This window comes from Rhopalosiphum padi, chromosome 2 (assembly GCF_020882245.1).
Source record: "Rhopalosiphum padi isolate XX-2018 chromosome 2, ASM2088224v1, whole genome shotgun sequence".
Taxonomy (NCBI): Eukaryota; Metazoa; Arthropoda; class Insecta; order Hemiptera; family Aphididae; genus Rhopalosiphum; species Rhopalosiphum padi.
This window is the reverse complement of record NC_083598.1, coordinates 57,369,896-57,424,200: the sequence shown is the minus strand read 5'-3', so window position 1 is coordinate 57,424,200 and position 54,305 is coordinate 57,369,896. Positions and strand designations below refer to the sequence as shown.

The 54,305-nt window shown below is 25.6% G+C and overlaps 1 protein-coding gene across 6 annotated transcripts; it reads right to left on the bottom strand.

The window, feature by feature from the left end:
- Positions 1-3,183: 3,183 nt before the first annotated feature.
- LOC132919912 (endoribonuclease Dicer-like) lies at positions 3,184-29,557 on the bottom strand. 6 transcript variants are annotated; one of them, XM_060981840.1, is made up of 31 exons: positions 29,264-29,557; positions 28,206-28,252; positions 27,189-27,337; positions 26,947-27,124; positions 26,181-26,306; positions 22,498-22,670; positions 22,212-22,434; positions 21,826-22,158; positions 21,622-21,749; positions 20,692-20,929; positions 20,504-20,616; positions 20,197-20,329; positions 19,897-20,130; positions 19,664-19,837; positions 16,180-16,393; positions 15,949-16,106; positions 14,080-14,261; positions 13,806-14,017; positions 13,497-13,744; positions 13,362-13,397; positions 12,444-12,497; positions 11,146-11,274; positions 8,554-8,697; positions 7,426-7,638; positions 7,230-7,371; positions 6,881-7,089; positions 6,545-6,818; positions 6,088-6,308; positions 5,850-6,018; positions 5,488-5,560; positions 3,184-3,906 (listed from the first exon to the last, which is right to left on the bottom strand). In XM_060981840.1, the coding sequence occupies exons 2-31, from the start codon at positions 28,221-28,223 to the stop codon at positions 3,732-3,734; spliced, it is 5,073 nt and encodes a 1,690-aa protein (XP_060837823.1). In that variant the 5' UTR covers positions 28,224-28,252; positions 29,264-29,557; the 3' UTR covers positions 3,184-3,731. The 6 variants fall into 6 exon arrangements, with proteins under 6 accessions (XP_060837823.1, XP_060837824.1, XP_060837825.1 ...); XM_060981841.1 differs by having other exon boundaries at positions 13,497-13,741; positions 29,264-29,556; XM_060981842.1 differs by lacking the exon at positions 12,444-12,497.
- Between the last annotated feature and the right edge of the window lie 24,748 nt (positions 29,558-54,305).

Sequence of the window (54,305 nt, the reverse complement as noted above, 5' to 3'; positions counted from 1 at the left end):
TACTTAACCTAGTCTACATGTAGTATTGTAGTCACCTACTATACATATAGTAGCTATACAGCAGTTTACGGGTTGGCTGAACTAAATGATTAATAATTTTAAAAATTTTTTAAAAGTTGAATCATTCAATTAATAATAAATACTAAATAGTTAATAGATTATGATCTACGTATAATAAAGAAGGACTTACAAAATCAATAAAATTAATTTCTAAATACAATAAGCAGTTATTCACATTCGACTCGTTATATACACATGTGACTATATCATTCCCGTTTCGATACCGTCCTGTTTAGGAATAATACATACCTACTCATACTATTTTTTACTGATTTTAAAATAATCAATATGTTCTAATGTTAATATGCTCAGATAATTTGCAATATTAATATATATATATATAATAAATACATCTATTTATGGTATTATTGTTATTTTATCCTATAAGTATAGTATAGTATAGTTAAAATATTTTGAAAACTATATTATGTATAAGAAATGCAAACATTAACATTTGGTGACATTTTCAAATAACTACAGTTATTCGTTTTTAAATTACTACAAAAAAACAAAAATCGGTTGAGCAGAAATAGTTATCACAGGAATATGAAATAAATATCTAATAATGTCATCAAAATTCAAAATTCAGACAATTATAAAAAAATATCAATGCGTCTTTTCAGAAAACTTTTTATTTTTGTTAGGGATAAAAATAACTTATATTAGTCAAGTACTCGGCCAGTTAAAAATGAAAAATGCTATTTATACAATTAATATAAATATAAATTATTATATAAAATGGGTCTGGTAATATACTAATATGACGGTAATGTATTTTTGGTCTCACGTATTTTATGCATCGATTGTTCGAGAATAAAATATGCATACGTATACGTCACTCGGCGTGTAGCAGATTGTCCGGTGCAATAAAGTATGTATTTATTTTATGTCTAAAAAGGTAAATTAAAGCTACAAAAGTGTAGAAAATCAAACTCACGTAAACATCAATTTTTTTTGTGAAACTTAGTTGTGTCATATTTAATGTCCACGCGTTCAGTAACCAACCAGCCGACCCTGCAGGAACACCTTTCCTCGTCCGTCTTTACCACGTTTCGAATTGAAGATATTGAGATATTTCATAAAAATAAGCTGAACAGAACGGCATATGCGTGTAAAATATTATATATATTAAAGTACGGTTTAACGATGTGTACGTCTATTTTTTTCTCCGTTAAAATTATTACAACCGTCAATCGTCTCCGACGAATAGCGAAGATTGATGATTACCATAGATTATAGATTAATGTGATAGATCCATATCCATAGATTATATACTGTATTATTATGTTGTAATATTATTATTAGCCAGACATTTAAATTTATTCGGCAGACTGCCGTTCGAGAGACTCAATTGTGTACTTATGCAAATTTTATATGCACGGCGGGGTAGATTGTATTGATGTTGTTCAGGATATTGAGACTAGACTCATTCAAAGTTTCTGTCATTGGCATCGCATAAATTAGTAATTAGTTGTTGTTATCGATATTTTTCGCCCGTATTATTATTGAATGACACTCGTCTTCTCATTATTAATGTAAAAATATTATAATATTATCAATAATCAATATTAATATCGGAAACCATCATAATTATTTTCCAAATAGACAAAAATATTAATTTATAGGTACTACAATTTTCTTCAAACTTTTTTATTGCTTAACTACTTTTTTTTATGGTGAGTCCGCCGTCTCAAAGACCCCTGACGAGCTGCCACTGCAGGTGTTAATAAGTTTATGGCATAAACAGTTTAAAACTAATCTACATAATATTTTGAATACTTCACTGTTAGTGTTAAATAATAATACACGAATTGGTCTTTAAATAATATTTTTGTAATAACTTAAAACAAAATAGATAGGTATACCTATATATAGTATATAATCGTTATTTTTCGTTAAAATATACAGTTTTGTCAATATTCAAATTTGGCATATGTACTAACAGTAGCGCCGAACACGAGTACGAACTGGGGAAAATTCCCCAGAAATATTTATGGGTGGGTGGGTGATATATAGTTAGAAATAAATATAGTACCATTCGAACGTAACTAACTAAACATTTTTTTAGTAGGTGGGTCTAACACCAGCATTTTTTTTCCCATAACATGAAATAGAGATCGGCGCCACTGGACTTACGACTAACCTCTGAGACTGGGAGTGAGAATATGAATTAAGTTAAAACTTTTAAGCAATAATAATAATATAATAGTAGCTATAGTTATATAGTTGTACTAAGTTATTATACAGGTACTATTCTGATAGTAATGATGGTGACCAGACATGAGTTATGGCTATTTTAACTGAGAAGTGAAATGTTCAGTAACTTCAGTTACTACATTTTAATTTTTTATTAGATGTATAAACGAAACCTAACATTATGAAAGCTTTATTTATGAAATAATTTATGCGTGTATTATTAAAACATTAGGTTAAAATAGAAAATATTTTTTAATTGTCTATTAAACAAAAATTATATGGATTATGCTAGATAACAACTATTACACTAGTGTTACTACGATATAATAACGTAAAAGCATTTAAATACATTGATAAATGATAATTAAAAATTAATAATACCAATCACAAAATTAATTAATTTTTAAAATCCTTATGATTATTTTAATCCCCCGTCAATTAGATCCTCATGTGTCATTTTAATTTCGCGTCAATTGGATCCTCTTGCATCAGTTAGTCACCGGGATAAGAAGACAGAAGACCCGGATAGAACATTGAACCTGCTCCGAGATACTGAGTTTAACTCGTTGGGCACTTGGGCCAGCAGATAGTTTGGTCTTAAACCTAATTGTTCAAACTTCAAACCCATTTTTTATACGGGTTTTGAGATAATAGAAATTTTAAATAAGTATAATTTCGTCCATACGAGTTTAAAATTTCTATTAAAAAAAAATTATGTTTATAATTTCTTGGTTTTTAATAATTTCATTTTTTTTTTTTTTTGTAAACCATATGGCACATATTATTCTTACATTTAATGTTCAAAAGGGCTCAGCCCATATACATTCTAAAATAAAATATAAATACTTTAAGCTTATAATATTATAATAGATATCTTATAAATATATTTTGTTTTACACCTTATGGTAAATGATAACAAATTACAAATCTTAATACATTTTCTGTATTTTATACAATTTCTATTACTTTATTTTAACAATCATATACTTAAATTTAAAACATTACTTTAGTTCAGTCTATATTACAAAAATGTAAAAAGTTAATTTGTTTTTAACAATGTCATTCCAAAAATTATAAAAAATATTAATAATAATTATTAGCATATGTATTTAATTTTTTTTTTTCATTAAAATATTTCAATGTAGTCAGTCCACATAATTAAGGCTGGTGTTGTATACATAGTAAATCACTGTAATATAATATGTATGTAATGAATTATAAACAAAGGTAGACATAAAACAGTAATAACAAAAATCACTGTATTTTTATTCATAATATGAATTATAAATCAAATTCTTTTTTAATTGACAAGTTATAAGTTTAATATAATTAATTATAAATAATATGTATATAAAATATTTAAACAACATTGACAAATTAATATTCATTTATAATAGGATCTTAAAAATTAAAATATTATCATTACTCAAATATATGAATGCTTGAAGAAGAAAAAAAAATAATAATCTGAATAGTTATAACAACATTTTTTTCATATTTTTTAAGGCCATTTTGGCAGCAGCAACCTTGGCTTCTTTTTTATTCTGACCAAAACCATACATAGCTATGATTTTGTTGTTCAACATGATCTCTAACTTCATCATGGTTCCTAAGCCTTTATTCATTGCTTCAGCAGAAGCATCAGGTTTACTGTAAAATAAATATTAATATAATAATATAATATGCATATATTATTAATTAACTTTTTTGATATTTGAATTATTGTTTTTATAGATAAAACCTAGATAAAAATTTAGAAATTTTATTTAGTAATCTAAATATTATTAGATTTCAAGATGCTCAATGAATATGTGAATATTGTTTCATAATTTTTTTTTTCATATGAAGATTAGTTTTTAGTAAAAATATGTGTCTTGAAGTTATACAACTCATCATTCATTATTATTATGGATGTATTAAATTTTAATTCAATAGTAAATCATGTATGCAATGAAAAATGATTCTGAGTGGAAATGGTCTAGCTATATTAATAAGCTAAGTTATATTTTATTATACTTTATAAATATTGTTGTTAGTAATTAATTTAATCAATAAAAAGTAGTTTTTTGTATGTATTTTTAATGTAGACAGTATATAGTATAATATATTTTTGTAAAAATGCATCGATTTTTTAATTTAATGGTAGTTATAGATAGAAAATTAGATTTAGTTTACACAACAAAAAGATCAAAAATTAAGGTAAGATGGGAATTTTTACATAAATCAAATTTTTAACTTAAAAAAAAATAACAGTAGATATTTGAAATTACTTCACAATTTAAATATTTATATTACCTTTTTCTATATATGGTATAATCAAAATATTTTTATTTATTTGAGCTATTAATATGAATCAGAAATTTTTAAAATAATATTGATTAAAAATTATTTACTGAGTAGAAAAACTTGAAAATTGAATGTAAAGTTTTTTATAAGTTGTACATTTATTTATTACAAAATATTAAAAATCTAGTCACAATAATTTTTTATAAGCATTTCAATTTAAAATGTTGACAAAATTCATCAAAATTGTAAAAAATTGCTATTATGTAATTAAACATTCATAAATACTTTTTATAATTAAATTTTGAAAATTTAATATGAAATTCCTCTTAATTAAATGACAAATAATAGTGTTAATTGTTTTTTTTATAATTTAATAACATTATTTGTGGAAATTTAAATCTAACATATATTAAGAATTTTACTATACGCAGTGAAATAAAATATGTAGAGCAATTTTAAAATATTATCTATTTATAACATGAATTTATTCATACTGTGTTACAGTAAAGTGGTATTGATTAAAAAGTTAATAACAACTAACAACAATATAGTAAGGTATAAATATATATTATTATAAAAATTAGATACTAATAATATAAATTATAATAAATGCAATGATTTTAGAAAAAATTATATCAACCTACTGTGATATTAAATGTTAAATTAATGACTAATAGCTATATATTTTAGTGACAACTAGTCTCCGCTCAGAATCATTTTTCATATACGTTGATATATCATTGAATTCAAATTTAATATATCTATGACAGTGACCCACTCAATACCTAGTATACAGCGGATCGGTTGATAAATTTAAATCTAATAATAATTATTTTTTAGTGAATATATGTTTGAAAAATTGTTTTCAATATTAATATGTAAATTAATATGTTAATAGCCATATTAAAATAAATAATTTCAGTTAATAAATTAAGCAGTACAAACCTGAAATTCGGTTGTAATTTGGTTTCATGTAAAATACGTATAGGATTTTTAGGAACATTGGTACAGAATTCTTCTGCAAAACAAAATTTATTTATAATTAATAATGATGTATAAAACAACATATATATATATTACAATTTAAATAGCATTAGATCTTATTAAATAATATACTGATACTATCAATGTACTAAGCTTTGAAAGCATTTGAATAAGTTAACTTAAATATTTAAGTTTTCAATCAAATTATTTTACATTATGAACATACAATTTGGAAAAAATAATATTATTCAAACAAGATTTATTGCTTATTTATGTATAAATAACATGATATTGTTAATATAATGTAATATATATTAGCTTACTAATTTCATTTTCCAAAAATCTATAGCAAATAGTCCACACAAAATTTAAATCTCTACCACAGTCTAAATAAATTGCAGCAATTAGTGACTCAAACAAATCTCCCAATACTTTTGGTACATCAACAGATTCAGCTGCATAACAATCACTTTCTTCTATGAGATACAAAATCTATAATTAAATAATACATTATACTATTTGTATACTATATCGTATTAAAAAAATTAAATTAAATTTTACTTCTTGGCCAATTTTATGATTGTTTTTTTGTTGATGCTCATAAAAACGATCTATTGCTTCAGTCATTTGAACAGACTTAGCTAAGATAAATCTATGCAGTCCAATTCTTGCGCTCAATGAAGCAAATGTTATGTTATTTACTAATGAAGATCTAATATCAGTTATTTCACCTGGAGTTTTGTGATAGCAGTGTTCTATTATATATGTTGTAATCAAGAAATCTAAAATAATATACAAATTAAATAGATCATTGAAGTTTATTTAGAGATTAAACTTTTAGATTTTAAAAACAAATCATAACTTATAATTAATCTTTTTTTATCAAAAAATATATTGCCTAGCCTTATAAATAAATAATACATAGCTATCAACACGATTTAGAAAGACAACAAAATGCTTATTGAATAAACATTATATATTATATTATAATACTTTGTATAATCCAATAATAACTAACCAAGTATAGCATCACCGAGAAATTCAAGTCTTTGATAACATTCAGTAAACCCAAATTGATAAGTTGGATGGGTTAGAGCCTGAGCTAATAGATGCTTATGTTTAAATGAGTAGCCAATTCTTCGTTCAAGTAGTTCATATCCGGGCAAAATTTTTGAAAAATTGTGACTTTCGAAGATATTTTCAATTGGTTGAGGCTTAAATGCATCAGTGAATTGTTTTGGTATTATACCCAGACCTTGAAGGACCTTAAAACCCACTTCAACTCCACATTTCTAAAATTTAAACAAAATGTGGTTAAAAAGAAAAATAACATATTATTATACACAATACTCACATAAACATAAGTACCAATCAATGACTCTACACAGTCAGCAACCATTTTATCTGAGACTGATTGTTTGTATATAAATAGATCAGACTGTGAATGGCCGATTAGTGGCGTACTATCTTCATCATCACTTTCTGACATTGGCATATCAGACACTTGCTTAAATTTTATGATTTCAATCTCAATTTCCTTCCAAATTTCATCTGATAATATTCCTAAAATTAAAATAAGTGTTAATGTACCATTATTATATTTTCATAAAATACAAATAAAATGCTTTAAAACTAAAAATTAAGAAGGAAAAAACATTCTAATAATTAATAAACTCTTTATTGATAATTAATTAATATTTTACCAGTAATTTGAATGTCTCTAGGAATAATTATCCGATGTAGTACCTCCGATTTAACATGACCCTCCTCAATGATTTCTTTTAATTTTTGAGAAACACCAAAGCATGGAGGTATCCAATCCATGTTTGGATCAAAAACATTTACCTAAATTTTAATTTTAATAAACTTTTTTTTTACAAATTTTCAATCTTAAAATACCATTAAATAAGATCCAAGATTTAAATTCCTGCCAGCATACAACAAATTTCGATTTCCAACTATTTTCATTTTTAATTCAGTAAGAATTCCTTCATTATCTAATGGAAATGCATCAAATAATACCAATGATACAGCAAATTTCAGGAAACTATCACCGTATGTTTCCATGCGCTCATAATTAAACATATCATTAGCAAATGGTGGTGTTATAACCTAGAAAAAAAAAATATATATAAACAATTCATAGTTATAAGAAAAACAGCGAATAAAAAGGAGAAGTTAAATATCTGGTTTTAATAACTAGACTCTAACAAGTCTTCAATTAAGTACAACTAAAACCAGTGACCTAAAAGCATAATTATTTAAAAATTTTCTTTTATTATTTTTCAATACATATAAATATATTTTTTTTCCTAGTAGTAAAAAATAAAAATGCTTAGATAATTAACTTTGATAAACATTTATGAAAGTATATTTAATTTAGTTAGGACTTTTAAGACAGTGATTTTCAACCTCTTCTATTCTACGCCTCCTTTAGAAATTTTCAAGTCTCGCGCCCCCTCTTGTAAATTAAAAATATTGAATATATATAATAAATAATTAAATAACTGCAAATTGTGCTTGGTGATGACAGCTTGTGCCTCTTCAAAAATGTGTACAACCCCCCCCCCCAGTTTAGGAAACACTGTTTAGGAGGTCAAAATTGAAAACGCTCAATACTTGAATTACAAAGTTCTCTTTTAATAGAGCGGCAATTTCAAACTTTAAAAATTAGGTTATGTAAGTATAACAAATATAAAGTACGATGATAAAAATATGATTGTTCTATTATATTTAGCATAAAAACACATAATAAAAACAGTTTTTCGGAATTTATGTTGAGAGAGATATAATTTTAGAGAATTTTACCAAGATGAATTAGAATCCAGTTTTTTTGAATAATTTTTAATGAAAAAAAGGGCTACAAATTTTTAATTAATTTTATATTCTGTGCTATTAAACACATTTATAATACAAATTAACAATGAGTATGGGTTTATATTAAACTGCATTTAATAATTTTAAATAGATTTGTAAGTGCCCAATTTTTATACATGTATTATTCATTAGTTAAAATATTGTTATTACTTTTAAAATATCACTCTGCTTAGGCCCGATTTTTTGTTTTGAAACTTCTTTGGATAATGGACTCAGTGTAGGTGATGTATTGTTTGTTAAATTTAATGTGTTCATCTCAGTCAACACCTTTTTTAGTATATTCTCAATTTCTATCTAAAATAATTCATTTAATTTCATTTAATTCACTCATTCAATCATATATATATATATATAAACATATATTTTAAATTACTAAGCAACATTTAAAAGGCAATATTTCATTATAAAAATATTGTTAAACATTTCTAAAGTTATCCAATAGTGACAAAAATTATTTTGTTTTATTACACATACGATAAATAAAATATTTTTTATACTTACAGCCTATAATGTCTCAATTAATTTAATGTTTATTTTATGATAGAGATAATCTTTAAAACATAAATTTAAAATGTATTGAATCTTTGTAATACTTAAAAAGTATTTACATGCTAATGAGCCTATTTTAAATATGGTTTTTGATTAAAGTAAGTTTTATATAAAATCATATTTTAAACACTGATTTAAAATTGTGTATTAATTAAATAATTAATTATCGTAATACGAGAATTATTTTTACTTAAAATAAATACAATTTTATACTGGCAAAATATTAATTTATTAATGTAATAATAATTATATTGCTATTAATAATTTAAAATAAAAATAAACTTTGAATTTTAAAATATAAAAATAAAAATATAACACAATTTATAAAAAAGATTGTGAAGATAAAAGAAAAAATATTAAAAATAAAGTGTTATTTAAATATGAAATGAAAATACACTTTACTTTTAAAAAATATAAATAGTTAACATTTTGTGATTCAAATATGATATAATATAATATACCAGTGGTTTTCAACCTTTTTGGGTTTACGACTCTTGATTTTGAAGTAAAATATATAACTCCCAAACAAATAATGATAATAATAACAGGAAACATTTTTAGTTTTTAGTGTGGGCACAGCTCCCTTGTTAATAATCAACGACACCCCTGAGACTGCGACACACAGGTTGAAAACCACTGATATACCCTGTTTTGTAATAATTTTTTTATTTCTTAATGTCCAGTTGTTGTAAATCAGTCACTTTAACCTATTTATCTGGTTCCTTGAATGTAATTATAAAAAATTTCTATTATAAATATGAATTATTTATTAAAAAAATGTCAACCTTTTTTAGTTTACACATAGATTAAATAATCAATTGTTCTAAAATGTACTAATATAATAACCATTATTACATCATTAATTATTTTTATAAGTAGATACTTAACATTCAATTTTAAAAATGTTCTATAAAAACTATAAGTAAACACATTTTCTCTAAGTTCTTATATAATATTATTTAATAATAATAAATCATTATGATTTATCTGTGCTAAATCAAGTAAAGCTAAACAAGCGCTAAATCTATGTGTTCTAACTCAATTCTGTCTTATAAGGGTAACCTCAAGCAGTAAACAATTTTTGTCTGGTTCAGATATTAAATTCATTAATGAAATCGATTTTTGTTACTGACAATTTTCCAGCTGAAAAATTGCTTTACCATGTCAATCTGATCAAAATTTATGTTAGGCAGTAGTTAGAATAATAAAATTATGTTCCCAAGAGTGAGACATTTGGAGCGTGTAGCCATTTGTAGCCATTCATTGACACTGTCGTGTGTAGAAGCTCCACTACTTGAGGTAACTCTTATTTGAAATACAGTATAGTTTATTACTTTTATTAAGAGAACGCTGCATCCCTAAGTATTGTCTCTTAATTATGAAAATACAACATTGCAAATTTATGCTTAAAAGAAACAATTGTGTGTTGTTAGTCTTTATATTACTTATTAAAGTGAATAAAATAAATAGTATAAATAGTATAAAGATAAGAACATTATCTTTGTTGAATCGTTAGTTTTTTTTGATATTTTAATTTTAAAGTTGAATATGAAAATTTTTAACTTAAATATTTACCAAGGTCATAACTAGTGAGAGAGTCCAGGGGTTTGGACCCCCCCCCCCCCAAATTTTAAAAGTAGAAACATTTTAGTGGTGTATATAGTTTATTGACTATAAAACAGCATCAATATTAAAAAAAAATGTTGGAGCCCCCAAATTTTTATTCAGTTACAGCCCTTATATTTACATTACTCACATCTTGCTTAAAAGTGAAAATATCTAACTTTCAATTAAAATATCAAAAAACCTAACCTTACTTTAATATTAAGTCAATTCACTCTAATATTAAAGCTAAAAACACACAATTGATTCTATTGCATACAAATTTGATATATCGTATACTTGTTGTATGTTTGTAAGACAGAAAAAACATGTGTAGATGTGGCATCCTCTTATAATAAATAAACTATGCTAGTTTGATCAGAAAAATTTTTTTATTATAGTACATAATACACATAAATCCAATCATTGTAAAATTTTAATATGATTTTAAAATTTTTTCAAAATATGATGGGACTTGGAAGTATTAAACAAATAAAGGTACAAAATCCAGAAAATTTGCATTTCATTCAAAAACAAATAACAATATAACATATTATATTTATATTGTTATATAAAACATAATATGCTTACGAAGTAATAGATGTTGAATTCAATTAATTTTTGAAGAATAATTGGCTCTGGCATTGATTGTATCATTAATCTATTGATTTCTTCAAGGTGTTCCTTATCATATGATGAATATCTACGTTTTTTGCATTCCTAAAATATAACTCAAATTTTGAAATACTGAGAATTTGCTATGAATATAGATCTTTAGACCCATTAATATTCATGAAGGTAACATTTGACTTCTTACATTGAATAATGACAATTAAATTCTAATAAAATCCTAAAATTATGATACAGTAGAACCTCATAAATCTGGACTAATTGGGGCTCTATGTTGTCCGGTTTAAAAAAAAATAACCAAAAAATGTGTATTATAGATTTAACCATTTAACCATTATGATATAGAAATACATATTTAGTATTAAATAAATAATGGATAACATAAATGACAATATGCAATTGGTATTTAATTACAGTATAATTGCAAAAACATCCGGGACATTTGTGAAAACAGCCTTAAACGGCTATCTAGATTAAGCCAAGACTGATCTAATAGGGTCTGAATTAATAAAGTTCTACTATAATGTCGAAATATCATGTCAAATAAATACTATCTTTATATCTACTCAAGCTTTATCTTTAAAAATAAAAATATATAAGATACAAAGAATAGACATATGTTTAGTATTCAAATTAAATACAAGAAGATAGATATCACACATTAATAATTGTTAAACTTTAAAATAGATTTTTATAATATATTAACATTTATCATTAAATTCACTCAATTTCAGAAATTTGAACTTATTAATATTGAGTTCTTTTAAGAAAAAATACCTTTAATAAAGTCATAGAATTGTGCACTTTCTCAAAATCATAAAATATGCAGTGTCATACTCTTTAGGCACATGTTGATTAAACATTTTATAAAAAAAAAGAATTTTATTTGAAAAACTTAAAAATCATTTGAGTTGAAATTTCTAAAAATTTGAATATCATCAAATTAACATTTTATTTGATAGAAGTGATGTTCTTGTGTAGTTTGTAAAATATGAATTTAAATGTTAATGTCATGATTTTTAAATAATGGGCTCACTATAATAAAAAAGTTTAAGACACATAAATTCTGATATTTCTAAAGGTATACAGTGTACACATTAGCCTATGGATCATAAACTGTTTCAATGTCTGTATGTCAATATAGGAAATTGTCAATTAAAGTACTTTAATGATCGGGAATATCATAATGTACATAAACACCCAAAAGAAAGGCCATGCAAAGCAAATAAATAACAATAAAGTATCAAATATTTGTATACCGTTTTATAATTTGATTTTCCATCTGGTGATTTGTACTTCGATTTTGAATTAAACTGCAATATAAGTAACCCTTAGAACTTAAAAATAATCAATAATATCTATATGTACATAGTAGATAATAAAAAAATAATTCACTGATAATAATTTAATATTAAATTATTATTTAATTAAATAAATAATATTTGTTTAAAAAATGGTAAGTAATGTATTATTGGAAAATATTTAATTATTAAATAAAATCTACAACAACTTATTAACTCTGATGAATTGTTTTTTAGACTTCTATAAAACATCATTTGAAAGTGCTTAGGACCTAAACATCAAAAGTAGGGTGGCCAGACGTCTTGTATTAAATGAGAAAGTACCATAATTCAAGTCTGTTCTGTTGTCCCGATATAAGCATTCGGGACGCTAAATTATCCAGTTTTTTTAAAAATATGTTGTTTTTCATATAATGTATACAAATATGTAAAGAAAATTATGTAAAATTAAAAATATAATCTTCATCAATCTGTATTATATGTCAATAAAAGTATAATTATTTTCAAAATAATGTGATTTTTGCTATATTATTATGATAACCGATTTGTAATGGGTCACAGCCCACATAGAGGTGATGATGACCACGACGTCAGGAAACTAATAAATAGTTCAAACACCATTTAAATCATATTAATCTATATTATTAATAATTAATACTAATAAATACTAAAACATATTTATAACTTGTAAAATTGTGATCCAAAATGTTTATTCATAATATAAAAATTAACGCCCCATATTTTTGTATTTTATAACTAAAGCATTATAAAATACATCTGACCACTTAAATATATCATAACATTTGATTAGGGCCTGAAATTAACTGAAAAATATAAATATATATTGAAATACTAATTAGTTATTAAATTACTAACCTCATTTAAACTGGATGAATTTATATTTTGATCATTCTAAAATAAATATTCACTTTGTTAATAAACAATAAATACATGAGTAGATTTATAAGTATAATTATAGAAAGTATAGAATAGATATGTATTTTTACTCACAATATTATCGTTACTCTTGGATTTATTTACAGCGTACATAAATGTATGATAATTTAGAACATCTAACATTGTTGTGTTTTTTTGCCTTTCAATATCAATAGGAAAATTGTTTGAATTCCACTCACCAATCATATTATTGCCATGAGAGTTTTCTATGTATTTTAATGTTTCACTAATTGGCAATAAAATATTTTTCTTTTTGCCTTCATGAAAACCATTGAAATCTTCAATCTTTACTGTATCTTCTGCTAACAAAATAATAATAAAAACATGAATTAAATAAAATAATTAATATTATATTTAACTTACTGTTTGTATCGTCTTCTACTTCAATGTTACATATAGAATTAATTTTTACAAGAAGATCTTCGGCCAATAATAATTTATCTAATCGATATAATATAGTTGGCAGCATTAAAGCTTTTAACCAATAAACTGATGGAAATTTATGCCAAGTACAAAATTCTGGTATAAGTATTTCTATGTATTCACTTCGTTTATCAACTTTTCCAGTAGAAATTCTAAAAACAAATATAAATATTATTTATATTTAAAAAATTCTTTATTATTATAATAATATTACCTGGGAATTAAATAATTTATTTTTGATACACCCAATGATTTAACTTTTATCATAGGTTGATTTTTATGAGTAATATGAATGCTATACTTGTCACTAAAGTATGTTGCATATGTATCATACTCAGAAGTCGGAAAAGAACTTTCAGGTGTCATATCCGAATAAACATCAGTGACAATATATCTCTAAATATTATAAATATAAAAACCAACAAGTGTTATCAATAATGTTGAAAATTATAATTCGTTTAAACAATACAAATAAGTTTTAGATTGATTTTATATTGTACTAGTTGATCCATACAGCATTGCCTGTGACAAATAAAATAAAGACAGTGCATTTATACTGTCTTAACATTAAATACAATTATAATGACTATTACAAATTACAAGTTATGCATTGTCAACAGTTATATCCATTAAACTTTAGTCGATTAGTCGAACAATTAGAAACTGTTGAGTATGTACTACTCAAGCCTGTTTGAATGAAATAATTGATCAATGGGAAACAAAACTGGCAATCAATTGAAAATGCTATCCGACCAAGACAAACTGTACGTGGATTTGAATCTTGCTATGTTCAATTACAATGTCAATTATGATTATAACCTTAATAAAGGGTTGTTTAAAAAAAAAATGGACAAGTTATGTAAATTTTGCGTGCAATAAGCAACAATACTCAGTGCATGAAAGACAGCAAATTATGAAACGCTATCCTAAGAGACTTACATACTATACATTTCAGCATTCAAAACCGAATACTAGGTGAAGTGACAACGTATAAGTCCATCGACAATGTGATGAATCAGAGCGATGTTGTCAAATATCCAGGATACCTTGAATTCACACGATTTGCCAGGTATACCACAGTACATATTTTTAACTTTAAAAATTGGTGTGCCTATCATTTTTCTCCAAAGTATCAATCGACCAAGACTTTGTAACGGTACAAGACTTTCTATAAAAAAATATGATGAACAATGTTGTTGAAGTTAAAATTTTGAATCAAAAATTCATAGGGGAAGATGTACTATTGCCATGTATTCTAATGATCCCAACAGATACACTATTTGAATTCAAACGTTTGCAGTTTTGTTACTCGCTTTTATAATGACCATCAATAAAGCACAAGGACAATCGCTATAGATGTATGGGCCAGATTTGGAGAATATACATGCTTCTCACACGGATAACTATACGTGGCCAACTCACGCGTCGAAAAACCTTTGATTTATTTGTATACGCGCCAGATCAATAAACAAAAAATATCTACAGGCACTAGATTAAATTAATTAAAATTATTTTCAATAAAACAACAAAAGTATAATGAATTTTGGAGTTCATTATATTTTCTATCTTCTGAGATCGCAGCAATACACAACCAGGCCAGCTGTAGTTATAAATATATATAAATATGTAATAATAGTTAAAAGTTAAATATTTTAAAAGAAATAATATATTATACTTATTCACTAATATTAAGATTGATTTGCCTAAAATATTTGAATTTATAAATGAGTTTAAAATAATTTGGAGCTGTAATATCTATTTGAATTTAAATAATACTCTTTCATAATTAATTTTCAAGTTACGCAATAATTTTATAATGTCAAAGATTTTCTGATCATCAGACATAATATACAGATATATCACTTTTTTATGGACATATAATAAGTATAACTAGTCCGACACCACCCTTAATAATCCAACAATTTCTTTTCACTTTTTCTTAACCATAGATGAAAATAAATCTTGTTTAGCACCCTCTCAACATTTTGGATTTATTTTATAAGAAACCTATGAATGGTAATTAACCTAAATGGTATTTTACCATTTTTATATGGGTTACAACTAATAGTAAAAATATTATTACTTGTATTGGTACTATGTTTCTGTACCACGGTGAAATCACATTAGGTATTTCAAGATATTCTTCATAAAATTTAGAATTTCTTTGTTCCATTGTAGGTTCTTCTGTTTCAACAAATTTGTCTATATTGATAACATTCCAATCCAATTTATAAATATTTTCTAAAATACAAAAATATTAAACCATTTTTTTTAAAATAATAATAATATATATATATTATATTAAATATCAAACCTGCAAAAGAAATAGGAACTACTAAGTATGAATTATCTTCATTATTATAATTTCTTGCAATAAAATCTTTTATACCCAATACATCCACAAATAATTTATTATGGAAATTTTCTAGTTTCTTATGACTTGTATGGTCAAGATTCATTATTTTAACATTTACCATTATGCTAACATTAACATTACCAAAAGGTAAAAATATAGGAAAATTTGATACCTGTATTAGGGATAAAAACAATAATTGTTAATAAAATTATTTAAAATTATAATGAATATTGGCAATTTAATTTTTATGTATTTAGGATTTTAAACTCAGAGAAAAATGAAGAATTTGTTAGTAATACATTTTTTTTTAGACATTAGGTATTACATATTTATTTAATTCTAGTAGATAAAAAATATTGGTGAGCAATATCTAGTATAATGTACATTTTTTGTAAAACAAATTAAACTAATAATTTAGCAAGCACTACATCTCATTTTTTTATTTACATATATTTTCTAGAATAAAGATTTAAATAATTAAATAAATAAATACAGAATATTATTAAATAACTTAAAAATAATCATAAATAACTTTAGTGCAGAAATATTTAATTAAAAAGATGGGAAAATGGATAACACTCTACTATATAGTAAGTGTCAAGTAGGTCACTGTAATGGATGTGTTAAATTTGAATTTAATGATACACAGTATAAAAAATATGATTCTTACCAAAGAGGTCAGTCAGCCTATATCACTAAGTATATTTCATATGTTTTTTGATATTTTTACTAAAGTAATTTATTTTACTATTGGTATTACAATAGGTTGATTTATTTTTTGCCAAAATCATTGCATTTATTAATATGTTATTAATATTAAATAAAGGCTTCAATATCACAGGTTATTAGCCTAGAGCAGTGATTTTCAACCCTTTTTTTTATTAATGTCATCTTCTTTTAGCTATTAGAATTAAACACTGTGTCACGCTAATATCAAAATAATAAACAATCTTAACTATATATTTTAGAATTATTATTTTATTAAAAAAATAAATACAGTACGCAGAAAAATAATAAGTATATACTTTATTTGAGTTGCTGGATTTAATATACGTTGACACTTTAAACTGGTAAATAAAAAAATATAAGAGCAAAAATAATAATGATTTGTATGCATTTAATGGGAAATTTGACCTTGGAGGAGATTTGGTGTCACCCTTCAGCTGGGTATATGTTACCCTTTAACGACATGTCACTCTGGTTGACAGCCACTAGTTTAGAGTATTTAAGATTTAAATAAGTAAATAAAAATAGAAAAATACTGTTTATGGTGATTCTTAAAGATAAGGATATTAGATTTATACAATGATAGAAATAATTTTTAGATAGGTTTTAATTAAAAATATAATGATTTTTATGACGTTGTTTTCATTTAAAACTTCTTGTAACTTCATGTTGCTTCCCCCCTTCTCCTGTATGGTGATAAAATGTTTTTATGTTTATTCGGATATTGCTGGTTTGTTGTCAAAAATTATTCATAGTAAAAGGGAAGTATAATAAACAGGAATCAGAGAATTGTTGATGTATAATTAGATATTTGCTTTTGGCTAGTATGAAAAGTAGTGCATTGACTTTTAACAGCGGAAAATTTAAAATCCATTTTAAGTGAACAATTTTAGAGTATATTGAGTGAATTTTGTGATATTTCTATTGTCGTTTTGGTGTTATGTCATTTTATTGCATTATATGAGAAGGAAATCAGCAAATAATAAGTGTTTTGTAAGTTTAAGTATATTTTTAAAAATATCAACGATAGCTAATACAAATATTGATACACTAATATAGTATATAGTACTATTATAATACTGCTGTATAATTTCCAATTTGGGTTTTTGAGACACTAAGGGGACAAGTGTATTTTGGGTAATTGATTTAGAATATTTATAGATATTGGCCAATTGTCAGTAGTGCTGTATTTGGTAAGGACTTATCATTATACGATGTATTGTGAATTGTGATTATGTATTTTCCAGTAATACTATTTGTTTAAAATAATAGGGATATCATAATTTTTTTTTTATGAGACTCATAGAGATTATAACTGCAAGTATTTAATATTTTAATTTAATTTAATATTTAATGATAATATGAACCTATGTACAGTGTACACTGTTTTAGAGTATTTAAAGTGAAGTATTATTTACTCAAAATGTAGTATAATAAATGCAATGTTTTCAGAAGAAAATAGTTGTACCTACTATAATATTTAAGAAAAAATAAATGATTTTAATAGCATATTGTGAAATATACTTGATACAGATAAGTACCATGGTACTGGCGTTTACGTTCAGAATCGTTTTTCTTAATTAATGATATATTATAGATTAACACATTCATACTGATGTCCCACTGGACACCTAATACCCTTAGCAGAGTTGGGCAAAATATTATCTAGATAATTATTTGAAGGATTTTTTTTTTAATTATTTGAATAAAATGTATTTAAATAATGCTTATATAAAATAAAAATATATTGCAGGATGATTTATATTTATTTTTATTCTATTTTATAGCAAGTGATTATTTTATTACAAATTACTCATTATTTCAAAAAGTATTGATGTTTTTGAAAATAAATTTTTACGTGGTTTCTAGTTGTTAACCATTTTAATTTCACATATTCTAAAGTAGAATATTATATTATTATTTTTATTATTTTTTTTTCATTAAATAAGTAAAATCCATAACATCAATTTAATGAAAAAAAAAAAAATAATAAAAATAATAATATAGTTATATTCTGCTTTAGGATATGTAAAATTAGAACGGTTAAAAACTAGAAACTACGTAAAAATATATTATCAAAAACATTAATACTTTTTGAAATAATGAGTAGTTTGTAATAAAATAATCACTTGATATAGCATAGAATAAAAATAAATATGAATCATCCTATAATATATTTGTATTTTATATAAGTATTATGTTTTAAAATTCTTCAAATAAATTTTTATTCGAATAATCATATTTTAAAATTTTTTGAATAAAATATTATCAAACAACAATTTCTTTTCAAATGATTTTTGATATTTTGTTTACATTCAAAAATTAATAACTATTTTTATCGTTTACGATAAGTAAGTCATTAGTGTTTCTATTTAAATACAATTTTAGCTATAAAAAATGTTAATTCCAAATGCATTTAAAATAAAAGTGTGCCTATGTATTTTTAATGATTTTATACACATTTAAGAACATCGTTTTTGAATGTGGAATCTTGAATTAAATTTTTTAAATAGCTCAAAAAGAGTCAAAATATTTTGAAAATGTCATGTATTACGAGCACAAACATGTTCAATGAGGATTATCTTCTTGAAGATTAAATAAAAATAAAATATTGGATAAATGTCAAATATTGTTAAATATTTTAGCTATAAACTATATTGATTTATAAGTAGTTAGTTTACTTCTATAACTTAAAAATAAATTGTGGGTAACTTACTTGTGGTAATTTATTAGAAGTTAAAATTCCAAATTCTTTATTTAACTTTAATAATTTATCAAATGTTTCATATTTACATTCTTCCAGTTGGATATAATCAGGAACACAATGTAGAACGTGTAAATATGATGGTTTATTTACTTGTGGATAAGATCCGTGTAAGTGTGTTGGACTCTATACAATATTCATAATTTTATTAACCTCAATATAATATGAAAAATATAATAACTTACTTCAATATGCACCATCCTCTTCATTTTATTAGTTCCTGCTTTTAATTTATAATTACTTGCTTCAATATCTGTCTCATCCCAATGTGGAAACCATTTTAAATCATTAAATATAGCATTATTTTTAATGCTTATAGGCAACAAATATTCATCTAATGCTCCAACCTTATACAATTCAATGCATGCATTAAATGCTGCACTTTTTTTAGCATTTTTTTTATTTGCACAAAATATTCCCTGTAAAAAACAATAATGAACATATGATTAATTATAATAACTTATGTATTTATACAAAACTATTACGTCAATGGAAGTCTTAATAACACTATTGATTGGCAATTTTAGTTTGTATTTTTTAAACTTGTTATTATTCTGGGCAATATACCATTCTGGAGTTAAATCTGTAAATCTATCTTGAGGTAAAGAAAAACAATACCTATAAATCATTCCAACAAAAAAATATATTGATATATTAATACTAATCTACTATAATTTTAAGAAAATATAAGGATACTTTTTAAAGGTATTTTTTATAGCATATTAGCATCATATTTTAACTTTTGATCAAAAAACTATGTAAGGAAAATGATTATATTTTAAAATGAGGTACCTATTAATAATACTTATAGCAGCATCATGAGTTAATGTAGCACATTTAGTTTTAAAAACTTCTGTCATATTTTCATCATTATTTTCATCGTCAATGTCATTATCTACTAATATCTAAAATAAAAAAAATATCAGTAAAATATTATTTCTTTCCAAAATTAATGACTTGTAGGAAATTTTTTAGTATACTTTAACAATTTCTTCTTCCATTTTATTATAATCAGATTGAGTTTTTTGAAATTTCACCTGATTTGGCACCATAACAATAAATTTACTTTCAGCAGAACGAGCTCTTCCTTTAGATTGTATATAAGAAGGAAAATTTTTAGGAGAATCATATCTAATGACATAATTGCAAGTTTGTATATCAACACCTTCCTCTAATACTTCTGATGTTATGAGAACATTAATAATGTTATCGTTAAACCTAAAAAAAAAAAAAAAATTAAACGATTATGAATATTATATAGTTTAGGTAGGATAATTTTGTAATACATATATATGGGGTGTCCCACAAAGATCTGACAAATGAAATAACTTTTGTTCTAAGCAATATTTAAAAAAAAATTTAGATAGTAAAAACATTTATTTAAGTCTAGTGGCTGATTTTTTACAAGTTTTTTAAATATTAATATTCTTGTTCAGTAAATTACGATCTAGTTTATGTAAAACAATAAAAAAATAGTTAGATTGCACCTATTTAAAAATGTTCATATAAAATATTTTAAAATAAAAATTATATTTTTTGAAATTATAATGCTTCTAACATACACTAGATTGTAATTAACCTGACGAGAATATTGATATTTAAAAAAATTGTAAAAAATCAGCCACTTGACTTAAATAAATGTTTTTACTATCTAAATTTTTTTTTAAATCAGATTTACAAATTGGCTATTTGAATATTTTGGAAATTTTTTAATCAATTTTTAAGTTTTTTATTTTTGGTATAAAAATATAAAAATAAAAAATGTATATTAAAAATGTAATGCAAGTGACTATGAATTATATTTAAAAGACATTTTATAAAAATATTGATTAGAGCAAAAGTGATTGCATTATTTCATTTGACAGATCTCCGTGGGACACCCATATTATAATATATTGATTATAAAATACTTCTTAATAATATCATTATTTTGTTGTTTTTTATACACCATTTCTTTACAATCAGGACTAAATATTCCTCTTGCACCAACTATAAACTCGCATATAATATTTTTTTGATTATATTCATGAATAAAATCCTGTTAGAGAAATCAAAACATAAATTGATTAATTATTAAAATTAATAATAAATTATTTTGCTTTATTCTAATATACCTTGATATAATGGTATAACAATTTAGCAGTTGTTCGGCGATCAACAAATATTAAACAAGTATCAATGACTTTTATAGTAGATAAAAGTTCCATTAATTTTTTTAGTTTTGGAGATGTATTGTTTAATGTAATTGAATGACCTTTGTGAATAGATGAGTGTTTATTCATAAAGTCAAATATCATTTTTCGAATTATAGTTAATTCTGATAATACCAAAGACATAATAGTGAGATTTTTCTTATCAGTACATGTTTTTTTTTTTTTTTCAATTTCAACCAAAAAATGCCAAGTTGCTAAATATGCAATATATGCTCCTCCATCTCGAAGATTTACCTAATAAACAATTTTGTTCATCATTTCTTAAAAAAAAAACTTTAAAAATTTACCTCTATATCAAGAAAATAATTTGCAAAATTCTTTGAAGGACTTTTTTGAATATCCAAATAATATACTTCATTATTTTCTTTAATTGGTTCAATTTTTGCAGGAGCCTGAAATTTTCTTAGAAGATATTCGATTGTTGATATTCTTTTAGTGACAGCGTTCATTTCATCTTCCAAAGTATACTCATCATATAAACTTATAAACTCTTCTGGGCGTGCTGAAAAACTGCCATTCTTGTCATTAATTATTTAGAATTATATTTTTAATAGCTTTGTTTTTAATAATTACATTTGAATATTTTCATCATATTTAGTCTTTATAGTAGCATTAAATGTAAGTTGCAATTTGGTTAATTCTTCTTTGACATTTTTGGTATTTGAGTTAATCAAAGTAGCAGTGAGTCCAAGAATATGAGGACATTCATCTTTATTTAAATTGGAATCATGAAGTACTTGCATTATCTGATTTATATAATAGATAAACAATAAAAATAATAAATATATTTTAATTTAATTATTTGTGTTATGTATATTACAAATTGAATTAATGTTTTGGTCAATATAATAACAAAAATGTGCAGTAGGAGCCATACCAAGGTCATTAAGTTACATTTAATTTCCATTTCCCCAACTCGACAACCTAACGTATTTTACATGGACAGACGATGCACTGATGCAGATTGAGCTGCACACTAGTTGATGTATATTTGTTACATAACTCGATTAAATTTTAGGAGTATAATAACAATTGTCGTGTTTTTATGTTTTTAAAATTTAGTTTTTTTTTTATAATAAATACAGTTTACAGATACTGTATTAAAATGAATTAATTATTATACATTTTCACTATTATATGTATATTAATTTATGTGGTGTGCGCACACCTAGGCACGAGCCGTTGCTATCATTAAGTACAATGTAATTTAAAGCAAAAACATAAATAAAATATTAATTATTAAATCAATATTTATACTATTACTACATTTTGATAAATTCCACAAATTCTAATATTAATTATGAAAATTGTTTGTATTACCCATGTTCACATACAAGAATTAACATTGTAAAATTATTAAGTTAACATAGAAATTATATATATATATATATATATTTCAACATGTCTTAAGACTTGTACAAGTAACAAATTGCTATAAACAGGACACTCAAGTACATACATTTTCATACTATATCATACAACAATTTGTTTCAAAATAAAAGTATTTAGAATTATTACATTTTATATGCATATTTATGTCGTATTTTTCATAATTAATAATCATGCATTTAAAATTTGCATTTTCATCATTATTTTACATTGTATGTAATGTAATGTAGTACATACATTCTTTTTGAATAAGTTACCTTACGTAAAGAAACTTTTAAACGTTTTTACTTATATTTTATGTGTGTGTTTAAAATTGATGAATCGAATTATTTGCAATGGTAATTTAAAAGAATATGTAAAATTCAAATTTAAATACTTATAATTTTGTATTTTTGCTAAATAGTTATTTGCTGAAAGTTCTTTAAATAAAAAAAATTTTGTATTTTTATGCATTACCCTTAGTAAATTTTTTGATGAACCTGTAAATGGTGCGAAAATTAAAATTTAGAAAGATTAAGGTCAATAAAAGATCAAGTGTTGCATCAAGTTAATGACCAATACCTATCAAATTGATAGTTAAAAGAGGAATGATCAGTATATACAAGTAACTAATTTGAAAATTTTCTTCAGAATACCAGAAGACAATAAATAAGTTAAGAACATTATTAAGTCATAACTTAAAATTCTTAATACTTATAAAACAAAGAAACAATTTTATAATAATTTAAAATAATATTGTGTAGGTATGAAGGTAGCATATTAAGATACAACTTAATTTTATTATATCAATAGATTAGGTTATGTCAGCTATGTCAGCTACACATTTATTTCATACTAAGTAGGATTAGTAAACAAAATTGTATTTTGCTTATTTAGCCATTTTTATTTTTTTTTTCACTTTTACATTTATTTAAATTACTTTTTTAGATTTTTTTCCTGTTTTAGTAAAATATGTTGTATCTGAAATATTTAAAAGATTAATATTTATTTTTAAATTATAATGTCAGTGAAAATGAATCAAATTGGTTTAAATAAAATGTTACGTAATAATCAAAAAAATTAAAATTAATATGATCCGTATAAGAAATTACATGTTGTAGACTTTTACTACTATTTGAAAATTTTTTATTTATTCGTTGGTCTAAAAGAGTGAAACACAACAATATTTTAATACACCATAAACCAGAAGAAATAATTGAAGTTCACTAACTAAAAATTGTACAAATTTAGTCCATTATTTACAGTTTACAGAGTAACTAAATATATATAAATGCATGATTCTAACGTAAATGATCTTAATTCAATTGTGAAAAGTAAAATAAAAATAAATATTCTCTCTATACATTTAAATATTTATATAAATATCATACCTACTTATTATAATAAATTAAAAATAACAAAAAAAAGATCTGATAAGTAGTTCCAGAGTTAACCCTGTACAAAGATTTTCATTTCACATTTATAGTTAGATATATACCGTGTGTTCCAGAAAACAGGGTACACTTTATCACTCATTACCCTTTAAATAGTTTTCAATTCTGTTTGCGAGACGTTAAACTAGACTAATGGATCATAAATTCCTATGACTTACAGTTTTTTTAACTCATGTATTTTTATTTCATATAATAATTATTTAAGAGTTATAAATTTGTATTTACATATTATGCACTTTCCTAGCAATAATTGAAATACATTTGTATATATATTTTTTTAAATTAATTTTTTGTATTGCCTGCAAAGTATTCTGTTCAATATTCTTTTTCCAGTTAATACTTTAAGTTTGACATGTCTGCATTACAGTGATTTACTCCTCAATTACAAAGAATATTAAATACCTACTATACTAGCGCCGGCGAGAGAACGCTTTTGGGCGGCGACCAAAATTCGTCCGATCTCGCGCATTCCCACCACTTAACCTTCCCGAACGCTGGCCGCCGTCAACGCCGTCGTGGTAGAGTGGGAGAAATGTGGGTACGAAACCGCGGAGCTCCGTCATTTGGATGCGCCAACGAAAAGCGTTCTCTCGCCGGCGCGAGTATACCAATAGAGTGATTACCTTATTTTCCAATTTTTAATTTTTTTTTTTTTAATTAATTTTTACCAATTTTTATGTGTAACAGTACAATTATTTACTAAAATATTATTAAATTAGATGAATAAAACAAAATTAGTAATCAAATAATAAGCTTTTGACAATATATTGTTATTAATATTTAAGCATTTTTTTTTTTTTAGGAATTTTTTAATGTTTTTTTGAACTACAACATCCCAACTTTAATAATTTGTAAAATATAGTAAATAATTATCAAAATTTAAGTCAGGTAACATAATTTGACTTGAATTATAAATTATAAGTTGAATTAAAAAGTAAATTTAAGGGAATTGGAAGCGATGATTTTCTGTCTTTGTCCAACACACACGCAAGATAGGATTATAGACGTGTTCTATTTCCAACGTACCGATTGATATAATGAAGCGATAAGAATTCTGAATACAGATTTGAGTTCGTTACCAAGTCTTCATGAGATCGATTATCCCACATTTTTGATATTTTGATTTTTACTACTCCAAAAATTGAAATATATCAATTTTTTAATTACTCTTTTTTAATATAACGTTTTTCAGATTTTGAAAGGATAAAATCATAAATGTCAAAAAATCGCTTCATTATATCAATCAGTGCGTTGGAAATAGAACATGTCTATAATCCTATATTGCATGTGTTAGATAAAGACAATAAATCATCGCTTCCAATTCCCTTAATAAATTCAACATATTATGAATACATGCAACATACATACTTTAATACCTAAACACCTAATATTAAAGTTTTGATACTATATTTAAGAGTTCCTAAATTAACTTACTTGTTTAAATGGATGCAATGCTACAGCGTGATGACATTCATCAAATATAATAAGATTAGCATCCTTGATTTGCATGTAACCATGATTCAGATTGTTCAAATAAATCTGAGCAGTCATAACCAAAATCTAAAAAAAAAAAAAATTTTAAAATTTTAATTTATTTGGATTAACTAATGAAATAATAATATAAATACAAAAATACAACTATTTAATAAAATTGACCAACCCAATTTTGTGTAAAGTAACAAATTAATTTGTTTCACTCAAAATCTAAAAATGTATGATTAAAAACATACCAAACAATAATCATAACTCATAGTACTAAAATAATTAAATGTAATTAATATAATTATTATTGAGCATTAAATTATGTATTTATTCACTTTAAAATTATAATATCAATAAAACCTCTAAAAGAAGATCTAGATTATTTTCTTACTTTTAAGTTTGATAATAAGTAAATTTACTATAATATTAAAGCCTACAACTTCAAATGGATTTTGCTGACCATAAATTTACTAGTTGTATGTTAGAAAGATGGACACAACACATACTACATACAGGTATGACATTCTCTTAATTATATAGTATTAAAGCTAAAACAATTTTTTTTTATACATATTGTTTTATAAATAAAATATTGTCTCAACTGATTTGACCAATCTACATTTTTTTTTAAAAGATCTTTGTCTTAGAGGTAACTTGATGATATATTATAAGTGCCACTTCTAATTAGTTCATACATATTAATTATCATGGTACTTACGTGACAGTTTTCTAATATTCCATTCCAATGGTTTTGAGACCAAAAGTCGACATTCATATCCCCACTAAATGTTCCAATATTCCATGGTAAATGCTTTCTTAAGTTATTTGCTTGTTGCATAACAAGTGGTACAGATTGGACAATAAAAAATGTCCATTTTCTTCCAAGACCCATTGGTCTAGAAATAGTTTTAAATATTGTATATATGTGCCTTATTTAAAAAATATAATTTGTATATATACTTAGTTAAACAGTCTCCCATATTTTTAACAAGCATTGTAGCTATATATGTTTTGCCACTTCCAGTAGGTAGGTATAAAATTGTGTTAGATTTTTTTGCATCTTCTAAAAGCTCAAGTTGATATTTTCGAGGCACTATATCTGAATTACCCTTTAAAAATAGTTGAATATACAATTATTATAATTAAATATGGCAAGTTTTTCATTTTTCCTTTTCTTAATGCAAAAAACTGTTTTATAGGTACTATGTAATATGTTCAGATAAAATTGCTAATTAAAATTATACGGAATTGAAAAGTAAAAAAAAATAAATATAAAAATATAAAATTTATGTTACAATTTTATAATAAATTTAAGTTATTGCCGATACGTTGTTAAACTAAGCAAACTGTGTGTAACCAAAATTATACACTGTAGTTAACTTTATAAATAATACTACTAATATGTTTTTATTTTGTACATAATTTTATGTATTATTACTATGAGAATCGGAATTTCTAAGAAAGTTTCATATTTCAAACTTAATTGAACAGAAATATATGTAGAATATTTTATCAAATTTAAACGTTTTCATATGTTTTATGCGCATTAACGTATAGTATATTTAGTTAACAAATAAACAAAACAAAATTTCCATTTTTAAAGAAATTACTTTTATACTATCTTTATATGGTATTTGATATAATAGCTTAAATTTTTTTTGAATATTATTTCATAAATCATAAATATGTAAGCAAAAAATTGTCGTTTTATCTATGTAAACAATTAAATGTTGAAATTCATTTAGATAATCACTGACAACTTTTAAGAGTAACTATTAAATATAAAGACAAGAAATTTAATTTAATTTTCCACAATTTTTTAATTTACTTAATTCATACTTTAAATATTATTTCAAAAAAGATATGATTTGATATATATTTAAATATAGGTAGTTTTGCAAATTATTATAATGTGATTATATTTTATATTTCAATGTATAAAATGGATAGTGCGTAAACTAATAATAAGTATATTACCTTTGGCGGTTTGTCCATTTTTGAATTTGAATTAAGAAACGGGAAATCTTTAACACAAAGTATAATTAAACTAAAAATGTGTACATTTAAATATTTAATATCATTTAATTATAATAGATACTGTATATCTTAACATTATACTTTATTCAAAAATAATATAATAAAGTTATCTAGGTAAAAGTTCTTAACTGGTGGTCCGTGGACACTTAGGGGGTGTGTTTATGATTACTCAATGGTTCATGGAATATATTTTATTATATACTCTATTCACTTTTAGAAGCAATCCGAGCGGCTGACTTCTGTGCATAGGCATGGATTGTTTTGTGTTTATGTTACTGGTGGTTGATTAAGTAAAGGAAACAGTTATGTATGTAACCACCGAAAAAAATTGATCACAGTCTGGGTCGCTTCTAAATGTGAATGGAATATAATTTCAACTAATAATTAAACATATATAGTTTTTAGTAGAAACGAGTATATTTAAATAATTAATTCAACTTGTATTTATTTTATTACAATAAAAGCTTTTTAAATTAACATCAAAATATTAAAATTAAAATTAATATTTTTTTTTTTTTTGTGGTAGGCTGTACTTTTTATTTTAAAGTAGTCTAAAATACAGTTAAGGTTAAGAACTCCAGATCTATGAAATACAAACAATTACAGTGAGCTTTAAAATAATTATTTTTAAATTTATATTAATTGTTTAATTGAACACTCTTTAAGTAGAACAAAAAAATCTCATTGATTTGAAATTATGATGTATAATACTTAAATATACCATTTAAAAAAATGTTAAAAATCAAAATTTAATAAATTCATTATTAGACAAGAAAATAAAATATCTATATATAAAAGTCATTATGTTATAATTAATAATAATTTATGAATAATATGTGTAATTATATTTAGGTAGAAGTTTCCTTTAAAAAATGTTAAATCAATTAAACTAATAAGATTTGTACTCAAATATTGTATTGAATTTTATGTTTTAATAGCACTTGGTTCATAACATTCACCCGAATCATAATGAAAATTAATTACACAACAAAATTTACCACAAGTTAAAACAGAAGAATCCAAACACCATCTACAACGCCATAATAACTGTAGTAAATTCCGTGTTATATAAATTAAGTTATAGAGTACAAATGTAGTATATAGTTTTGAAATTAAAGATTAAACTTTTGATGATCATATCATGCCATCGCAGGTCAATTGATATATTAATCGACGAATTACTGAATAAGTAAATAACGAGTTTATTCCAGTTTTCCGGCTGAGAAACGGATACGGTAGTCACTAGTTCGCAAAATGGAATAATGTTTGAAATAATACCTATTATGATTTTACTTTTTTAGTGTACTATTTCACATGGTTATGATAAGTTCTAACCAAAACATAACACATTTGTACCACCATAGAAGCACATAATTTCGTGATAGAACCATAACCACCACTGATAACCATAGACCTTATACTATCTAGTATAAGGTCTATGCTGATAACACTCATAAAGTGATAACAGTTAAACAGTATTATCGAAAGCAAGGGATATATTATTATTTATTATTATAACAAAACGAAAAAAAATTATTTTCAATTTTCGTACATTGTTGTATATGTATATGTACATATGTACATAGTACATATATTTTATTATGAAATACTGTAATGTATAATTTAAAAAATACCGATGTAGTTATGTTCGATAATATAAAACAAAAAAGTGGACTGTAAACTTTAGGTTATTAAATTATTTTATTTTACACGATATATAGATGAGCGGTAATACCACATTCTAATCGACAACGATGTCGTAGAGAGACTGAGCTTATTATAAGATATAACTGATATAAGAAACAGATAGCAATATAATAAATGTTATCGCGGATCGCAACTATTACAAACACTACTTATTACAAATAATATATTATATACCTACCTAACATACCGCCCACCTTGAAATAATAATTTTAAAATATATTTCAATATAACAAACACAAATATTTTACAATTCAATTTAAGAATACAAATATAAACAATGTAAATCAATATAAAACATTTTAATAATAATAATTAATTAATTATGATTGCCTTCGAAAGGTAAAGGACATAATAATCGGACTGCCTGCTTGAATTGACCGCTAGAAGTTGAAATTGTCGCTACGCGAATGACTCCATCACTACCGACATGTACTTGTTCAACTCGTCCTATTTTCCAGCGCAGGGGGTGAAGATTGTCATCACACATAATTACTACAGTGCCAACTCGAAGTCTAGGTCCTCGCTCTTTCTCCCACTTATTGCGCTGTTGTAACTGTACCAAATAATCCTTTGACCAACGATTCCAAAACTCTTGCAATAAATGACTCACTCTTCTCCACCTCGTTAACCTATTTAGAGGTGTTGTCATGTACTATGTAGTCAGGTTCTGGTAAAGCGAGTAAAGAGCTTCCGACCAGAAAATGACCGGGAGTAAGTACGGAAAAGTCAGAGGGATCAGATGACAAAGGTGTCAATGGACGGGAATTTAGGCACGCTTCTATTCGAACAAGTACAGTGTTTAGTTCTTCATAAGTTAAAGTAGCGCTTCCCAATAATTTATTTAAGCGAGTCTTTGCCGATTTAATCGCCGCCTCCAATAGACCTCCAAAATGTGGGGATTTTGGAGGTCAACGTATTCCGAGTTCTGCCGTTACCTTTTGGATTTCGGGATCTAATGTATTCGATAAAAATAGTTTTTTGAGTTCGTAAGTCATAAGTCACTAGCTAGTTCTATATGTATTGCTTTCGTTGCGAAACATACAAATATACATATATAACCTTTGGTTATAGGCGATTTGCGTTGTAAGCTAGATTTTACGGGGCCACCATAATCAATTCCGCATATTTTAAAAGGGCGACTCGGATTTACGCGTTCTTTTGGTAAATTACCCATTAATGGTTGAACTATTGTTGGTTTTAATCGAAAACACGTAATACATTGATGAACAATTTTTCTTGCTATATTTCTGCCATTAATAGGCCAATATTGTTCTCTCAATGATGATAAAATCGCCTGTGGGCCCGCATGCAATAATCTTATGTGTTCATATCGAAAATAGTAAAGTTGTTAAATTACTATTAGCAGGTAGTAACATTGGGTGCCGATGAAATACGCTTATCGATGCGGCGTTATTTAAACGATCGCCTACTCTAATTACGCCATTATCATCTATGAACGGCTTTAAATATTTTAATTTACTTTTCTCGGAGACCTGATTATATTTTTGCAAATCCTTTAATTATTGTGACCAATTATTTTTTTGAACTATTTTTATTAATACAACCGATGTAGTTCGCAGCTCGTCCGCCTGGATCGGTCCTATAATCCAATTTTTGCATTTTAAAGTGTTCGTTTTAAAACGCAAACATAACGAAACAATTCTCAATAATTTTGAAAATGATGAATATTTTTTTAAAATTGGGCTTTCTACTTGAACACTAAATATTTGAGTACACTCCTTTACTTCTAAAACTTCTTGGGATCCGTCATGTTTTGTAATATCTTTCGGCCACATTTATTTATTTAGTTTCAACCAGATGGGTCCTTCCCACCATAATTTATTGCTTATATTATTTGGTGTACAACCGCGCGATATTATATCTGCGGGATTGTCTTTAGTACGAATGCTATACCATTCTGAGGTGGAAGTAAGACTTTGGAAGTTGGAACCCGAGCCGGTGAGCTACAAATGTTTTCCATTTCGCTGACGATGATTTAATCCAAGAGAGTGTGACCGTTGAATCAGTCCAAAATTATTTTTCATTTATTTGAATATTTAGTTTTGTTATAATTTTATTTGATAGTCGCGCAAGTAATTGTGCACCACACAACTCTAATCGAGGCAATGATATTGTTTTTAACGGAGCTACTCGAGATTTTGCACATATTAATCGGACATTGCATTCTTGACGTTCATTTATTGTTTTTAAATATAAACATGCGCCGTACGCCACGATTGATGCATCCGAGAATCCGTGTATTTCTAACCGATGTATATTTCCAGAACCCATAATGCATCGTGGTATTTTTAAACTATTTAATAAATGAAGATTAGACATATATTTTTTGGAGATGTAGTCGTGTCGAATAAATGAAAATGATAAAAGTATTTCAGTGTTTTTTAATTAAAAAATTAGGCAGTCCAAATGATAATATTCTGATGTAGGCTGGCGTGAAGGTGCTCGTGCTAATTCTGGTCTTAAGAAAATTCGGCTCGATCTAAGGTTTATTTTTAGTCCTAGAATTGTCGAACTGTAAACTTATCATTTTAATTTTAAATTATTTTAAATTATTTGTCATACAAAAAAAAACCCCAAAAATATCGTACCAAAAATTTGACCAGCCCATAAAAAGTAAATAAGCTCTCAAAAAATATGTTAAATAATTTATTAATTTTTTTGACGGAAATCGGAGTACATATTACCTTTTCGGAAAATGATCATGGTGATAATAATGGACGATGTTCATTTTGGCAGAAAACGAAAATTCTCGTCGTAAGTTGTAGGTAGGTATCGTAAACGGTACAGTTAAAGTATACTGTAACCTAGCTGTAGGTAGGTACGTTAATATTAATTTAATTTATTACTACATACGAGTCATTACTCACGAGTAGAGAACAGATTTTATTATAAATAAATATTTTTACTAGAATGGGATATTTTAAATCTGATAAAAAATGTGTAAGATTTAGATCATTCTAATTGGAATAAACCAAAATATATTTTTCATATTTTTTATATAAGTATTTGATAAACACTAAACAATTACCTATTTTGTATATATTTTAGTAATTTTTGATTTTTTTCATTGATTTTTGACAACGACTAAATAGTCTACGTTATCAAAAGTACTTATTTAGATAATACAATATTTATCTGGATAAGTTATAGAAATATTTTACTATCTTAACAATATTTAATATCGTTGTCAACAAAAATTTTCACAATGTTTCTAAAATATTCTTTTGGAAACATGGCAAAAACATCTATATAAAATATTATGAAAATATTAATATTTTCTAATTGCTGTGTGGGATAAACTAATAGTTATGACATGGTAGAAAAATTAAAGTTTTAAATAACCGAAATGTTTACAAAATATATCAAAATCGCGAAAATTTGCAAGGAATTTTGAAATTGAAAATTCATAAAATTTTTTAAAAGTTTGCCTTCAAATAATTGTAAAAAGAACTCCAGCGTCAATATAGATAACATTTTGTGAACGTATATGAAATTTATTTTTTTACGAAATCGCGTAAAATAACGATATATTATTACAATTTATATATAGGTAATTATATAATATATCCTAGACTGACAAATCATCTCCGTTCAGAATCCATTTTCGTATACAATGATACCTGTCAATACATTCAAATTTAACGCATCCATTATAGTGACCTACTCCCCATCTCTACTATACAAGCAGAGCGATATCCACTTGCCTGACCTTTTTTTTTAATTGTCTTTAGTTAAATTAATCAGTGTATCCAGGACATTTTTATATTCTTTCCTATAAAATAGCTTCATTGTAAATTCTGTTTGATTGCTTGTATTTTCATCTAACCAATTTGGAGCTATTCTTGTTTGATGGCGTGTTTTAAAGTCTGACATAGAGTCCATATGTCAATATTTTGATTATACTATCCATATATATATTGTATACACTATATAGGAGCAGATCCAGAATATATTTAGGGGGGACAATACCATATGCGTACGCCGTATCGTATTTTATCGGCTACCAAAAATACACAACATCCTAAAATTTATTTGTGTGTCAGTCTTCGGGGGGAGGGGGGGCATGTAAGAATGATTCTGCACCGTTTCCGCCACAACTATATTTCTAATGTACAAATAAATTTATTTATTGCAATACAATAATAATTAATATTAAACATTTATATTTTGTTTTGGGGTTAAACATTAAATCATATAAATTTATCTTGCCGGTAGTGAAATGTTAATAATTTCTAAAATACTTGTTTTTGACTTATTGAGTATATTATACTAACTAATAACTATAATAAAATACAATAATTAATATTAAATTAAATTTTAAAAATAAATATGTTGAGGTACATCTTCTTAAATCGTATTTTTCTGCGGGTTTAGTAATCGGTCTAAAATCATATAAGTAATGAACTAATAAATAATAATCGGTACCATAATATTAGGTTATAAAAATATTTGTGATTGCAGTTATTCTTTAATTTATTTTATTTTTGTTAACTTAACAATTAGAATTTAGTATTGATCACAGTTATCTTTCCAGAGTAGATGATCGTGGTATTGATGTCAATATATCAAAATTATTTTTAATTGTCAATAGGTACTTTTAGATTCTGAACACTGAACAGAGTGATGAATGTAGGTATTGATTTGACATTGACAATGATGTGTTGTTTATTTTTTTATTTTTGTGTCTGTCATAAGTCATCACGTTTTAGAGTAGTAATAGTGCTTTGATTTTTGACTTCAGTCCCTTTTTGAAAAGGTAAAATGATTCTAGTTGGTACTTTGGGGGATCAAAAGTAAAAAATTTCAGTAGTTTTCAAAAGGGTCAGGAAAACCCTAAAAAAGTAACGGAAATGTTTACGCATAACCAGTTTTCGACAAAAATCGATTTTTTTATTTTGCTGTAACTCAAAAACAAATCATTGTAAATACTTGAAAATTCCACAAATAGTTTATATTAGCGTTACTTATTTACGATAAAATTTTCAAAATACTTTGACATTTTTAAGCTATTTATAGACAATTGAAATTTTTCGTATTTTCTAAGTTTTTTTTTTGAAATACGGATAAAAATAATTTGGCTTTCCAAAAAATCTTTAATATTTAATATAGAAGGTTTATTATAATTTGTACTTATCGTAATAAAAAAAAACCAAAAATTTTTAGTATAATAGCATCCATTATAGTGACCTACTTTTAACGTCTACTATATACTTGCATCAGAGCGATACATATTTGTCCACCCTTTTTTTCATTGTATTGGGTATACGTGGAATTCGTATAATGAATTTCACTACAAATATGAGCTAATATATAGTAACTAAAATCGTCGAAAAAAAAATTTTTGTTGACTGGGTTTTTGTTAATTTATATTATATTGTCAGGGAAAATATTTGTGAATTTACGATCCTGAAATGTTAACCCGCGCGTCTTTTGTCTCTCATCCAATCGCGCATAGACATCAATGGCGTATATATAGGGGTTAATTATTGTCAACAAGGCCGTAGCTGAAAAATAATTTCGGGGGGGAGGGGGGTAAGCTAAAAAAATTGTTTTGATTAAAACAGAAATTGAAATAGTTATTTTACCTACTACCACATAATATAACACGAAAAAATTTCGGGGGGCCCCCCAAAACCCCCAAAACCCCCAAAACCCCTCCCACAGATACGGCCTTGATTGTCAATAGGTAGATACATTTTTTTTTATTTTATTAGGTATATCTACATATCTAAATAGAATCTGTATAATGGGTTTTACTACAAATACGAGTTAACATATTATGTATACAATCGTTTAATTTAATATAATAAGCAATGTTGTAGAAAAAAAATGTATTTCAGACTATAGTATATTCAAAATAAGAAACACAATTAACTGGTTAAACCTAACCAGTTTACGTCGGACGGTGGTCAGACAACACCTGCGGGTACCCGTTTGTCCTAACCTATATCTGTATGCCTGCTGTGTTGTTAAGCCACGCCCATGCGCAGTAGGTAGTCAGCTGCGACTGTGTTTCTTATTTTGAATAGACTATAAAAAGTAAATATAAACCGTACCTATTCATTATACATTTACTCCTGTTTAATTTTCTTTTTTTTCTTCATTATTTTTACTGAAAATACATTATACATAGACAATTAAAACATAGTATTTCTATTCTACATTAGGTTTAATGTTATGTGTACCATTAAATCAATTATTTTAATTTATAATATGCATCAATACGTAATAATTATAGAATTTTATTTATAAATATTATATTATTTTCATCTATAAAGAAATATTATACCATAAATATCAAATAGTTATTACTAGTTAATGCCTTTACATAGTTCACAGTACCCCAGAGGTGTATTTATGGGAGGATTTGGGGGGATCAACATCTCCCCCTGGCCACTGGTCTTAATAATTAAGCGAACCTGCAAACCACTGGCTTACTATCATGGGACGGGTCCTCTGAGACCTAAAGGCTAAAAGTTGCCTTCCTTGATTTTCTAAAAAAGTACGAAGCGAATTAGTAGTAGGTACTATCCACCAGTGAAGCAAACGAAAACCATTATACACCTCTTTCATAATTATTAAATTATATTGTAATAGATTATACTACCTATTAAATTTATATCAAATTTATGCGTGATGAAAAAAAAAAGAATTAATATAATTATATAAATAAAATTGACTCACATGTATTCGTAACTAAAAATAGAACAATATTGATGATTGATAAAATGTTATAAATTATTAATATAATATTAAAAGTAAATATAGAATTACATATTATATTATTGAACTAAACACAATTTTCATTGACTACTCTTGTCCGCATGTTATAATTATTAAATAATTATAGATACACTCGATAGTTATCAATTAAATACTTTTTATGTGTACATGAAACTTGGTAATACTACTGTTCATTTTCTGATTAATCTTATAATACTCGTATATTTACTGTTTATTTATTTTTATTTTATTATTCGATAAAACTACATTTCTGGTTCAACAACTTAAGTGTTATTTTGGAGTTAATCAAATTAATAATTATAATTAAATTACTAATTCAAAACGCAATAAGGGAAATAGGTATATTTTTATTTAAAATTTATTTGGCATTTGCAACATAAATGACAAACGTAATAAAATGATTGTATAGTTATTATTTTTAATTAATAACATATTATATTACCACCATGTGATATTATTAAAGTACAATCCAAAATTAATTGATGATAATATTATAATATAATATACATAGCGTAGCTAATGATAATACTGAGCCACTGAGGTCAGAAATAGAAGAGTGACTTTTACGGAATGTATAGACACAGAAGACAGAACAATATGACCTAAAGTTGAAAACTAGTTTGGCTTTTACGTATGGGTGGTTTATTATACCTGCTTATTAGTTATTTGGGGTAATCTGTTATTGAAAAAATTGTTATCTTATTTTTATTTTTTCGAATAAATATTATCATGAAAACATAACACATATATTACTGTTGCTTATTTAATCATACGTCCATACATAATTTTGAATACGTTTTTAAAATTATTATAGGTTCATTTACATGATGACATTTGTATAGTTACAAAATTCAATCTATATCTAACAAATGTGTATAGTAATAGTATATTAGTATATTAATATGAATGCTGAATAGCTTTTTGTTTTTTGTTTGATATAATTATAATAGACAATAGTGATAATATTTATTGTTTAGTATATAAAATATAAATTCCACAAACTTACGGTAATTTAAAATCCCTGTAAAGTTAAATAATTTTTAACGTTATTAATAAGCATCTATAATCTGTAAATATAATATAATATATAGCTGCTGATTCAACAAATATCTTTAAAATCCTAAGTAGTTATTACTCATTATCTATATCTATATCTATTCTATACTATTATTTAAAGAGAAGTCGTTTTTTGACGTTGTTAAGGGAAATCTTTGGATCTACTGAACCTATTTTTAAAATTCGTTTCCCAATAGAAAGCCACATTCTTTGTGAGTGTTATAGGCATACATTTAGTCCGATAAAGTTAATTATTAATTATAAAATTAATAATTAAAATAAACGTGTAATTGTGTGGCTACAAGAGATAAGCATACTTGGTGAATTACCATGTACCTTTGTATTAATAATATATTTAATTATTTTAAGAAAAGCAGTGGCGTCATTTGTGGGATGCAAGGGTGTACAAATGCATCCCATGAACAAAATTATTGTTATTTGTTTTATACTATAATTTCTATAAAATTATCTACATTTACACAAAAAGTGTGTTGAAAAAAATTCATGGGATGACTCGACCATGCGAGTGACTGGTATTACTTTAGATTTTCAATATTGGTTTTGCATCCCATGAAAAAATGTGAAATGACGCCCTTGAAGAAAAGGTAATTTATAATATAGTGTAAATTATATTTAATAAGGTAGTTGTATAGCACTATATAGGTATTAAAGTGTAATAATAATATATATAGATTTAATGTGAAAAGTATCTTTGTAGTTCACCAGATATTTGGCAGGTGAATCGTTTGATTTACTACAACTGGAGGAAAGATGGTTACCTCCGTAGCGGACGCATCTGGGAAAGTATGAGCAGTATTTTCTGGAGTGATAATAGTTTTAGCACTTAAGACACTAAATGATGTTTCTACGATTAAATTATGGTTCCTCAATTTTAGTTTTTGTGCGGAGTAATGAAATTACGTAAAAAAATATTATATCTGCTTAATTAGTTCGTTACATAGTCCAACAAAATCCAATATATCACGGATAAAAATAGAGAGTAATTGGTCATATCTATATTTTTATATAATAAATAAAGATTATTGTGTGTTATGCTATCGAAATCATAATTTTCACTTATTAAGTTCGGTTAATGCTCCCATTGATGTACCTAACCTTAGAACTTATAATTGCCATCAAAAAAAAAAAAAGGCAAAACAACGTTTTTCGGATAAATTACATTATATTTATATTAAAATCGGCTAGTATTATAAATAAATAAAATAAAATAATTAATACTTTTCCAATGAACTTTCACTGGCATGTCTGAAAGTAAATAATAAAACCATATTTTTCAAATTCATAATATATTATGACAGATTTAAAGATTACAATAGATACCTAAAACATTTAGTAATAAAATAGACACAATAGGTACTGTATTATTTTCATATAATAAATACATAAAATACGTTAAATTCTTGTTCTCTTAATATGACTTATATAAATTTACTAGGTATCTAGGTACTAAGGTACTAATATTTCCAGTTTTATTAATGTTGAAAATTTAGATTATATCATATTAAATATTAATTTTAAACACTAAAAATCCAAAATAAATGTTATGAATTTGTATATAACGGTAGTGAAAATTGACTTACACTGACTTTATTATAATGTTTTAAATCTGATATTAAGTTATTATTTTTATTTCAAATTTTTTGTTTTTTTTTTTAAAATACATTTTTTACTATAAGTAAATATTATCAAGAGCAAATTGATAATTGTTAAATATTAAATTTTAAAGAATGAATAATAATAAAAAGATCATTATTTTTAGATTTGGTTATTTGTGTAAATCACAACCACGGGATATGAATTAAAAGTGCTATAGTCTCGAGTTTATAATTCACATGATCAATATTAAAAAATTAAAATATTTAAACTTACTACATTCGACATTATACTTAGTCATATATTTTTCAACAAAATTATCTAAAAATCAATAAGAATTTTTTTTTATTTTACCAATCAAAATCACGGATCTAGTTTTTATATAATTATATAAAATTAAGTTAATTATATATATATATATTTTAATTATGTTATTCATTAGTTGGGATATATAAGTTTTCTAATATTTTTCAATATCATTATTTTATGAATCAAGAAGATATTCACGACATTGAGCGTGAAAATTTTAGTTTTATAATATACTTTATTTGGGTTGCACAAACCGTGCAATAAAAATATACTGGTATTAAACATGATACCAAGATTTGTGTAGAAGTTTAAGCTTATCACAGAAAAAGTACTATATTAAGTTCTATGGTGACGATGTACTTACTACTAAGTACACGTGATAACTATAGGATTATCGAATGATTCAAATTTAAAGAGCCGAAATCGGCCCATTAGTTTAATGAGCTGGTAACCTATATTTTAACGGCCCAATAAAATTATTAAAGTTTAAAGATTGTTTAACGGATGAATAAAATTTTAATCATTCGTTAGTGCGCTAACGGCTCGTTAAACGTTTAACGGACGTTCATGCAACCCGGCATTAGTGTTTCTTAAACATTAAAAACATTTAGAGTAGAATAACCACTCAACGAGAATGAGGCTTTATTTTTTTAATTCTAAAATCAAGTTTAAATTATACTTTAAAACCGTAATTATTCAATAATGTATATACAAATGTATAATAAAACTTACTTTTTGTAGAGATTAGATCTTCCAGTGGTATAACAACAACTGAAATTCAATAAACATTTTTTTTTTAAATAAAGTTGTTTAGATTTTGTATTTCTTATTTATTTTAGTTAAATATGTAATAAAGTCAAGTAAGTTAATATAAAAAGTAAAATAAATTTTAATAAATTATAATCTAGTAAATAAATAATTAAATAAAGTTATTATCTACTTATTAGTTAAATTACGAAAAACTATATACTTTATTTTATAATATATAATATATTGTTTGCAATTGGTTACAGAAAATAAAATAGGTATGCCTATTATGTATAGATATAACTTAAGTTTTGTATTTTATTTTGAGTTATCTAACTATAGCTATGTAAGTTATGTTAATATTCTGTATAGTTTACTAAAGGAGTTTAAAAAAATCAACGGACAACGCCGTGCAGAATCTACTATAGTAATATATATGGTCTTATATGTACCTATTTAGTATTTAATACCTATTTTTATTGACTAAAACTCAAGTTCTATACTAAATTATTAATTTATGTATACGAGTAATAAACAATACATATCCAATTTAGGTAAACTCAAATTAGGTAACAATCGAGAAATGTTAAATCTCTTATTAAACTACTGTTATATTATACAGTGAAACCTGTATAATCGGACAGTCACGGGACTAAAATAATTGTCCGTTATAGACAGGTGTCCGTTTTAGACAAGTTTCAGTGTTTTATCAGTAAAATTAGAAACATATCTGTGGACAATGAAAATGTTGTACGTACCTACCTATATTATATTAATGGGTCGCTGTAAATTGCGTCCCGTTTCAAGTTTTTTATGTAAATTGCGGCCCGGGTATATTTTATACATACGTAAATTGCGGCCCGGGTATATTTTTATATATTTGCCTACCTAAATTTTATTTTTTTCGCTTTTCATAACTTCCATTGTTATTAAATTAAAAAAAAATACAAATATTAATTTACCAAATACTAAATTACAAATACTGTAAATACTGTAGACCAATGTAAAAACTCGTGCAAAGATTTTCGATCAAATGCACACTGGCTGCTAATAATATTTATTATATAAGTGAGCGTATTATTTCCTTATCGATCAATATTAAAGATAATGTAATCAGCCGATTGGAATCGAAATATCCCGGGCCGCAATTTACGTATGTATAAAATATACTCGGGCCGCAATTTAGACAGTATATAACTATGACCTTTTTTGCGGGACGCAAAATACCGACTCCGATATTAATATTGTACATATATTATTATAATAAAATATTAGTGTCAGTGTTCGTATTACAAAGAGTCCATTATAAACAGGTCATAACACGGTACGCAACGGTCACCGGTACAAAAGTACAGACACTGCAGCGACCGGTCTGCACTTTATCAACTGCCACTATGGGCAACGATACCGTCGACTCTCCCCTCACACCACAAAGGCACAGGGTGGGACGCAAAGACAAGTCGGTCCGGACGAGGACCGGCAGCCGGTCGTCTCGCTCTCTAGCATGAACCGTCTTACCGACAACGGCGACAACGTCTCCTGGTCGTAAGACGGCCTAAAGCATAATTCTGTATTTTCTTTTATGTCGTAAACACCTGACATAGTGACATTTGACAACTAGCTATTGTGTACCGTTGTTATCATCAATAAAAATACATCGTGCTCACCGCGGACTCACAGAGTACCTACCGCCGTAGCCGTGTCAATACATTGGAATGCCTATCTTTTTGCCGGGACCGGGTCATTTTGTCCGTTAAGAGAGGTGTCCGTTAAGTTAGGTTTCACTGTAATAATATGGCATTCAACTTTGGTGCGCCACAAAAAGTATTTAACATCATCAACATAATATTATAATCATTAAATCTAAAAATGTTTTGTATCATTTATAGTGGTTACTCGTTAACCTTTAATGAATCAATAAGCAATAATTATCTACTGATTATTTTTAGAGTAAAATAAATAATTATCACAGTATCATAATATAATAACAATAATAATATTATAAAAATTGAAAATTAACACATAGATAGAACTTCATTATTATTAAATTCTTCTTGTCAATAATCTAAAATAAACTTACTCTTTTTGGTTTTGTTTAACTCTAATATAGCTTCTGCTTTATTTATCACTGAAAATGAATAGATATTTACTTAGATTACTATTTATACATTGTAATTTCTCTGATTGTTTTATTACACGTAAGACCGTAAAGACAAGTTTTGCTAAAATATATGTTATATATTATATATAAATAATATGTATATTTTAATAATATACAGGATTAAGGCATAGGCTATTGATAAAAGAGTACAATTTATAATAATAAATATAATTATTTGCAAGGTTAAATGTTTACACTCATACAAAAATAATAACATAGGTACTAATTATACAATTGATAAAAATTGTGAGAAATATAAAGATCTACATCGGCATGATACATTAACCACTTATAATTGGATAATTTTACATATAGCTTGTATTTAAATTATAAAATATTAATTTATTATAATATTTAATAATTATTTGTAATTTATAAAAGTTGAAAATAATTATCGTACAACATTTTATCTTACTTAGTTCAACAAAACTGCGTACATTTATTCCTGCTGTAATATCCACTACAAAGTGAAATGTAGTTTAGTTAGGTATTTTATAAAAACATAAAATTATTTTAATATTAGTTTTAAGTGGTGCGAAGAATGTATCTAGGAAAATCAAAAATCAAAATATATAAATTTGATTAGCATTTTTTTTGTTTTTGAGAAAGTTTTGAAATTCATAGTTATTACTAATTATTCAACTATAAACTAAGACAATAACATTTCATAAATATCATTATTCTTATATTATGGGGTACAATGAACGTTTTAAATACTTCACTAACGTTATACAAATAAATCAGCACTATTCAGCTAATATTCTAAGCGATTTTCTTTTAAAACATATTTTGCACGTTCAACGAATATGAGTTACTGAGTGATTTAATTGAAAAACACTTAAGTACGAAATTGTAGATGATCTTTATATATGGTTCGATATTATGTAATCTGATTAGTGATTTTTGATATCTTTATAACTTCATAAATATAGATACCATAACGAATAATGTCCTGACGTCCTGTTTATGCTTTTAAATAACAATTTGTATGTCATGTGAAAAAACTTAAAATATAATTAAATATTTTTTTACTTTGTAATGATTAGAATTTAATGAAATTTGATATATCTAGAATATTATATTTTCTAAAATTGTATTAATAGGTGTTTTACATAAAGATCACACAATAGCCAATATTCCTGGAAGACGTTGACATGTTTTTAAAAGATATTTTTTGCGTTAATTTGTTTACTATTGCACAATCTTATCTAATAGTGATTATAAATTTACCGAAGTATGCGTTGTAGATGTTTGACATAGTCCTTAACACTGAAAAATATTATTTTTATACAGAAAGGTCAAATACAATTTTAAATTATGAACGAAATCAAATTGATTTTTTTAAAATGTATATTAACTATTTATATTATAATAAAATAATAAAAATAAGGTGGGTGAACTTAGATAATATTTTTTATACTAGACATTATTTTACAATATTAAGACTTACTTCTTGTATAAAATAAATTCTTGTTATTTTCATCGGTGATCTTTTCTAATTATTAAACAATTATATATTATATACATAATTCAGTAAAGTTTTCATATTACACAAAGACAATACGTTTTACTGACATTTGTTATCTTCGCTATACAAATTCGTATAATAGCAAGTTTGTTAGCTTTAATATTAGAGTAAATTAAACTATTAACTCAACATCTGTAGTGTGACTTTCCGTCAGTTTTATTTTTTTCTTAACTACTTTAATATTTTACTTTTAAAAATCGATCAGCTGTTTGACTGTCACTTATTTTATGTTCTATGGTTACACGAGGCCTACGACACCGAGTAATTCCGGATTCAGTCTAACCCGGTGACAATAGCCAGAATGCGACAACAGTAAACTAGCGCTACGACAGAAAACGAAGTGGAATACCTATGTAATCTACGGCACACTTTAAACTTCAATTAATAGAATTTCAGTATACTTATAGTTATATATATTTAATTAAAATTATAATATGGCTGACTTTTATATGTTTATTTACAAAAAAAAAAAATGTTTAGTTATTTTAAAGTGACGCAATTTACCAAAATTAATTTTTAAGTGTGGCACAAATTACGTAAATATTGTTTTAATTGGGTTAGGTTAAACCACATAAACTATTTTATGACATGACACCATTGGTATAATTCCATAAAATATTAATTAATTAGTTGATTGATATACGTATTATACTATTATTTATTAATTGATTATTTTTTATAAGCACATAACGTTGAAAATAATAACAAGATATTATGCTACTTACCTATATCAATACCAGTAGTCAATTTAAAATAATTATCCAAACCTAAAATACACATTGAATAATGTATATTATATTATTCTTTAAATTTAAAATAATTATTAAGTGTGTGTGACGCTGTTAATCATAAGTCATTAGAAATAACATAATATTATAGATCAGGGGCCTGGATCCTTTTCGTAGGAAAGAGCCATTTTTTTAAAAAATTACAAAAGTATGATATCCAGGGAGCCGTACAGATTTGAACATCCTTTTTTTTTTAATTGTAGTATATAAATTATTACTTTATTAGTACATATTATTAGAATAAAGATAGTATTATGATTTCATTGAGAAATTGGTAGGCAATAAAAACATAATAATACGTCTTAAATTTAGAAAATATAGAAAACTTTATTTATCACTATAATAACGCAGGTATAATTTAATTTAAATTTTACGGATTTCGATTGATAATTATCCAAATAGCCGCAGGTTGCATGTTAAAGAGCCGCATGCTACTCCGGAGCCACAGGTTCCCCACCCCTGTAATATAGATGACACCTAGCTATACCACATAGGTACGAGGTACCTCAGACATAATATAATATTATATTTATATAAATGTAGAATTGTAAATCAGGTATTTGGACCATACATATATTCATAATAATAAAAGTTTACATTGTACGATGTTATACTAAAAATTACTATTCAAAAAATATGTTAGTTAAAAAATTGGCATATTGAAATTTTAACTCAAATTAACTTTAAAATTATTTTGAACTCTTCTAACATTATGTATAATTATTTATAATAAAAGAAATTTAAAACGTCGTGTCTTGCTTAAAAATTGATTTAAAATAGGCACAATAATTAGTATTATATTTTAAGTATTATACATTTTATTAGGTATATATGCTTGTAGTCCACAGGTCAGGGGGGCACTAAGCAGTAAGAGGAATATCCTTAGCCTTGATCTCACCCTTCATCGCCACCTAAATCCCCAGCTCTTATTGTATTTATATTTTTACATCTCGATGTTTATTAGACTAATTAAAATCAATAGTTTATAAGTCATTTTATTATTGTTATTATTCATTTCGGTTTCTGATATCGGTATTTATTTTTTCAGATTTTGATTTCGGTTTCGGATACCGATATTTTTTTTTCGATTTTGCTTTTAACAGTTTTAACCGGTATTCATAATCGGTGTCCAATATCGGTATCAATTTTCAAGCCCTGGTTATAACCTCATATTCATTATTATCTATGATCAAATAGTAGCATAACTAGAAGAGTTACACAAATATGAAATTGCATGCATAATTTTAACATTTACTTATTATTAATCAATCTTATTAGTATAAAATTAGTATCCAGTATTATACTCTCATTTTCAGTACCTAATTATCACAATAATAAAAACTGATTACATACTTTCTTTGAAATATTTTAGAAACGCCGTAACTACGTCCATAGATTGTTTGACTGAAAAGCATTTAATTATAAATTTTGGTAAGTGTTAATCTTCATATTATTATATTATAATTACATATATGGACCATATGTTATCAAAAATGTCAAGTAAATTTAATAATCGTACTTTAAATAATTTTGCTGTATTTTATAATACATGTCTTATAATTTTATTCACATGCAGTGATTATATTAACATTAACAGTAAATAGTTAATACTTATAATCTCTAACATTATTAATTTTATAAACATTTGTAAAATATTTTTTTTATACTTGATTTGAAGTTATTAAATAATTATATGAATTTTGAACCTGTAGTTTTTTTTTAAAAAATATTAAAATTTATAAGTATTAAAGCTTTAATGCATGGAGTATGGTAGACCAATAGTTTTCAGGGTACCTCTAGCTGTGGCATCACTTCACGTATTAAGGCTTTTAATACGTTATAATTACTTATTAATTAGTTACTCTCAACAATTCCTATAAGGATATGTAATTATAAACATATGTTGTAGGCAACTTAAAAATTTAAATAATTAATATTATTTATTTTTCAATAATGTTTTTTTTGTAGTGAAACTGTAAATAATGTACCAAATATAAACGTTAATACTGTTTGAATAATGTTTATTTACGAGTAAAATAATCACTATGTTATGTCTAGTAAATGTAATTTATATTATTGTGTTAAATGTTTTTTAGTGGGTACAGATGATTAAGAGTAAAATCCATGTATCGTACTTCGTATTAAAAGGAAGTAATAACAAATAATTAATAAAATTTGTAAGTATTCAGTTTATTTACCTCCATTATTTGAAATAAAAACTTTATCATCAGGGCTAATATCTGTAAGCACAAAATCAATTATTTAACTTTATCTTAATTTTTATAGTATGCCGATTAAATCAGTAATTATTAATTCATATTACAAGATATTTTGAAAGCAATTAGAATAATTATCTACTTAGTCTAAACAAAATAAAACACCTTTAATCCATCGGCGTAGGTGATTTGAGTTTCTTAATAAATATTCAACTATTTAATCAGACCAATTTATTTTCATTTTTAGGTCACTATTTCTTTATTATAATCAGAATTGTTGTTATATAAAAGAGGAAAAATGGTTAAATTTAGTTAGTTGCTTGACGAAACGGTGATTGAGAGATAACTGTGTGAGTGTAGTAGATATGAATGTTAAATGTGCGTTTCTTGAGAGGATAAAATATTTGTATTTATGTATGTATGTTTGCGTATGTTTTGGTTTAATAGATTATATATTATTTAAAATTTTAATGAATTAAAATATTGAAATAGTGCCTTGTAAGCACTATTATGGGTATCATAGTTTATCATAATACACTCCAAATTGTATCCTTTATGATAAGGATCACAGATCGTTCACGTGTAATAAACCGAATGACGACCTCCCATCTGTGTACTACTTCAAGGAAACCATCACATGCAGGTGGTGTTAAATATATATGTAACTCTAAAAGTACCAAAGACCTATTTTTACAACTTTTCTCCAAAATGAAAATTCTACCCTAAAAGAAGCCAGCACAGGAGACCTCCGCGTTATCCCTCTTTGCCAAAACACAGTCTCGCATATTTCCTCTCAAGCTACATCTTGTGGGAAACCAAATCCTAATCTTATGACATCATTCTCTAATCAATCAATAGATTAAATTAATTCATTTAAACTTTTTCCTGTCAGTGATCACAACATTTGTTATACAATTAATTAAAATAACAAATAATAATGATAAATAATCTAACTCAAAATTCTCTACGTGTCCTTTTATAGAACTGCAACTGCATACATCCGTATAAATATCCAATATAATATCCAATATTATACCATAAAAGATTTGACATTGCCTTTATATCAGAATCTTATATCATAAATCACTAAAGACTAAATATTTCTGATTATAAACTATCCTTATTCAATCACTCAAATGCTACTAAGCAAGCTCTGTGGTTTTCTTTCGCGTATCTATTCAATTCTTTCTTTTCTCAAGCTACATTCAAAATTATGTTTACAAACTAGTGCAATCTTTATACTACTAACAAACAATATTCCCCTTTCTATAAAGCTGTTTCCTATAACCCTCCAAGAAAAAGTATAACAATTGACTAATTTGAATATTTTTTTAATTACCTTACCCACAATATTAGTGGTGACATAAATACTAAGCATCATAACTACAGTTGCAATACCAACAAATCTCAAAATAACAACTGTATATCTGCCTAATATTAACACCTCTGCACTATACAAAATTCACTGTCCCTTGACTCAACCCAATCTATAGACAATCATTATCTATAGATATCTTCATCTCCGATTTAACAAACAACCTCCATCACCATAACAAAATAAGATAAATTATTTATCTGTATATATACTATTATATCTTAAATGCTGCATTTTCTTTGTAATTATTTAGTCTAAGCTGTTATAATTGTTAATTTAATTTAATTGATCTGTTATCACTCACCAAATTTATGTACTTTACATAATTCTTGTAATTGCCGTTTAGCGTAAATATAATAATAAAATAAAATATAGAATGTTCAGTGCTCATCTATTCTATAAATTGAAAAAATCTTACTTCCGATTATTATTTATTTTTTTTAAATTTTTCTATAACTATTGTAAATGTTCTCTTCAATACCACTCTATCCCCTGATCCATCTTCATTTTATAGGCCGAAAGTACAACATGATACAACAATAGCTCCTGTCCTATTAAAAATCTAGCAGATGAATATTAGATGAAACCATTATCCCTAATACTTTTATTGATGAATACAACGACAATAAATACAAAAATCCAATCTTCTCATCTAAACAACAACAATCTAAACTTTATCAAATGGAAACTTGACGTCGAAACTGAAAAGTTAAAATAAATAAAAGCAAATTCAACCATATAGTTTTTACTTTCTAACAATAAATTTGTCCTTAAATTAAAATCGACAATATTGTAATAATCCAATTTCACTAAACATAAAATACCTCAGAATGTATTTTTTAAAAAGCCTTAACTGGGACTACTACATAATGACACTAAAATTTATTGTAAAATACTTTTCTTAAATCGATTTAGATGTACGGTATCCTAAAGTAATGCAAAAATTATTAACCATAGAAATTTACAAAATTCTAAACACCATAATTTTCTATGCCAAATTAAATGTAAAAAAATGAATTACGAATTTTTTTTTATAATGATGATAAAAATGTTTACCATAATCAAAATTTGTTACTAATAGTTCTGCATTCGACATTGAACCGTTAGAAGTTAGAATCCTCTAATATTCGTTCATTTAAATTTAACCTGTCATGGAGAAAAAAATATACCTAGTCTGGCTTTATATACGTTTATTAAATCTCACCATTTGGCTACTTTTTTTATACTATAATTTACTCTTAATTTGCTTTTATTAAAATAATATCTATTTATAGATAATATACAACAGGGGTGGCCAACTTTAATAGACTTACGATCGACCTCCGAGATTTCTAGGTTGTCGCGAATCGCGATCGACCAAAAACAAAAGGTTGTCAATAACCAAAAATATATTATATATGTACACTTTATTATATTACACTTTTTATTCGATATCTGTGTATTATCTCGTTTTTCATAGTTATTTATTGCTTTATTCTAAACATAATTTTTATATTCGTGGGATATACAAAGATATACAAATTTACAAAAAAAAAAATAATATTTTAATTGTTTTCTGAAAAAAAATAAAAAATTCAAGAAATTTCGAAAGGTTGTCGCGAATCGCGATCGACTCAAATTCATTTCGAGATCGACCGGTCCATCGCGATCGATTGGTTGGCCCACCTCTGATATATAATATACACAAAATAGTGTACATTTTTTATGTGAATAAAATTTAAAAAAATAGTTATGTATTATACAAACCATGGCTTTTAATTTTATCATGGATTACTGAAAATAGATTAGAAAGATATTTATTTTTAATAGTTATTTGTACTTAGTCACTAATTTTATTTGTTTTTTCATAATGATTTAAAAATAACTAATAGTACATTCAATATATGACAGAAGAAAATATAAGAATATAACTATTAATTATTAGTTCAAACATATAAATATCAGTTTTCATAAAAATGTGTTTTATGTTTAATATTAGGCCTAAATAATAGTTACATCAATGTAATCATAAAAATATTTCAAAATTTAATACTAGGCTCCTTATAAGTTGTTCAATTATCAATTAAAGAATAATAAAAGTACATGGTAACAATATTTTTTTTAAACATTTAAATTTAAAATTTTGATGAAATGCATAAAATTTCACAATTTTCTAATTATTTCTAAGATTTAAAAATGTAATACAAGATTCCCATACATGTGTCTATATATAATAGGTACCTACCTATAAAAGGTTTCGTATTGTATAAAAAATCAGAGCAGTTAATTACATAACTAAATGCATAACTTACAGTAACGAATAAAAATACCAGATGATTCATATATTTCAAATTCCCCTGAAATATTACATGGTATAATTATGTTTATTTGATTTATATAATTTTTATCTAAATTAAATTATTTTTTTTTAAGCTAGTAAAAATAAATATATTCATAACCATAAGTAGTTTAAATGGCCGATTCAAATCCCTGATACCCTGATACTCCGATCCCTCGTCTGCCATCGACTCCGTTGCACATTCCTTGTTTACCATGTAGAGTAATATAATAATAAATGTTATCTCAGACCCAACTCGGATACGTCCATTTTCAAACACCATAATATGGCAGATATCATATCCAGATGTGAATATTAATTATGTGTGTCATATTGATAATTAATTATCAATAAATATGATTATTGGTTAATGGGTTATTTTTATGTTTACGATTGTTAGCATAAATAGGATAAAAAGAGGAGCTCTGGCTCGCTGTCCTCGTCCCTCGTCCTCGTCTCTCGTTATCGTTATGCCACCATAGATAATAAAAACACGCATAGAAATTCACTTGTATAGTTAACCATAACTAATGTTAAAGTTATGTACAATAAAACACATGTATACAACCATTAACGTAAGGAACTCCTTTATGTCCTTAAGCCTTAAATGTTGAATACCGTGCTGCGTGCTCTGATGTGCCATACTAATAATATAATAAATAATAAGGATACCACGACGTAGGCATAAGTATTAGGGTAACGATTACTGATGTATTCGAATAACATAACACGCAATAAGGATACTACGATATGTAGAAATAAACATTTAACGTAATGGGGAAGTATCTACACACCTGGGCGGTAACGCACTAGACCTAAGCAATATGGAAAATAATAATTATAATAAGAGAGTCAAAACCACCTATGACTTTAACCTTCGGAACTGGGAGATGAACGAACTTCGCGACGCATTGTAGGCCTATAGTAATAATCGATAATCATAACCATATTTCGAGTTCTGAGAATCTTCATCAAGGTTGACCACCCGCGCGTGGGCAAGCGTCACCGGATGTCATATATAGATTTATCATCGCACGTGTATCCTGAAATGCGTAATAGCGTGAGAACGAATGACGAACTTAATAATAGACCATAAGGGACGTAGGTAGTAGGTCGGGGGACACCGACTATATAAGGGGGTCCAGGAGAGGACTCCGATAGACGTGATTTACCAGAGTTAGTGCAAGCATCTTCACGTCAGTCTCCATCATTTGGACTTAGAAATATTTTCAATAAGAAAAACACTTACAATATTTTTCAATTAAATTAATAAACGACACTTAGAAATATTTTGACATTTTTATTATTTTGACACGACCTGTGTTTTTGACAACCAGTTGTTGGCCCACTACATCCGTCACGTTCTATGGCAGGTGTTGTTATTCGATTTCTCATATATTCTCATCGAGGAATTTATCCTACTTAATAATGTTTCTCCCACCAAATAATGTCTCAAATCGAAAGACGCTTTGTCAGTCGTCACGGTGTTCAACATTTAAGGCTTAAGATAGATCTTATAATAGAAAAAAACTTAGACGAACAATATAGTTAGTCGGTATTTAATATTACTATGATAATTATGTTAGAGTAAAGTAAAATACTTACATTTCTTTTTAAAACGTATCATTTGATTTGCAAAATCTGAAAATTTGATAAAGTATACATTTCATTAAGTACATCACTTAGCTTAGCTACCCAAAATTTAAATACTTCTGTGTCTTATTTTTGTAGAAGGATTTATGATTCATTAAAAAAAAATAAATACATTTGATAATAAAATTAACATAGTCCAACATGTTTCTAAAAATATTTTATATAATTTTAAGTTATTAAAATATAACATTTTTGGAAAAATGGAGAAAGAGTTACTTACATTTATAAACAACGGTTTTTCTTTCATCAGTTTCTTCGTTTAATTCTAATTGATTAAACAAAAGTTTGAATATATATTTGATGTTTAAGTAAATTATAATAATAAATACCAAGTTAATATAGCACCAATACATTGCAAAAAATATAAAAATGTTTATTGTATATCGATAATTGTATAAACGCAACCTGCAACATACAGAGGCATAGCCAGGATTTTTTATGGGGGGAGGGCTAAATACTTTTAACTTGAGTTATTGGAAATCAAAAATAACAAAAAAACAAAAATACTGATCACATCTACATCACATTAACTAAAATGTGTAAGACAATTTTCAAATTTAAAATCTAAATCAATAGACATAATTTAGTATATATGATAGGAGAAAAAAATAATATGAATAATACAACTTGAATAAAGAAGCCACCTAATGATGACACTTTATAACTGGGTTTTCAAAAAGTTATAGAAAGAATATATTTTTTTTTAATTTTAATTTTTTTTATTATTATTGTAAAAGATCTCTGCACCATTTGCGTTTTAAATGTCTAGGAGGGCTACCTGGGATTGTGAGATAATTACCTTATCATCTAAATAGTCTGCCACTGATGCATTAAGTGTAGTTGGTTGGTTTGAGACATATATTTTATAGAGAAGGGGAGATAGAATGCCACCCTGAAGGACCCCATCACTTATACTATCAATACTTTATATGGCAAAACCGTATCGTATTAGAAAGGCGCGTTCAGTTAGATAAGATTTTATGAGTAGATAGAGGGTTGAAGGGAGAAATGTTTGTAGTTTATGTAGTAAACTTTCGTGCCAAACTCTATCGAAGGCTTGAGAGTTATCTAAGAAAACGGCGGCCGCCATGGCCAAGATAGGAACGACGTATCGACTACGCCAGATGTGTTGGGTAGGTAGTAATAATAGTTATTGAAGGAAAAAAAATTACGCTGGTGTAATCCTTTCACTTCGATTCGTAGAATATATATATATATATATTATATATAACCTTGTGTCAGGGTTTTGATAAAAATAAATATATTACATTCATTATACATTGCCCCCCCTAGATTTTTTCCCAGTTACGCCACTGCACATAAAGATTTATATTTTTATCGTACGTATCATATAGTGCTAATTTACAGTAATAAAATTGATTGGCGAGTTAATTAATTAATGAGAGCGCAAAAACGCGTGCGTATCGGATCGAACTATTGCTATCGCGAGACTGATGACTGGCCACTGGTGACATAGGTAGTTTTAAAATTACAACCATATACACTGTTCAATCTGGACCGAGTGTATGCGGCGTTATCGGCTGCACTCCGACAATAGCGTCTCGTGCTGTTTAACAGTGAAAAGGAACACTACGCGTTTAATAATTATAATATAATATTGTATATAGGTAGTCATGGTAATACATAATATTATAGTAATTTTTCATTAATACTTTTATAATTATAACCATATGAACATCAATAAAATAAAATAGCACTTATTAACAGTGAATTATTTTTATCCTTGGTAACTATACATTTTAATAATAAGAAAATAATAATAATCAGCGAGACATTGTATTGC

Coding starts and splice junctions, on each gene's coding strand:
- LOC132919912 (XM_060981840.1), bottom strand. Junction 26,307..26,946: donor GAATATTAGAAAACTGTCAC/GTAAGTACCATG, acceptor TTTTTTTTTTAG/ATTTTGGTTATGACTGCTCA. Junction 13,745..13,805: donor AGTAGAAGACGATACAAACA/GTAAGTTAAATA, acceptor TTATTTTGTTAG/CAGAAGATACAGTAAAGATT.